Consider the following 69,633-nt stretch of genomic DNA (forward strand, 5'->3'; position numbering starts at 1 on the left):
TGGGAGCCAGGCTCTCCAGGCCAGAGCGCACGGAGTCCCGCCCCAGGCTGTCAAGCAGGCTGAGCCCCTCGGCTCCTCACCCCTGCCGGTCCCAACTCGAAGGCCTTGTAGGAGGTAGAGGTTGAGAGCAGCCGGGAAGCCGGGAGGCCGTGCAGCTCGCTGACAGCTTTCTCCTCGCTGACAGAAGAGCCATGCTGGAAGTTTGCCAGCAACGAACGACAGCCATGGCTCCCACATGGCGCCAGGGGCGCAAGCTCTGCGTCAGAGCCACCTGTGTGCAATCCCGGTGCAGCTGTGTGCCTCGAGCAAAGTCACTCAACCTCTCTGAGTCTCAGGACTAACAGCTTCCACCTCATGGATTTGCTCGGAAGGTGGGGGGGCACTCTTGTTCCCAGCACCGCACAGAGGTCAGGCTCGTGGGCTTTGGGGCCGCACCATTCAGGTGTGGACTCCAGCTCTGCCACTCTCTAGCTGCGTGAACGTGGGCAAGTCACCTATCCTCCTGAGCCTCAGTTTCCTCTCCTGAAAAATGGAGATTATAGCACCCAACCCAGAGGAATCGATGCATGGTGAGTGCTGAGGCCGTTGATAAATAGGTATGACTCAACCTCCTCAGAGCCATGGGACAAGGAGGGTGCTGGTGTCCCCAGACTACACTCAAGAGGAAGTCGAGGCTCCCCAAAGGTGAAAGGTGCCTCTGAGGGCACCCAGACGGCAACGCATTGCTGGAATTTCCATCCGTTCCCGCCTGAGAGCTCATTCCACTGTGAACTACGGCGGCCTCTACGGGGAATAATGCATCACACGCACGCACGCACGTGCACACACGCGCACCGCTGTCGATCGTGAATGGCTGGTGAAATTATGGGTCCCCTGGGAAAAAATTACAACTTGGGGAAAAAAACCCCGCACTCACTCAGAGCCCTTCCCTGCAGGCCTGCGTTCCCCACCTCGGGAGGAGCGGCCACTGCCTGCCACCAAGGCGGCCCCCGGGCTCCAGGAGGGCAGATGGAGAGCGATTTGCTTGCGGGTCTGGAGCTGCGTGAACTGTGCTAAGGAGACGCAGAGGGCAGGTGAATTTGGTCAAATGGAGGGTTCCTAACCCAGGTGGCTTGTAGAATTCACTGGAAAATATCTTAACTAACGAACTCATTCATTCATTCAGCATCTTGATCCTGGGTGCCTGTCTGTGTGGCACTGTGCCAGCACCGGGGGTGGGGTAAATGCAACACGGCCTCTTCCCTTGAGGAAGACGCACCCCAGGTGTGAAAAGGAGTCTGAAATCAAAACCACAGAGCGATGTCACCTCACCCCATCAGGATGGCCACTACCAAAACCACCCCGGACCAAACCAGAAGAAAACAAGCGTTGGAGAGCACGTGGAGAACTGGACCCCTTGTCCACTGCTGGTAGGAGTATAAAATAATGCAGCTGCTGTGGAAAACAGTATGGGGGGGTCCTCAAAAGTTAAACACAGATTATCAGATGACCCAGCAACCCCACTTCTAGGTATTTACCCAAAGAACTGAGAGCAGGGACTCAAACCGATATTTGCACGCCTGTGTTCGCAGCTGATTCGCAATAGCTGAAACTCGGAACAACCCCTGTGTTCATCTCAGATGGATGCATAAGGCAGGGGGCCCACCCGTAGAATGGAGGATTGTTCAGCCTTAAAGAGGAAGGAAACCCTGACACCGGCTACAACATGGATGAACCTTGAGGACATGATGCTAAGAGAAATAAACCAGACACAAAAGGACAAGTCCTGTATGATTCCATACGAGGTCCCTGAGTCGTCAGATTCACAGACAGGAAATAGGATGGTGGTTGTCAGGGGCTGGGGGGAGGGAGGCGTGGGGAAGTTAGCGTTTAACGGGGACAGAGAATCAATCTGGGAGGGTGAGAAAGTTCTGGAGATGGATGGAGGTGATGGCTGCACCAGAGTGTGAATGTACGTAATGCCACTGAACATATATGCTTGAAAATGATTAAAATGGGGGCTCGCCTAGTGGCGTAGTGGTTAAGTTCAACCACTCCGCTTCAGCGGCCCAGGGTTCATGGATTCGGATCTCAGGCGCCGACCTACACACCGCTCATCAAGGCGTACTATGGTGGCATCCCACATACAAAGTAGAAGAAGACTGGGACAGATATTAGCTCAGAGACAATCTTCCTCATCAAAAAGAGAAAAAATGGTTAAAATGGTAAATTTTACATTAGGCGTATTTTACCACAATAATAAAAGAAATGTCTGGACAGGAAATAAAAGATACAATGGGTGGAAAGGCTAATTCTAAATATCAGGGGCTGGACACAGATCAACTGACCAGCCTGTCAGAACTGAAGAAGAGCCTCCTGCGCCAAACAGGATGGTGGCCGGCGAGGGAGGTGGAAGGCGTCCCCAGGGAGGGAGACAGCCGGCCGTGCAGGGCAGCCTCTCGCTGCAGTGCCATCCGCACCGCCTGGGACCTGGTCAAGACGCCGTTTGGATTCAGCACGGCTGGCTCTGGTTTCTAGACTCTGCGCGTCTAACCAGCTCCCAGGGGATGCTGAAATGCTGCTGCTCCTTGGTGCACACACCACGCACGGTGAGGGTGCAGAGACAACCTGTGCACGTGGCCCATCTCATTCTAAGGGGCCCTGTCGGGGAGCAGGGGCCAGACAGAAGCTTGGGGTCAGACAGCCCTGCATTTGAATCCCTGCTTCCTTGCTTGTATAAGTCAGGGCTCTCCAGAGACACAGAACCAAGCAGGGTGATGGGGCTGGGGGAGGATAGAGAGAGAGAGAGGAGAGATTTTAAGGAATTGGCACATGCAGTTCTGAGGACAGGCAAGTTTGAATTTGTAAAGCCGGCCGGCAGGCTGGAAACCCAGGTAAGAGTTGATATCTCAAACTCAAGTCCAAAATCTACAGGCTAGACACTCAGGCAGGGTTTCTGTGTTGCCATCTTGAGGCAGACTTCCTTCTTCTGGAAACCTCGGTTAGTTCTCTCGAAGCCTTCAACTGATTGGATGAGACCCACCACTCTGTGGAGGGTCATTTGCTTTACTTGCAGTCCACTGATTTCAATGTTACTCGTGTCTAAGAAATACCTTCATGGAAACATCTAGACTGGTGATCGACCAAACAGCTGGGTCCCACAGCCTAGCCAAGGTGACACATAAAATTAACCATCATACCCTCACCAGCTGCGTGTGCTTGGCCGGGAGCTCAGCCGGTGTGGGCCTCAGCACCCACATCTGTAAAATGGAGATAACCAAGTCCATGGCATGCGGTGGTCGGGAGCCCTCAAATCTAAATGGATTTCACGCGCCGAGCAGGAAGTGAGACATGAACGTCCGGTCCTCCCAGCCTCCTCCCTCCTAGAAGGGGACTCTGAGCTCAGGAGCCGGCTATCACAGGTGACCCCGTGTCTGCGCTCAGGGAGCCCGAGAAGGTCTGGACGGCTGGACAGGCCCAGGCTGATGAAGGCAGGAGGTCTGCCCTGGAGGGGCGGAGGCTGCATCGCCTTCCAGAGACAGGGCCTCAGTAGGAAGTAGAAAAACAACCCCAGACACCAGGAAAGCGAGCTGCCTCTGCTCTGGCCATGGTTCTCCGCCTTAATTGCTGCCGCGGAATAAATCTGTATGGTGTCGGAGGGCTGCAGACACATCAGCGAGGACAAGGCCAGAGCCCCTCAAAGCCGGGCGGCCCTCCAGGGACCACAGCGCAAGGCCCCTCTGCGCATCACTCTGCCCCGGGCTCCCGCTCCCAGGCGTGGCAGCCTGTCTTCCCTGGGAAACAGGATGCTTGTGGACTATGCAACTTGGGTCCAGGGCTCTTTGCGTGGCCTACCAGGGTCCCCCGATCTGGCCTCTGCTGCCCTTTCCAGCTCATGTGGGCCCGCACTCCTCCCCACCTCAGATGAAAGTCTCGATCACACTGACCTGTTCCCAGTTTGTACTGGGTTGTTTGGTCCCCCCAGATTCATATGTTTATCCAGGAGCCTGTGACTGTGACCTTATCAGGAAATAGGGTATTTGCAGATGTGATTAGGCTGAGGTACTGGATTAGGGTGGGTCCCCAGCCCAATACGACTGGTGCCCTTATGAGAAGAGATACAGAGACATCCGGGGAGAACGCCCCATGGAGATGGAGGCAGAGATTGGCACTATGGGTCTACAAGCCAAGGATTGCTGGCAACCGCCAGAAGCTGGGAGAGGGTAAGGGAGGATTGTTCCCTAGATTCTTCAGAAGGAGCACAGCCCTGCCGACACCTTGACTTTGGACTTCTGGCCCCCGGAACTGTGAGAGAACAAATTCCTGTTGTGTGAAGCTCCCAGGTTGTGGTCTTAAGCAGTCCTATGAAACAAATACACAGTCCAGCAGCAGCACCCCATACTCCCAGCCAAGACGCCACCATGCAGGGAGTCACCACTGGGCCTCAGCCCCAAGTGCCTCCCTTTCCCTCGGTGCTGACCACATCCCATTGTCATCGCCTGGACCTGCCTGCTGCCCCCATTGACAATGTCTCTGGGACGGAGGCACCATCACACTGATCCTTGGCTCACAGCGCTGCCTGGCACACGGAGGGGCTCCATAAACGTGAGTGGCCCCTCCTCCAGCGCCCGGAGTCCGGCAGGTACCTTTCCAGGGCTTCGTTTCAGCTTTGAGGCTGCGACAAAGTGTTTATTTCTGGCATCGCTGACATAGAGGTGTAAACACATACCTGCCTGAGACACAACCACTCCTATCTTGGACTTCAAAATAAACTCATCTCCGTAATTGACAGTCTCTGCACATCACAGGCCCTTATTAAGCCTGGCAGAGGCTCTGAAGGGCAGGGAAGGTCGCCCAAGGGCATGGAGAAGAGGCTCCTCACTCCCCTGGCAGAGCTCGCTCACCTCCGCCCCTAGTGAGGACATCAGCTCCTTCTGGTCCTCCCTCCTTTCCTCCTCCTCCTCCCACTTCCCTCCTCTCCTCCTCTCCTTCCTTTTCCTCCTGTCGTCTCCTCCTCTCCTCTCCCTCCCACCTCCTTTCTCCTGCTCCTCCTCACCCCCCTTTTCCCCTCCCTCCTCCTGCCTCTCCTGGCCTTGAAGGGACCGCTGTTGCCCACAGTCATCCGCATCAGCATCTTGACAGTCATTCTCAGCATGCTCCACTCCCGCTCCACCCATCTCTAGGCAGTCAGGCTCTGTCAACGCTACCGTCTCCATATCTTTTGGAGTTTGCCCACCGCCCACCCAAACAGGCCTCCCTATATATGAAACAGTTTCCAAACTTGCTCTTGCTTCCTGTCTCTCTCCAGACCTAGCCTCTTCACTGAGTCACAGAAATGAAGGAAATTTGCCTAGGTGCCTCCCCCTGCATGCATCCTGCAGTGACTCCCCACCACCTCCAGGTGAAAGGTCTAATTGCTCAGTCCCACATACAAAACCCTTTGGGATGTGGCTCCTGCCTCTGTCTAACCCCTTCAGTCATCTCCAGTGCTGCCTTCATGGTCTATGTTCCACTCCACCCATACACACAATGCAGGTCAAAGCCGGGCCGTTGAAAATACTGTTCCCTAACTCCTATTTACCCTTCCAGGCCTGGATCAGATGTATGCTCTTTCTTGAGTCCACCTGACTTCAGAGTTCTGTCTCTCATCTGAAGCTTTCCCAGCTCCTTTTGTGGAAGTAGGATGACCGTCTAGAACTTGCTAGTAGAGGGCTCATGTAGGTCAGCCCCCGACTCAGCAGGTGAACCTGTTCTCACCAGATGGCTCAGTGGGACATAGGACAGTCTCTTCCTGGTGGGTGAGCACATTCCCACATTTTCATGACAATAAGAAGTGGTTGGCCCCAAGAGCCTGGCCTGTCCCCTCCCTAGCTCACTGAGGACCTTTTCCCCCTACTCGAGGGTGAAGGGAAGATGTCTGGTTTATCTTTGCAGAAGCTAGTCTGAGCCTGGAACAAGCTGTGTCAATGAATGCTAATTGGATGAAGGAGAGAAATAATAACGTAAAAGGCAGACAGAAGATGAAACGGAGAGAACAGGGAAAGTGGAGGCAGGAAAAGCAAGGATGAAACACCCCCTCACTCTCAAAGCACGCCCCAACGGACCCGATTTACAGACGTGGAAACTGAGGCCCAGAGAAGTCCGAGTGGGTGGCCCCCAAATCACACGTCTGTTTGAATCTGCGACACAAACAGCTTCTGTCTTATTCTTTCAGCGACTTGTGGTCGTTTTCATGAACCTCTGTCAAGCTGTGTGTCTGTTCTCTCATTCCTATGCAATTGAGTTTTCCGACACTGCTTCTAATTTGCAGGCACAAGTTTTTTCCCCCTTCATAAAAGTAGTATGTATTCATTTTAAAGAATTAAGAAACTAAAGAAAAGTATTAAAGCAATAAATATAATTTCCATGAATCCCGTCGCCCCAGGACAACCTCTGTGAAAATTATGTTTTCTAGGCTTTTCTCTGTGCTTGAATTTGTTGTAGAAGTAGTTAGAATTAGATTTCTATTGCCATGTTAGATCCTGCTTTTTTCATGTAATTCTGTACCTTAAGGATTTTTCCACATCATTACGAACTCTTTATAAGCATAGCTTTTTAACTTCTTTACTGAACACTTACTCAGTGTCGGGCACTGATGTGGGCTTGCACTCCCGGTTCACTGTGTACATGCTCTGTAATTCATTTAGCCTTTCTCCTCTGGTTAGGCATTTACGTGGTTTTGGTTTTTCACTATTATGATAATTCTCCAAACTCTTACGGGCATAAATTTCTATCCACACTTGGATAAGCAACTAGATGTTTAAAGTTAATGATTGCAACAGATTGAGTTGTGCCTCCCCTCCTCCACCAATGTATACATTGGACCCCTAACCCTGGTGTGACTGTATTTGGAGTTGGGGCTCTTAGAAGGTAATGAAGGTTAAGTGAGGTCACAGGGTGGGGTCCTAATCCGATAGGATTGGTGGCCTTCCAAGGAGAGGAAGAGAGAGGTCTCCATCTGTCTCCATCCACACACACCAGGAGAGGCCACGAGAGGGCACAGAGAAAAGCTGGCCATGTGCAAGCCGGTAAGAGAGGCCTTCCCATAGCGTGAGCCTGCTGGTGCCCTGAGCTCCAGCTCCAGCCTCCAGAACCGCGAGAAAGCACGTTTCTGCTGTGTGAGCCCCCAGTCTGTGGCATTCTCTCAGGGCAGCCTGAGACAAATAGCATGTTCACAGTCTCGGTTGTGGTGAAGGTTTTATGGGTATTTACATTTGTCAAAACTTAACAAGTCATGTACTTTAAACATGTATATTTTATTGTGTTTTATTATACCTCAATAAAATTTTTCCAGTAATTATCAGTGTCTGGATTGAGGTGCTTGAACTGCCCCGCACTTCATCTGTGAAGCTCCTCTGTTCTGCAGATCCCTGCAAGTTTTGACGTGAGGCTTCCTCAGCCACAGCCACACCATTTACAGGTGGGGTCACTCGTTACATCACAGTATGCAAGACCCAGGTCCCCAGAGGCTCCGTCGCTCCCTGGCTGGGTGCCACTGGGTAAGTCCTGCCCCTCTCTGAGCTTCAGTTTCCTCAGCTGTAAAATGGGGATGGTGACATCGTCCTCTTGGGTTGCTCTGAGCTGAGACCTGGAGCCACTTTGGCAGAGAGCGTGGTGCGTGGAAAGTGCTTCACACCGTCTGTTTTTAGTATTATTGCCATGAGAGAATCACGAGCGCTCCTATCAGATGCCCAATTAAATACAGGCAGGCGAGGCCTTCCACCTTCCCCGAGCTGCGGTCCATCAGCCTCCTCTGCAAACACCCAGGCCGCTTTCTCAGAGTGGCCACTGCATCTGATCGCAGGAGGCTGGTCCAAAGGGCAGAGTGCTGGCTCCGGGCCAGATCCACTGAACCAGACTCTCCAGGATCGGGCCCTGGAGCAGGCGTTGTAACACGCACCTGGAGAGAGTCTGAGAACTGCTTTCCTGGGCCACTTTACTCACATTAATGAGGATATGATCGCTCCTGCTTGGGAGCATTCTCCAGCTCCAGGACAGTGCTGAGAACACAGTGGGTATGATCTGGATCCATGCACAGCACATCCACGTGAGGCAGGTCTCATAGTGTCCCCACTTGACAGAAGATCAAAAGGGAGGTTCAGACATGTGGTCATGTGCTCAAAGGCACACTGCAGAGCTGCGTTTCCAGTCCGGGTCTGCCTTATTTTGAAAGGCTGTGCTGTTACTGACTGCACCATTTTATGCAGCCATTCGTTCATCAGACATTTACTGAGGACTTACTAAGTGCCAGGTTTGGGCCTAGGTGCTGGGAACCAGCAGTGAACAAAAGAGGCAAGGTTTCTCCTGACATCGGAATGGTGTGAAACGGGCATTTTCAAAGTGTGTCAGTCAGGATAGGATAGAGTTTGCTGCAGTAACAAACAGCCCCTCAATCTCCATGCTGAAAACAACAACAACAGTTTATTTCTTGCTCATGCTGCACACCCACCATGGATCACCAGGGGCCTCTGCTCATCCCTCAGGCACCAGACTGATGGTCCAGGCAGACTCTCCAACATTGCCAGTCACTATGCCTGCAGGAAAGAATGTTCCAGAAGATCACACAACAGCTCTTAAGTCTTTCACCCAGAAGTGACACAAATAACTTCTGCTCACAGACCACTGGCTAAAATTCATCCCTTGGCCCCATCCACCCATGAGGGGCCGGGAAAGGCTCTGTTGGGGCTTCCCTGTGCCTGAGGGCAGAGAACACGGCTACAGACCAAGAAGTCAACTCCTGGGAAATGAAGCTCATTGACAGTGGGATGAGTGCTAGGAAGAAACTGAACAGGGTTGTGGGGTAAAGAGACGGGAAATGCAAAAGGCAGAAGGTCCCTTAGATGGGACAATCCGGGTAAGTGACATTTGAGCTGTTGGAAGAGTATTAACTTTAGATTAAAGGAACAACCGCTTACGTGAACTTTTCTTTGTTTGCTGAATAATCTAGATTTATCAGGTTCAAATTGTTGAGAAACCCTAAAAGATCTTGACTCTATTCCCAGTTGTGTCAATATTCTCCCGAGCAGCCTTGGAAAACCACTGTCCTTTCCGAGTCTCATTTTCCCCATCTGTGAAATGGGCACAATGGCCCTGCTAAGAGACCCTAAATTCACTGCTTCCAGGACAGATCCAGCCTGAAGAGCTATTGCTGTTGCTGTTAGTTGAATTAATGGCCATCATTTTAAAATTGGGATATTTCAAATAAAAAATCAGGTCCCCAGCTTCTCTCAAAATTGCACTAGAGAGGGTAAGCCCAGGCCAGCACTCCCCCATGGCACTAGCCACTGCACTGAGTGTTGGCTTCCTCCTCCCCAAAGGGCCAGTCCTGTCCAGGTCAGCACCGTGTCCCCCTGCCCTTCAGCCTACCCCTGGGACAAGCGAGTTTGCCATCCCTGGACCAGAGGGCCTCCGAGCTTCCCTTGTAGTGTTGCAACCTTGGGAGCCTGCATATTTGCTCAGTTAGAGCTGGGGAGGTTCTGTGTGCATGTGTGTGTGTGTGTGTGTGCATGAGTGGGCATGTGAGCTGTGTGCATGTATATGTCGTGTATGTGAGCACACGAGTGTGAGTGAGAGTGGGACTGCATGTGAGTGTGTATCAGTGTGCATATATCTGAGTGCGTATGAGTGCTTCAGCGTGTGTGTGTATGACTGTGAGTGTGTGAGTTGTGTGTGCATGTACGTGGTGCATGCGGGTATGTGTGCACGTGTGTGAGTGTGTGTGTGTTTTGGGAAGGAAGGCACTCAACAACAGAGTCACAGGTTGCAAACCAAGACTGTGACTGACTGCCTCAGAATCAGAATAAAAACATTCATCTTTGAGACCCAGAGCAGAGGAAGAAACACTAGACCTCGCTTCCTCTATTTCCTTAATCAAACCTTTTAGCGAAATCGTATCCCCTCCCTTGCAAACCCTAATCCTTACTCTCCAGCTAACCCTCAGACCTGAGGGAAGCGTGGAGCCGGGTGCTCCCTTCCTAAGGGACTGGAGTGATGGCAGGTCTGGCCCATCTCTGGGAGGGAGGATGAGGAGGCTGGCGGGTGGAAGAGGCCTGGCGGAGCTCTGGGAGCAGGAATCAGGCAGGCAGGTCCTGAGGGCGAGCTGTCCTGGGGCTCTGCACAGCCTCAGCACGCCCGCCCCACCCCAGCCCCCCGAGAGCCTGGGCCTGCTGGCCACGAAACCCCACTGTGGCCCTGCAGGACTGAGAGAAGAAGTGCAGCCGTGAAGCCCAGGGCAGGGCGGCGTCCTCGTCCTCGGAGACCAGCCTGAGTCCGGTGACCCTCTGACCCCACGGCCTTGGAGAGGCTCCTTCCCCTCCTCCGAGGCGGGGAGGGGAGGGTGCTCAGGACCTGGGTGCGGGGAGAGAGGGCATTGTAGGTGCCTCCGGGAGGCTGCAGGGAGCTCGGCTGCCCAGAGAAAGGAGCCACCTTGCAAGACTGCGGGCCTGCGGTTTTCTCCTCCTACTTGTTATCATTTGGATAAAATCAGTTTCCATGGTGAGAAAGGACGGAGAGACTTAGAAACAGACACAGAGAGAAACAAGGAGGGGGACAGAGAAGGTGGGACAGGGACAGGGAGGCAGGAGGGGGAACACAAAGGTGGGCAGGGTGGCCGGGGCCTGGGCACGGGGTGTCCCCACCTGCGCCAGACCCCCGCCAGCTTATTTGAGCCAAAGCACTGACCAGGCACCTGTGAGGACCAGGACGAGAAGGGTCGGTGCAGTGGGAGCACCGCCAAGGAGGGGGCCACGCTGGGGCCCTTGGAAAGGATCTCTCCCCTCAACGTGCCCAGGCAGAAGAGAGGATGGGAGAGGCCAGCGGAGAAGGGAGGCAGGGAGCAAAGAGACACTGGGACCAGACAGAGAAAGCAGCACGTGGGAAGGGGAAGAGGGGCACGGCCGTCTGAAGACAGGTGGGGCCGCGGGCGGAGGGGAGGCCAGCCCAGGCAGGAGGGAGGAGGACTTGCTGCCCTTGGCCTTGAGCACCGCTGCCTGCCCCACACCCAGGGGCCTGCGTGCGACCAGGGAAGGAGAATGCGCAGTGGGAGCGGAGGTGTGATGACGGTGGGGGGACTAGAGGCCACCCCCCAGATGTCTGAGGAAATCTCCAGCTCAGCCCTCACCCCCATGAAGTCCATTCCTTGCTTGGGGCACTGGCCCTGTCACCTGGGTGAACCCACTGAGTGTGATTCTGTGGGCTCCTGCACTGGGAAGCAGTTCAATTATCCACCAATGCGGACACGTGACTCAGAGAGGTTGAGAAACTGACCCCGAATCACACAGCTGACCAGGAGTCAAACCAGGGCTCCGATCCAAGATGGCAAAACCTGTGATCCTCCTGCTGCTGCCCCGCACGGCCCTTCCTGAGCCTCAGGGCTGGTCCAGATGCCACGGGGCAGGGGTGCCCAAGGGCTCCGCACAAGCCGGTGCGGAGTTTGCAGACTTTGGTGTGCATTCCAGCTGCTTGGGAATCTTGTTAAAGCACAGATCTCTTTACCTACCTTGCTACCCAGTTCCCAGGTGAGGCTTCTGCTGCTGGTTCAGAGGCCACACCCTGAGTAGTGAGCGGCTAGGCCATCCTGAGGGTGGGAGCTGTTCAGAACTGAATTTTCAAGTATTCAGTGGAAAAACCACAAAAGTGAGGAAGGACGCCGTGAGAGATACCCGGAGGGGCCAGGAGGGGAGAGGGGAGGAGGCCGAGGGTCCTGGGAACACAGGTTTCTGGATGAGTAGTTGCAGGCTGTGGTTACACCTGTTTCATGGTGAACCCGAGACAGGAGCCGAGAGAAAGTCACAGTCAGGCCCACGGCAGGGGAGGCGGGACGGGGCCCTTGCCTGGAAAAGCTGCGCCAGAAACGCATACTGTTTGGGGGCAGACACATCCAGTCTGGGATCCTAGCAAGCCTGGGTGCTGAGTGGCCCCGGGAAAAGCACTTAACCTTTCTGAGCCTCAGCTTTCTCCTCTGTGTAACGGGGAATAATATACTGTCTTCAGAGCGTTCCTTGTGGGGCCAAAACAAAATCTACACTTGCCTAGGAATGACGTAACAAAGCACCGCTGGCTGGGGGCTTCAGACAACAGAAATTCCTTCTCTCATGGTTTGGAGGCCAGAAGTCTGAAATCAAGGGGTCAGCCAGGCCGTACCCCTCGAAAGGTCCAGGGGAGAAGCTGCTCCCAGCCTCTTCCAGCTTCCGTGGCCGCTGGCAATCGCTGGCATTCCTTGTGGCTGCATCTTTCTGGTCTCTCCCTCCGCGGGCACATGGCCTTCTCCCTGCGTCTGGTCCCCAGGAGAAACCGTGGGTCATCCCCTCCCCTCATCCCTGGGTGCCTGGTGCCCCTTACCTGCACAGCTCCCCACCCCAGCCCTACCTGAGGGCAGGAGACGGCCCGTCCACTGCTCTGGAAGGGAGAGTCCAGGGCGCAGAAAGGGACTGGACGCATGGAGGCGGGCGGAGCACCCATTTCACCGACGGTCGCCGGCCCTTTCTGAGCCCCGGCCCTGGCTGTCTCGCAGGGCTGTTTGAACCCAGACCAGTTTGCTTCTCTGCAGGCGGGCCTCCAGCTTCCCCCACAGGCTGGGCCTGACCAGGGCTGCTCGGTTTCCTTACTGAGCCTCCCAGATGCCTCGGGGAGGAAGGATCTGTCTGCATCTGCTGCTGCGGCCCCAGCCCCGGGCTGCAGAACACGCCCTGCTTTCTGGCCAGTGGTTTTTGGCCAGAACCACAGCCGCAGCTTCACTCAGGGTCCCCAGGGCCTCTCTGTGTCAACTACTTCACCTGCACTATCTCACGCATTGCTCCCAGCGACACTCTGCTGTGCTTCCGAATCCCCTAGAGGGCTGGCGGGGCTTCACCCCAGAGTTTCTGATTTAGCAGGTCAAGGGTGGGGCCTAAGGATTTACGTTTCTCAGGAGTTTCCAGGTGATGGTGATGCTGCTGGTCCAGTTGAGGACACTATTCTAAGGACAGTATGGAAGGTGGGTATCTAAGGTGGGTGTTATCACCATAGTATAAATTAGAAATGACAGATTCAGAGAGGTAAAGTGATTTGCCCAAAGCCACACAGCTCTAAGTGTGGTGCTCCACCTGTGTTCTATCCTCATCTAGATTATGACAACAGTTCCCAACTGAACTTCCTGTTGGCCTACAACCCCCAACAAGTCAGCTGCCCCCACCTGACTGCCCACCATCCTTCCCCCACTCCGTGGCCTCAAGCCCTTCCCCACGGAGCTTCTGCCCTCACGAAGATGGAAGGGGTTGATGGCGACACTGCAGCTCCAGTGTCAGGTGGGAAGGGCGGCTCCTATGAACAGAGGAGCAGCCAAGAGCTCTGGGAACACAGCAGAGAGGGGTGGCTTCCAGATGGGAAGGAGCAGATCCAGGAGGGCCTCATGGAAGAGGGGCTTTTGAGCTGGGCCCTGGAGGAAGCCTGAGCTTCCAAGGTGGATTCGACTTAATCGTCCTTACAAATCCTCCCTTCTCTTGGTAAAGCCCCACTAACCACCTCACTCAACTACCCCAAGAACAGAAAGGAGCGGGAGGAGAAGTGAAAGGAGGAGGGAAGATGCAGGGAGAGGCAGGGAGGAGAAGGGGAAGTGGGGAGCTCAGGGTGGGGCTGCCCCAGCCACTGCTGTGGTGGCATCCAGAGCTGGAGGCTGAGTGACTTTGCAGACACCCTGGGAGCCAGCGCGGGTCCCCGTGCCTGGGGGAGGTTAAACGCAGCCACGAGGCTCAAGTTGGGAAGCCATCCTTCAATTTCTAATAAAAAGCCTGAAGTAGGGGTGACGCGCGATAAATCAACAGTCCGCGAGTCCCGTCCCGGGGTAATCTTTTCAATTATCTGCTTGTGCAGTGCGTGTCTCCTAAGACACTCAGAAATGCGCAGCAGGGAGCCGGCCCGGGCCAGGCGGTGCTGAGGCCTGACCGGGGTTTGGCTGATGGGCTCCACGCACCTCGAAGACCAGGCTGGTCAGAGCCAGAAGGCAGCTGAGCAGTGCGGCGTCCATCGAGGAAAGGGCCACAAGGAGCGGGCAAGAGGTCGGGGACCAGGTAACTGTCCCCTAGCCTGGGACACAGGACTACTGCATCCACAGCATCTCAGGAAAGATGTCTCTGAGTACCTACTGTGCTCCAAGTGCCGGGGACAGAGCAGGGAGCAAGGCCAGGCCCCTGCCCTCATGGAGCTGGCCTTCCAGTGGGGGAGAGAGACAACAGACACTGCTGGGTCAGGGCGTGACAGAAAGCAGACATACAGAGGTGGTCAGGGAAGGCCTCTTTGAAAAGCTGAGGTTTGAGCTTCTCAAATCAGCTCTGCCACTCACAAGATGTGTGACTTGGCGGAAGTTACTTAACCTCTCTGAACCTGTGTGAGGGCTCCGCAAAGGAGTGGCGACATCAGCACATGATGGGAGCTGGGGAAGAGTAAGTCGCTTCCCAAAACCCTCTTCTCTCACCTCTCCTGCCCAAGCTCTCCTTCTCCAAGGAATGCCCCCTCTGTGCACGCTTCTCCCAGGAACCATCCCCGATTCCCAAGTTGAACGTCACTTCTTCCTCTGTGGGCTCCCAGCACCTGGCCTTCCCCTCTCTGGGGTACCCTTCACTTTCTCCTATGCACCACAGGTATTTGCACTCATGTTTTCTCACTCCTACAAGACTGAGAACTCCTTGGGGCCAGGCTCTCAGTCTGACTTGACCCTTTGGGCCCCTCCAATGTAGCACAGGACATGGCTCAGAGACAGATGCCCAGATGTCTGCTGCCCTGATGGGTGGATGGGTGGGAGAGCGAATGGGCAAGTGAATAGGTAGATGGGTAGATTGAGATGTAGGCAGATGGGGAGTGAGTGGGTGTAGGGGTGGGTAAACGGATAGGTAAATGGATGGATGGGTGAATGAATGCATAAAGTCATAGATGGATGGATGGATGGATGGATGGATGGATGGTGGATGGGTGGATGGGTGAGTGGGTGGATGGATGGATAATGGATGGATGGGTGGGTGAGCAGATGGATGGATGGATGATGGATGGGTGTGTTGATGGACAGGTAGCTGAATAGCTGGGCGGGCAGGTGACTGAGTGGGTGGGTGGATAGATGAATGTCAGGATTTGGGAAATAAGAGGATTAGAATTATTGACACTAGGGAGGGGTGGCTGTGCAGAGGAGAAATATTTCTTCCTCGAAGACAGAAGAAATTTGTTCTGAGCAGCAAAGGGGGAAGTTGAGAAAACACCTTCGTCTTTCCCTTAATTTATTCAAACATTTATTTGGCACTTTGCTAAATTCTCAGGATCTAAAGAAACAGGGTTCACGGCCAAACAGGGGAAGCAACAAGTGAAGGGGCGGTGAATATGTGCTGTGGTCAGCACTACGGAGCAGGGAGTTCAGGAGACGGTGGAAGAGTCGCTGACCTCCTGCTGGGTGACACAAAGGAGACTGTCAACAGAGCTCCTTATCGCCAAGTGACGGTGCGTTCTCAGCGGCCTCAGCTCTTGGCAGCAAGGCGACTTGGCACCACTGCCTTGCCACCTCTGGCAAGCTTGCCCACGTCTGAGCCCTGACTCTGGAGCTAACGCCTGCCTCGGTTCCCTGGGGACTGCCATTTGGCAGATGCCAGGGGACTTTTCTCTGGCTGTTCCACTTGATCCATGCAGGCATGGAATTACTCTCCCCTGTCTTGTGGATGAGGAATAAGAAGCTCAGGAATATGACATGTTTTGCCCAAGGTCACCAAGCTGTGGAGCCCAGGGGCCAGAATTCGCACCCAGGACAGGGTGACCCCAAACTCCATGCCCTTCCCACCAGAGCGGCTGTGCCGCTGCTCTGCATGGATATCCCGTCTCCGTTGCTAGGGTAACCTCCCCACAGCCCAGCAGGCACCCCTCCTGGAGCGTGATTCTTGCACCTGACATCATAATCCTCTGTGACATCTTAATCAGCTCCCAGGCAACTGACAGTCCCCTCAGTGAGCGAGTAGCAATATTAATGCCCAGTGAGTCAGCAGGGCCTGGCCTGGGCCCACCTTCCCTGGCTCACCTTAACCCTTGCCTGCCCACCCTGGCCCCTGGGGATGGCGGTTGGTTTTGGAACCAGACAGCTACTGTTTCAGATCCATTGGCTTTGCTACAGAACCTTCCCAAACTTCCAGTTCCTCATCTGTAAAGTGGGCATAAGGATGCCCGCTGCGATTGTGCAAAATTGTGCAAAAGGAGGTGAAGGTGCTGTGTCATCTCAAGGAGCTGTGGGACCTGGGAGTTGTTGTTGCCATCATTCTGCTCTGAGCTGACTGCTCTCAGAGCCTGAGTGTCCAGCAGCACTACAGAGCTCCCTGGGAGAAGAGGAGGACGCAAATGTCCTGTTGTGGGTTGCACTGTGTCCCCTCAAAAGACATGCTGAAGTCCTAACCCCTTATACCTGTGAGGGCGACCTTATTTGGAAATAGCATCTTTGCAGAAGTGATCAAGTTAAGATGAGGTCATAATGGAGTAGGATGGGCTCTTAACGCAATATGACTAGTGTCCTGGGAAGAGGAGAAAAGGCCTTGCCAACACTGTGATCTTGGACTTCTGGCCTCTACAAGTGTGAGAGAACAAATTCTGTTTTAAGCCGTCTGTTCTCTGGTACTTCCTTCCACTGCCGGAGGAAACTAGTACACGTCCTAACAGGATGACTTCAACTCAAAGGCTGATGAGCCCTCACCCCAAACCACGTGACCCTGATGTACAGTGGGGATGCCATTTTGCTGAACAACCTTTAGCAAGTCACTCAACCCACGATCCCCGAAACATGGGACCATGATGCCGCCTCGCTGCTTGGATGCATGAATTCTGTGAAGTGTCAGCACAGATGGGATTACTCATTCCATAGCATTGGTTTTTCTATTTTAAGTTCTTGTTAGGAAGCCCTGAGTCTCCCTCAGGAGGGCCCCGTAACTGGCAGAGGGAGGCTGAGTTCCTCCAAGGCTCCTCTTTGAAGACGCCTGTCCCAGCCCGGGCTTTGCGCACACATGCAGCACACCTGAGCTGCTCTGATGTCCGTCATTGGCTCTCTTCCCGCTCCTCTGTCTCCCTGTCTCCCTTTCCTCTGGGCTCCCTCCCTAGCTGGGACCCAGCCACCGGCTTGGGATTCCAGGCCACTTCTGCCTGAAACACCAGCTGAGCAGAGCACCTGCCATCCCCCTCTTTGATGTCTGTGCTCATGTGGGAAGGGCACAATCGCAGGGGCCTTTTCCTGCGGGGCGGGGGGAGGCAACACAAAACATTTGGCTCCTTTCATTTTGGTTTCCCCAGCATCTCCAGCCCTCCCTGCAGGTGACAACTTCCTCTTTGAGGGGACTCTTCGTAAGGTTCAAATTCTCCCTCGCTCTCTGGCAAGTGAGTGACTTTGGGCAACTTACTTCGTCACCCTCATCGTTTTTGCCACCTGTGAGCTGGAGACCACAGTGCAAACGCCCATGGCCAGGAGGATTAAACAGGGTCCTGGGTGTCAAGAGCTGAACATCATGGGTGTTCGCCAAGTGTCATGGTGGGAATTATTATACCATTAATATTCTCCACGTGCCTGAGCTCAGGAGCAAACACAGTCCACTAAGCCCCTCACCTTAGACCAGAGCCTCTCAGAGCCTCTGTTTTCTCACCTGTTAAATGGGTTAATAGCGCCTGGATGGAAAGGTTGTTGGATCCATTTGACGAGACAATTAATGAGCGTTAAGCAGAACCAACATCTCTTCCTTCTCTCCTCACCGCCCTTCTCTGTATCGTGAGGGTAAAGTCTAAACGTTAGTCCACAGCGTTCTGCTAAATCTGCCTTTCAAGATGGAAACTGCGACACACACTCACAGGCAGGCGGAGGCTGCCCCAGTCACTGCCCAGGCCCAGGCCAGGCTGCGAGGCTTCCTCTCCGTGCTCAGAAAGGAGAACTGCCACTCCTGCCTGCGCAGCAGAGAGGGCCTGCTGGGCAGGCTTTTGTTTTTCTGGAAGGGTTGTAAACACGGGATAATGAGGGCCTGAGAAGGAAGCTTTAATGACTGTTATTGCTGGGAACATGGAGTCTGCGGAAGCCCCAAGCTGTCCCGGGCCCTCCTCTCACCATAAGCTCAGAATGTCTGGGGAAGCCTGGGGGCCGGGGGCCACTGTGGAGGCTTGGGGTCTCCTCGCTTGCCTCCCCCCTCCCCATGGCCTGCCCCCTCCCCCTCCCTGCCTCTGCCCTGGGTGTTCTTTCCATCTGGACCAGCTGATTCGCCTCCACTCGGTTTGTCCACACTCTGTTCATTCTTCCAGACCCACACCTCACAGGGTCCCCGAGCTCCTGTGTCCTCGGGAGGGGGCAGCCTGGCACCAGCCCCTGCAAAGGAGCGGACTTCTTTGGCGCTGCCCTCCTGCCCTCCAGAGACACACCCGGACCAGGTCCACTGTCAGTCCACAGGCTGCCAGGCCCTGGATGGGGATTTAGAACACAGCCAAGAGAGTTCTCTGGGGAATGTAGAAGAGCTCCCTAGCTGTTTGATAACCAGGCAAGCGTCTTTACCTCACCGGACCTTGGCCTTCCACCTATGAAAAGATGCAAATGTCTCCTGGTCAGCTCAGAGAGTCACTGCAGGGCTTAGATGAAATATCGGATGGGAAGTATCTTCTGGAGTTGGTTACAAAAACCTGGCACCAAGGGTGTTCCTGTGCCTCAGTCTATTTGATGCCGGGAATCTTCTGGAAAGCCCACTGACCTCCTTTGGTCAGAACAAATCTTCTACTTCAGGCTTCCTCGGTGCCAGGCTTCCCTTGCTTTATCTTGTCCATTCCTCGCAACATAAAGTGGGTAGACATCAGGCCATTTTACAGATGAGAAAACAGACATGAAGAGGCCAGTAACTTTCCTAAAGTCACATTGAGTACTCAGGAGATTTATTCAATCATTCGAAAACATTTACGGAGCATCTGCCGTGTGCCGGGCCCTGTGCCAGGTGCTTGGGAAGACAGCCCTGAGCAAAAGAAAGCATCCGCCCTCATGGGGCTGAGTTTGAATGGGAGAGACACATACTAACAGAGATCATAATAAAATGTTGGAGAGCTATGCCTGCTATGGAGAAGAATAAGGCAGAATGGAGGGGGCCATGGCCTGGGGGAGGGCGTCTGCTGTTTTAGAGAAGGCAATCAGGGGAGCCTTCTCTGAGGAGGTGACATTTGAACAGAAACCTGGAAGGAAGTGAGGGATGGAGCTATGAGGATGGCTGAGAGAAGAGCATTTCAGGCAGAGGGAACAGCCAGTGCTGGCTTCCTGAGGCAGGGAAGTTTGGGCACCGCAGGAGCGCAGTGTGGCTGTCTATGGAGCCAGACTTGGAGAGGAGGGGAGAGGGCAATAGGAGATCATGGTGGTGGTGGTGGGGGGGGGGGAGACAGCAGATCCTGGAGAGCCCCAGGGGCCTTGGTGAGGAGACTGCAGGCTCCTCAGACCCCTGTCCACGAGCTCCGCCCCTCCCCACAGGGGCGGGCCCCTGACCCTGATCCTGAGCTAGGAACTGTCCCCCAGGGCATGGCGGGGTGCAGTGAACACGGGCTTTGGGGCCACAGGGCTGGTTTGGGATGCTGTCTCCAGACACTGGCCTGTCTAAGTCACCGTGCCTCTTGGGACCCCGGCTTCCGCACCTACTAAAAGGTCAGAGCAGTTCGCCTCTCAGTTTTGGGTACCCGCCTTCCGGGCGGGGTTGCTGTGACGGCAGAAGCGGGCTCGCCACCGGAGCACCAAGCACCGGACTCTCAGATTCAAGCACTTAAGAGGGGTTCTTATTCATTTAATCCCCACTCGGGAGAAAGAGGGTCACTCGTCAGAGGGCACAGAGCTGGAAGGGGCGGAGCCAGGATTTGAACCCGCGGAGCAAACTGCGGAGCAAACTGCGGAGCAAAAACTGCGGAGCAAACTGCGGAGCAAACTGCGGAGCAAACTGCGGAGCCTCGGCAGGTTCCGTAGGCGCCTTCCCCCTGTCCTCCCACCCCGCCTTTCCCCTACCCAGCGTCGGGACCGCCCCGCTTACCTGGCAATCAGGCTGCGGGCGGCTCAGGTTACTGGAGGCCGTGAGCGGTCTGTTTAAACAAGTGTGTCTGAGCAGGAAAATCAAACAGACAGGGACCCTCGGGGGCCGCCGCGGGACCACCCCCGGGACTACCGCCTGAACCCGATAAGGCCGGATCTGTTTCACTTAATTGGACTGCGCCAGGGGCCCACCGCTAGATCAGATAGGCGGTCTCTCCAGGGATGCATGGGTCCCTTCAGGTGGGCTGTCCTGCATCCCCAGCTGGGAGGGGAGAAGCGCAAAGGGAGTAGGGCACCTCCCCCGGCCAGGGAGGGTCCTGTTGGGGAGGGAGCTGTCCCTAGAATTATTCTCTGCCAGGAAGGCCCAGGGCTGGAAATTCGGCATTCTCCGAAGGGTGGGCCCCCTGGATGAACGTCCCATTGCGACACCCTCCCAGCATCTACAGTCTGTGTGGGACACACAGTGAGAAACACGCGGCCAGCGCTGCAGGGTGGGGGCGGGTCCGGGTGCTGGACCTGGAGTCGGCACAGACCTTTCTTGGCGACACCGAGCACGCTGTCGGGCCCCTTTAGGCCTCAGCTTCCTATCTTCAGAGAAAGAGGCCGCTAGAACCCGTCTTGGAGTTCAAAGGAGATTGAAAGGAGGCAGAGCCAGCAACTGAGGAAGGGTGACTTCAGGGTTCTTTTTAGAACGCCATTCAAGAACGATTTGATCAACGCTCAGGCGGACTCTTCACCCTTAACCCCAAGGCTCTGCTCTCCCGCCCTAACCCCTACCCCAGTGCAGCTGGCTCACGGCGGGTGCCCTGGGTTAGGGGTCGAACAAGTGCTGAAGGTTTTGATGTGCCTGTTAGTCATCCGTTCACCGGTCCTCTGAGGCGTCCAGTCTTTAGGCCAGGCCCCGGACTAGTCCTGGGGGTCCACACAGGCTTGCTCCGGGGAGCCTTGGCGCGCAGGGGTCAGAGCTGGGGCAGCGGAAGCACCAGGCCCTGCGTGGGAGAGGCTCCCCGCCAGGGCGTCTAGAGCAGGCGTCTCCAAAGTGGAGGACATCCATGCTGTGGGGCGCGCCGAAAACCCCCTGGGGTGCCAGGAGAAATCTTAGAGCCTTTGGTGTTTTTATGTGTTTTTGTTCCTGTAAACTATTTCACTCCAGCTTTCCCATATGTAAACTAGGGATAAAAATAGAGTTGCTGTCAGGAATAAGTGAATTAAGACAGGTTGAGTCAGAACAGTGTTAGGCAATGGTAATTGTTCAACACTTGTTAACTATATTAACTGGAAATATCATTACCCAGCCTGCCACTGGCCTCCTCGGTTTTCCGGTTTGCTTGAACTCGGATCCTCTCCCACAGCCTCAGGGAGGACGGCAGGGGTTCAGCACGTCCGTTACACAGACCAAGAAACTGAGGTGCAGGCAGGGCTGTCACTGACCCGGGTCACAGTGCTGGGACAGCGCCGCCTGCGACCCCGGAGACCAGAGGGGCGTGGCGAGGGGCGGGCGGGCGTGGCGTGGCGAGGGGCGTGGCTCTGCAGCTGCAGCCGCTCCCAAACACGTGCGCACCCGGAACCTGCGGGGGAGTCCCCACGACCCACAGCGCTAGCGCCAGACTCGCTCGCTGCTGGGGAAAACACCGGAATCCAGGCCTCCAGCATTTAAAGCCTGCGTGGGCCACCACCCCACGTAAAGGCTGGGAGGGGCGCAACAAAGACCTCCCCCCCCCCACGCACACGTGGCTCAGTGAAAACTGCGCGATGGCGCTGACTCCCGTCCTGGTGTCCCCGATGCCCAGCTGCTCGGCCCGGAACACGGTACTTCAACTCTCCAAGTCTCGGTTTTCTCGTCTGGAAACGGGGTGTCCACCTTCGGGACTGTTGTGAAACTAGCTGTGATGATGCACTTGAAGCACCTGGCTAGGTGCTGGGTCAAAGCAGGCTCCCTCCAGCGCTCCTCAATTCCCCCTCCAGCTCCTAGACCTGAGCCCTGCCCCAAGGCTCCTAGCCCGAGTCCCTGAACCTCCCAGGGCCACAGTGCGCCAGGGTGCCGCGCCCTTTACAGTCTCTGCACGAGTCCTCACGAGGGAACTGGGCCCTCGGCCACCGGTCGCAGGTGGAAGCGGCTTAGACAGGCCGCAGGACGCCCAGGTTTCCTGACCTTCCTGGGGGCGGGGAAGGATGAGCACTGGGTTAGGAATTGGGCAACCTGCATTTTAGTGCCAGTTCTGTCCGTTTCTGGCTCGGAGGCCTGTGGGAAAATGACTCCTCTTTGGGCCTCAGTTTCCCTAGCTACGGAGCATGGGTGTTCCACAGCGCACTGACTGCGCGCTTGCTGCGTGCTGGAGACCCCCCCTCCCCACCCCACCCCACCCCGCCCTCCGCTCTACCCAGGAAAGCGGCCACCGCACAGCGAGCCCCCGGCTCCCTTCACGGGGTGGGTACTCTTGCTACCCGCTCACTAGTCAGGAAAGCGAGGCCCAAGGACGGCGAAGGCGGGAAGGGAGTCGTGTATAGGGCGCAGGCGGTGCGGTCTGGAGGGTGGAGAACGCAAGAGTGAAGGCTCCACGGCTTCTGAGCCCTTAGGAGGGCGCGTGAGTAGCCAGGAGGGAGCGGTGGGGTTGGGCCTACGTGCCCCGAACTGGGTCGAGGGCCACCGACATGGCCGAGGGCCTCTCCCGACCGATGCGCTGCCCGCTGTCCCAGTCTGTTCCCGAGTCCCTCTTGTCCCCTCCCCGCGTGACCTGCACTCGCACGCGGGTTCCACCGTCGGGTTCTGGGACGGTGGCGGTGGACTCTAAGCTGGCACCTCAGAGGTCTGCCGGGCCTACTGGGCGCCAGCGCTGGGCCCCGTGCCGTTTTTGTCACTTTCCTTTTTGGTCCTCCCGACGACTCTAGGAGGAAGACACATTGTGCAGCTCACAGATGCCAAAACAGGCTCAGAAGAGAAATTAGTAGCTCGAGGCCATGGGCGGGAGAGGCAGGAGCCAGGGCAGGGACGGGTGCTTTCTGCAGCTCCGAAGGTGCGCACGGCTGCTCCGCTGCTCGGAAAACCGAAAACGACCTGCAGAGAACGCTTGCTCGCGTTGCATCAGCTTCTGAGTGACTTGAAGGCCGTGATTCCTACTGAAGTGGGGGGCGGGGGGGGGCGGGGGGGCGGGGGCGAGGGGCTAGAGAGACTGGGCAGATAGGCAGGGGAGAAAAGAGACAGGGTAATGGGGAGAGACCGACTGACTTAGAGACAGGCGAGAGATGAAGAGAGAGCGGCTGCGACATCCACCTGAAGAGACCAAGAGAGATGCACTTGAGACAGAGACCCACCTCAGAGACAGAGACTCAGCAAGAGAGAGGGAGGGAGGGAGGGAGAATGAATGCAGGGAAGGAATGCCAAAAGCCAGGGACCCCATGGGGGGGAAAGAGGAGCGGGGTGGGAGCTGCAGTGAGAGGGGCCCAGCCGTCCCACAACCACGTAGTCCCCCGCCCCTCTCCAGTCTGTTGGGGACCCGCCTGGTCGCGGAAGAGGCGTCCTGCGAGCTCCCCACAGTCCTGCGGGAGGGGGGTGGCCCGCGACGGCAGGGGTCTGGGCCACGTTTCCAGGAGACACGCCCTGGCCTTGCCTCGACTCCCCTCTTTTCCAGTCTCAGCTTTGGCCTTCCTAGGCATCCCAAACGCTCTTTCCATTTCACTCGACATTTAGGCCTCTCCCAAGTGTCCGAATCGCGGAGGCTCGTTGCCTCTCAGCATCGCTGCATCCATCGCTGTACCCTCCGCCATCTCCGTGGATCCGATTCTGGTTTTGCTCGGGCTTCTCTGCCTTCCTCCGTCTCTTGATCACCGTTCCTGCCTGTCTCCGCCCTGTCTGGTCTCTCGCTCTCTCTTTCCCGGAGCTGCCGAGCTGGGGGTGAAATCCGAGGTTCCCCACCTCCACAGGCACCACGGGCCTCCCTCCATCCGCGGGGCAGGGCGGACCTCCCTCCCGCGTTCCGCATCCTCCTGCAGGAGAGGAATTTGCAAGACCAGAGGAATGCCCCAGACTCCCTGATGCTTCGGCCCGAGTACTTGGGGCGCCCCGAACCCACTGCAGAGCCGAGCCCCTCGCTGTGGCCCGGCCAGAAGCCTCGGCGAGGGCTGAACCCACAGTTTCTGAGCTGGAGAACAGCGTGCCCATTTTAAAGCCAACAAACCGAGGCTCAGAAAAAAATGGCTTTCCGCCTTCAGCTGGTGACACAGCTTGAAGCCGGGTCTGTTTTCTTCTCTGAGAGATCTGAGGTCCTTGACATTTGATAAATTCATGGAAATACTGGACAGTTTTCAAGGCTCTCAAGAAGGTGGGCAGGAGGAGGGGAGGAGTGTAGTTAAGTGCTGGACCGCAAACCCATTTCGTGGATTGGGGGCGGGGTTAGGAGGCGGTTCCACCGAATACCGCCAGCATCCGATGTATTTTAACGCATCTCGTCTTTTGAAAGCGCGATGAGACCGCTCTCAGGAGTGAAAAGAGCAGATTTCGGAGGTTCAGACCCACCTCCGTCCAGATCCTGGCGCCACCACTAACTAGCTGTGTGACCCTGGGCAAGACACTTAACCTCTCTGATTCTGTTCTCTCATCTGGAAGGGGAAAAAAAGCCTATAATAATACCTATCTCCCAGGGTAGAAGGATTAAGTCGGATAAAGTGTGTGAAACCTCTGACAAGAGGCCTGACACCCAGCTCAATATAAGTCAATTCTCTTCCTCCCATTCCGTCTGACCCCTGCCGCTCCAGGCCCTTGCCGGAACTGAGATGAGGCCCTCAGCGGGCTGGGCAGAGCCTGGGGGGAGAAGGGCGAGCCTTCTCCAGCCCGGGGTGGGCAGCGGCAGGATGGAAGACGCTTGGTCGGCCCCTGGAGCCTCAGGGTCTGCCTGACATCTCCAGGCTTAAATAACCGTGCGCCTTTGTTATTCGTCGGCAGCAAAGTGGTTCGTTACGCCTGATTGGTCTAATTGCTTTGAAATGGGATATATTATCTATAATTATAGAGCTCTAGGAGGAGCCGGCCGGCCTCCGCTTTCATCTTCCCCAAGTGCACCCTCATGTCGCGATCACATTAATTTGGGCCATTTGAAAGGGGGCCCCCTCTCTCTGCCGAGGATCCAGGTCCCCTCACCCCCTTCCGAATTTAAAGACACAAGGAAGCCCCGGCCTGAGCGAGAGGAAAGAAGCTCGTGGGGGAAGGGCGGGCAGAGGAAGAAGCCGGAGTCGGGCTTGTCGATGTCTCCCCGGCGCCAGGCGAAATCCACCGGCCCGGGGCCGTTGCACCGGGCGAGTTGGGCTCACTTCAGTGGAGAAGTTAGCAAGAAGGAGAAAACATTTTTTACAAGTAGCTTTTTTTTTTTTTAAACTTCCTCTTAAAGGAAGGCACCAAAACTCTTAAAAGGCATAAATTCTGCCCGGGTTCCCGGAAAGTAGAAAGCGTTTTGCTCCGGATCTGTGCTGTGAACATTCTGCAAGAAGCTGAAGGCTCCCGGGAGTTCTCAGGTCTCCGGAGTTTTTCTCTGGAAAGCTGTGAAATGCTCCCGAAGGATGCCATCAGTGGCTCCCAGACGGTTTCCCAAACCTCGGACTCCCAGCCGCTCACTTGTGGGCGACAAGAGGCCAAACGCCTGGAGAACGCCGGGTCGGGAGGCCCCCTCCGCAGGTTGGGGGATCCCGAGGTCGCGCTTTCTGTCTCACCCGTCAACCCCCCTCCCCCAGGGACAAAATGCCTCCTCTCACTCCCCATCCACCGCCCTCCTGGAGATTGGTGAATTCCCACCAAAATAAATCGTTCCGGGTAATCGGTTTTCATAGCACATTCATTCTATTAAAGAGGACTGTTTGGGGCTCGCTAATTGCCGGCGGATCCCACTGAGCTGTACATTTTTAAAAATGCACGCGGGATTCCTGGGTCGAGGCCACAAAATGCACTGGAAAAGGCGGGGGGTGGGGGGACGTAAACAAAAACCCGACAGAGGCGACAACGAACGCAACCCCGAAGTGAGGGCCCAGCTTGCAGGCTCGTCCTGTCTCTGCGGCAACACCCAGATAGTGACGGCGGTCTTGAAGACGGGATCTCTCTAAAAACTGATCCTTCCCCGTAAAAGGGGAGTCTGCAAACACCGCCCCCCCCCCCCCATGCCGCCGCCGCCGCCGGACACCACCGTAAAATAGGCGTTTGGGAGGGAAAAAAACAAACCCACCACCAGTTTAGTTGCTCAGACAGTGGACGCAGGACAAATCCTCTTTAGGATCCGAAACGCTGAGGCGCTTCGTCAGAGGACAGGGAGCGCGTTAAGATGCCCGAGAATGAGAGGGAGATGGAGCTGAGGCGGGAGGGGAGGGGAGCGGCGTGCGCGAGGATGGAAGCAGAGCGCCAGTCCCGGGCTTTATCTGCTACGGGCCAGCCCTGCCTTGCCAGCCATGAATTACTGCCGAGCTTCCTGGGCTGCAGCGGCGGCGCGGAGAAGCGCCGCGGGTAGAAGCGCCTGGGGGTTAGTGCTGGCGGCGAGATAACAGGCGCAGCCCCTCGCCGTGTCAGCTCGTGGAACCCACCAACCAGGAAATCCGAAAAGGCCCAGACAAAAGTAAACGCACAGAATGCTCCCTCTCATTGCCCCCAGACTTGTGCCTTTTCTCCCCCGGGATCAACTCTCCCCGAGAGACACATAGACACTTTGTTTCTTTTCTCTAACTTCCTTCTCTGAGACCGCGGGGCATCTTTCCCCCCCGCAGCCCAGTGGCAGATCGGTGCAAGAGCCGCGCGCTATTATGGGCACGGATTCCACGTGGAATCGCCTCTGGACCCCTTTCCCTCTTCTCGCCTTGCAATGAGTGCATGCGGCCAACCTGGCGCGTTGGGCACGAGCAGACGCTGAACTCAGGCCGAACCTAAAAGGATACCATGCGGTTCGGGACAGGATCGGGATGCCTCGGGGCGGGCGGCAGGGCCGGGGGCTGCGGGCGCAGGAGGTTTGCTCCCAGGAGGCGGGGGCGCGACTTCAAGGGCCCCTGCGCCGGCTGCTGCCTTTGATCGGGCCGCCGCTGGCGCCTAAAAACAACATCCTCGTCTGCCTATTAGGCTCGCTGAGGGATCGTGACAGATTGTTTATCCCCGCACTTAGCGATGCGGCCCTTCTCCCGCCGCCCTGCAGCCCGGCCCGCGGCCCGACCTCGCCGCGCCCGCCGCGGAGAAACCCTGAGCCCCCTCTGTGCGAAGCGGCTCCACAGTCGGGGTTCGAGCCCCTGTTCCTCCCCAAAGCAGGGGCTCTTAACTGGCGGAGTTCAAGTGGGTCCAGAGCCCCTGAAGTTGTTTTTGCTGATGTGCATTTTTCTAGGGAGAAAGTTCTTAGTTACATCAGATTCTCAAGGAGATCTGGGAGCCAAACATTTCGAATTGGGAGACAGCGGTGGAACAAAGCAAGCCCCGTCCAAAAGACGCGCTGCTTGCTTTTAAAATGTCGACCTAAAAAGCCAAGAGGCCTCGGTTTCCTCTCCCCCTATAACCTGCGTGCAGAATGAGATTCTCGCCTGGCTAGGGAGGGGGTTGTTCCAGCGGGAGTGTAACTGGAAACGCGAGCAATGGAAGTTCGCGGTCCGGCCTGGGCTGCTGGCAAGGTGTTCGGCCTGCAGCCTTGCTGAGCGTCGGTTCGCCCAGCTCTAAAATGGGGTTGTATGGCCTCCTAATCTTGTGCTCTCGGGCAAATCTCTGGGGCCTCGGTTTCCCTGCCTGGAGAAGGGACTCTCTATTCGTCCTTGCACCCTGGGGTGCGGTGCGTTTAAGACAGGCCGCGTCGCTGCACCGCGCCTCCAGCTGGGCCCCAAGCCCGGCTCCACGCTGGTGTTGCAGTCCCGGGCGCGTAAGAAATCTGGAGAAGCGGCGTAAATTTCACAGATGCCAGTATTCCCGAACCCACCCCAAGGCCTCAACATATTTCTGCAGCTTGTGGACAGAGGTGAGGCCGCCAATCGCCCGGGCGTCCGCAGCCCGACCCCTCCCGCCAGACCCCGGACGCCGTCCGGGTAATAAAGTTCCCGCTCTAGTAATTCATTTTCCTTAATCTGGACGCCCCTAATCTACAGCTTTTATTGCGCCCAGTTAAAAGGCGAGGGAATTCGCTGTCCCTCCGCGCTCGGATAATTACCCCTAAATGGCCACGGCAGCCCCTTGTGTTTCCTGGAGATTAGAACCCCGCCGTCATCAATGGCCGGTCCCGGTGAGCCGCCAGTCACCGCCGCTAGCTCCCCAGGAGCCGCCGGCCTGGGCCCTGGGATAAGAGGCCATAAAGAGGAGGTGCAGAAACCGCCGAGCCCGACCCGAGTTTGCAGAGATCTCACGTCTTCTCGCACCCCAACTCATTTTCCTCTGTTTTTTTAACAGCAAAAATAAAATCACGTTTCCTCCGAAATCGGCAAAATAAAAGCTCCCAAGCCCAGCACGAAGGATCCAACCCAGGAGCAGACCTCATTCTCCGGACCTTTCCACGAAATGTGCCACCTCCCCCCGTCCCCCCTCCCCCCACGATCAGAGACCCACAGATAGGGACGTGTTATTATTTCTGCAGACGCGCTGTCTGAGGTCATGTCAAGGCCAGATCAGTGTTTTGTTGGCGTTTCTGTTGGCTTTATTTTAATAAATTCTATATCAAAAGGACCCGGCGGCTCCTTCTCCCAGCCGTCGCCGGTGTGGGTGCTGTAACCCTCGGGAGAGAAGTTCACGGCGGGAAAAGTGCACATCATATACGAAGAGGGATGATCGGATCACGTTATGTATTCTTAATCTTAACATCCATAGCACTCCTGGAGCCTGGCTTCTTCAGGCAAACTCAGTCCAGCGCTTGGAAAGAAACAGAGGCCCACTTTTACGCAGAGGTAAAAGTTTTAAAGATTGAAAGACAGGAAGAAAATGAAGGTGTTTTAAAAAGAAATTAATATTGTCTTTCTACGAGAATAAATAACCATGCAGATTTTTTAAACTATAAAAGGACTATGTAAGAAATGGCCTCAACTCAAATGATCGTGGTGGAGAAGAGGGGAGGCCAAGAGTGGAGCGGACAGAGAGAAACACGCAGCAACCGACTGAAGAGAAAGGTAAGGGAAACGGTGGAAGAGAAGCAGGAGAGTAGAGAAACAGGGAGGAGTGAGAAAGAGGGCGATCAGGGAAAGGCAGAAGAGGGCAGGGCAGACGAGAAGGAGCGAGAGCAAGGGAAAGTCCCCCAGGGACAAGGAAAAATAGAGACCCAAGGGGACCCAGACGGAGAGAGGCGGCCGGGGCTTAGCGCGCAGCAAAGTTTCTCCCGCGCCCCCTCCCCTCCTCTGCCCCCGGGGGCCCGGCCCTGCCCGGCGCGCCCCCCGCCCTGCGCGCCCCGGGGCCAGTCCGCAGGAGCGCGGCCCAATGGAGCGCGCCGGGCCCGCCCCCTCGCGCGCTGATTGGCCGCCGCCGCGCCGGCCTCGCCTTATTAACAAGTTCTCTGGGGAGCGGCGGCCCGCCCGCAGCCAGCCAGTGCGCCCGGGAGCTCGGCCTGCGCGGCGGCGCCGGAGAGCCAGGCCCGGAGCGCCGGAGCTGGCCTTCGGGGAGGGGCGGGAGGCGCGCGCGCCAAGGCCCGCCCGGCCAGGGCCCCGGGCGCTCCCAGAGGCCGGCCGCGCTCCTGCCCGCCCGAAGCCCATGCCCGGCGGCTGGCCCGTGCTGCGGCTGGAGGGGGGGCCCGGCTCTGCATGGCCCCGGCTGCTGACATGACTTCTTTGCCACTCGGTGTCAAAGTGGAGGACTCCGCCTTCGGCAAGCCAGCGGGGGGAGGCGGGGGCCAGGCCTCCAGCACCGCCGCGGCCACGGCGGCCGCCATGGGGGCAGACGAGGAGGGGCCCAAGCCCAAAGTGTCCCCTTCGCTCCTGCCCTTCAGCGTGGAGGCGCTCATGGCCGACCACAGGAAGCCTGGGGCCAAGGAGGGAGCCCTGGCGGCTTCCGAGGGCACACAGGCGGCGGGCGGCTCCGCGCAGCCCCTGGGCGCCCGGCCGGTGTCGTTGGGCGCCCCGGACGCGCCCTCCTCGCCGCGGCCGCTCGGCCATTTCTCGGTGGGAGGACTCCTCAAGCTGCCAGAAGATGCGCTCGTGAAAGCCGAGAGCCCAGAGAAGCCCGAGAGGACCCCGTGGATGCAGAACCCCCGCTTCTCCCCGCCCCCGGCCAGTGAGTAGCCAGAACCCAGGCGGCGGGGGAGGGCGGGTGGGGGTGCGGGAGCCGAGGGCGCCAGGCTGCGCGCCGGCGCCTGCTTGTCTCCGGCGTCTGTACCTGCAGCCGGGTACCTGGAGCCAGTGCTGCAGATCCGCTGGCGGGAGGCCGGGATTTGCGCCTCTCCCCTTTCCCACCCGGGAAGAGGGTTCGAGGCCTGGCTGAGGCCCAGCTCTCGGGCCAGTTTTGCGGGCTCCTCGCCCTGGCCAGGGGACGCCGCGGGTGGGAGTTCACTTGTAGGACACGGGTGTCTGGGCACCCTCTCTGCCCCTGACCCCACCAAACGACCGGAGGAGTCCCTGCTGTCTCATCTGACCCTAAGCCCTGTGACTTCGCGATCACCCCAAGCGGTGGGTCCGAGGGGTTCAGACATCTTCCCTGCGCGCCGAGTTTCACTTTCTCAGAGAAGAGAAGACTCCCCCCGCCCCCCCCCCCCACAGGATCTGTCTGTCCAGAGGTTCTGAAGCGCTTGCAAACTGCCCCCTCCCCCTTCAAGTTTCTAGCGGCTTCTTGGTGCTCTGGGTGGATGGACCATATAGGGGGAGGGGGCTCTCAGGTTCCAGGGTAGGGGGCGGGGCACCAAGTCGATTGGTGGGAGGCGCCCCCGCCAGTGCGCTTGGAAGCTCCCAAACGTCGCGGTCTGAGCCCCAGAGGCGGACTCTAGCCGCCCGAGCAGCGTTCGGGGTCGGTCCCAGGCCCCGCGGCCCCCTGGCTTCTCTGCCCAGCGAACGCGCTCCGAGATATTTCAGGAGCACGGGAAATTCCCAAGTTTTCCTCGTTTCCTCCGATTATTTTGCGCGGCATAATAGCAACCCGAATTCAATGGCGTGATGCTGAGGAACGATTTTTATCTGGGGATTAAACGTCTTTGAAAGGCCAGCCCCTCCCTGGGCCTAATGGCCGGAGAAGGTGCCCCTGCACTGGGCTGTCGCTGCCGAAGGGAGTGACGTTTTCCTCGGCGCCCGCCCCTCTGGTGGCCGGGCGGAAAGCGAGTCGGGGGCCAACTGCTTCCCGGACTCTCAATGGCCTCGAGAGGGGAAGAAGGGGGATGTTAACACGAGATTTCGTTTGACTCACATCCTGGTGGCTTGAGAGCCCAAAGGATCCTTTTTTGAGGAGGAAAAAAAGGGCCTGAATAAAATGTATAATTAGGCAAAACCCGCGTGGTGAAACATTCTCCGTTTGAATTCATTTCTCCCCTTTGGAGGGAAGCTGCTCCGCAGGCAAAGCGTCCTTTCCAAGACTTGAGAATTCGGTTAGGGCCTGGGCCTCGCCCCCAAAGTCGGAGCCATCCGCGTTGTCCTGGGAATAATTTGTTCCACGTTTTATCCCGTCGCAGCCGCCTGGCGTGGCAGGGGCTGGCTCTCCCGGGGACCCGGGCCCAGACCTGCGCCAGCCCTCTGCGGGGGCGCTCGCTCACCGGCCCATCCTCGAGGTATATTTTGAAGCCGTAAGAAAGAGACAGCTGGGCACCATTGATCTCTACGGACTGAGCCACAGGTCGAGGAGAAGCCACTGCTCCCCACCCCCCCCATACACACACAGATTTGAGTGTGACCACATGGCCAAGGCCCTGGGGGTGGGGAGGCCCAAGAGACTATTGAGACAATCACAAGAGGAAGCCCCGTTAGAATGTAGCCCCCCACCCTCATGGCATTTTATATATTAAGGGACTTGGCCATGGTTTGACCTTCCTGACAGGCGGCTTTGCTCGGCCTCTGGTCTCCTGGGACTGCCCTTGGAACCCTGTAGGAACGGGCTGTTCCAGGGAAAGAGCGAAGAATTTATAGGTCTGGATTCTGTGCCACACAACAGCCCAGCCGAGCGCTGAACTCTTGAGCGGCACAGATAAACATTTGGCCAAGGCATGAAATGGAACGTGATCTTAGGCTGGGTGCCGGGCCTATCTGCGCGTTTCCTCATCCTCATTCCCATCCACCGTCCGACGTGGTGTTGCGGAAGGAGGCCCGCAGTGAAGGGCCCTCCTAAGCGGCCACCTAGCATTAGGGTGCTTCCACCTCTTCCCAGTTCCTTGGGGTCTTGAACGTGACTGTGTTTCACCTGGAATCTCAGTTTCCTCATTTGCAAAAAGTAGCCAAGAACGTCTACACTGCAGGGTCGTAGGAATTGGGGGAAATGTTTTCCAAGCATCTCTCATGGTGCCTGGCACCGAGGTAGCGACGAAAATGAATAGCGGGTGTTGACTTCTTACGACTTTATGGGCAGATTACGCTCCCGAGCAGCTCTTAACCCCCTGCCTTTTTGTCTCTCGGCCCCCTAGGGCGGCTGAGCCCCCCGGCCTGCACCCTGCGAAAGCATAAGACCAACCGCAAGCCCAGGACGCCCTTCACCACGGCGCAGCTGCTGGCGCTCGAGCGCAAGTTCCGCCAGAAGCAGTACTTGTCCATCGCCGAGCGCGCCGAGTTCTCCAGCTCGCTCAGCCTCACCGAGACGCAGGTGAAGATCTGGTTCCAGAACCGCCGTGCCAAGGCCAAGAGACTGCAGGAGGCAGAGCTGGAAAAGCTGAAGATGGCCGCCAAGCCCATGCTGCCCCCGGCGGCCTTCGGCCTCTCCTTCCCCCTCGGCGGCCCAGCGGCTGTGGCGGCGGCGGCGGGCGCCTCGCTCTACGGTGCCTCCGGCCCCTTCCAGCGCGCCGCACTGCCCGTGGCGCCCGTGGGACTCTACACCGCCCATGTAGGCTACAGCATGTACCACCTGACATAGGGGGCCCAGGGCCACCTACCTGTGGCGCCAGCTGGTTCCTTCAGCCCTGGTCACCTGCAAACAGGAGCAGTAGCCCAACTCGCTCCCCTGTTCCGCATCGCATCGCCTGGCTCCTTCCCTCTGACCCCGCACTGCTCTCTGGTTTCTCCTCGGTTGCTCCCTGAGTTCACTCACTCTCCGAAATTTGATCCCCTCCCCAAAAGTGGTTGGAAGAGTCCCTTAACACTTTTCTAGAAGCTAGATGTACCCCCTCCTGTTACAGATGGGGAAACTGAGGCCAGAGAGGTTAAGAAATTTCTACCCCCTCCTGTTACAGATGGGGAAACTGAGGCCAGAGAGGTTAAGAAATTTATCCAGGGTCCCCAGCAGAGATAGTGCTTGGACTGGGACTAGAGGCCATATGTCCTGCATCGCTGCCTCTTGTCCTGACACCAGGCAGGAAAAGCACAGGGAAATCCATGTTTGAAGATTTCAGAAATGAGAACAGTGGGAGAGACAGAAGAGCATGCCAGGGGATGGAACCCCGGGTCCTTCCATTGGAAAACTGAAGAGAACTTGGATAGCAAAACGCTTGCTTGGGGTGGGGGGGCGGTACACAGACGTTTCAAAGGTAGGTTGAAAGGACCTCTCTCTTACCAATACCAGAAAAAAACTGTAAAAATTTAAAAATTCTGTTTCTATTTAACAGTACCTTTGTGTGGCTCTCAAGAATCCCTTTGGAAGGGATTGTGTGTAATATACTGTATATTTGAAATTTTATTATCATTTATATTATAGCTATATTTGTTAAATAAATTAATTTTAAGCTACAAGAAATTCTCTCTTTACTGATTTAGTCTTTTATTTGAATTTTCTTCTTGCCGTCTCTTCACGTTACACAGTTGCTTTTCAGTTTGATGGCGGTTTTACAGCAGCAACTTTCAAAGGTGACAACAGGAGATTCGGCGACAGAGGGGGTGTCGCTTTGAACACACAGGACAGATCTGCGTTAGCAAAGTCAAGTGGAGAATTGAAGCAATTACCTAGGATAATTAGGCTCAATTTTCCAATTCACTTTAAGCTGAAATCGACACTCGCTCAGGCGACCCCTAACCGACTCTTTCTTTTTTCTCTCCTTTTAACCTGTCTATGAAAACAAAGCGAATCACCCAAATGGTTTGATGACTACAGACAGCTAATCCAGACAATTCCCACCCCCGCAAACCTGTTTTTCCCACAGGAGGCCAGGTGGGGGATGGAGGCATTGCCATCCTTCTCAGAAATCGCCGCGCTCGTGTAGATGCGGTTTGTAGAACTAATTTTGAGCTGCCAGAATGTGAGCGCCTTCACAGCCCCTATGACGACCCCTAAGGAGAAAAAAAAAACTTTCCTGAAAACCCAGGCCGACCATACACTTTCCTTCTTGGCGTGTCCTTTGCAGGAGCCCTGCCTCCAAACTCTCACAAACTTGGTTTTTCTTTTATATACTAGGTTAAATTCAGGCTTCTAGGAGAATACATTTGAAGGAGCGCCAAGTTTGGCTTTCTGAGAGAAATTCTGCAAGGATGTTGAAGGCAGAAAATGACCTCTTAGCAAATAAAGCCCACTCTGTTCCAGGCACCGCTCTGTTCTCTTTCGGGTTGGGGGCCCTGGCTTAATTCTCCCCAGACCTGCGCACGCCTCTCCCCTGCCTCCGTCTGGCGGCGTCCGGAGCCTGCAAACTCCACGCAGGACAGACCCCGGCGGCCCTTGCCGCGAGCCGTTGAGACGCGAACCCAGCACATCAAGGGTGGTTAGAACCCGAAGTACCTGGCATTAGACTCTGGGAAGAGAGGACGTCTCCACAGATAGAGACCTTCGCGCAGTGTGGAAACCGAGTCTGGGGCGCTCTGCTCGGTTTCTAGCCCCAGAGGCCGCAGGTCGGCCTAGGAATTCCGGGCGAGCGCAGGGTTGCGCGCAGGCACCCGGGCGGGCTCTGAGCTGGCGCGGGGCACGTTCCCGGGTACGCTGGGTCTAGGATCCTGCAGCCTCGGGAGCTCCGGCAGAGGTTTGGTCCCCGTGGTTGGGGCCTCGGTTTGAACTTGTCACCACTCTTCTCCCTAAGAAGGGGAGCTTGCTGCGGAGTGCAGCTCCGCCGCACCAGGCAGTCTGGGGGAGACCCCGACCTCTGGGCTTCCAGAAGCGCGGCCAGAACCCGAATCTGGGCCTCTTCGTCCGCAAGAGAGGGAAGTTACACTAACAAGGTCTCAGACTCGCATGCCACGTGGCCTTCTGAAGGCGCTCAAGGACTGAGGCGCGTCCCCCTCCTTGCAGAAGCAGAAAGTCTCCCCCCCCCCCCCCCAGCCCTTTAAGCAACTAGAGTCACTGGGCGCAGGACACTCTGGTTCCCACACAACTTCCGGGCTCCTTTCTGGAACACCCCTGGCGACTCTCCTGTTCTGGGGATACTATTGAACTTGAGGCAGATGTGGTCATCCCAGCCCTGCCGCTTACTGCCTGCCTGTCTTCGGGTGGGGAGATCACTCCGTCTCTCCATACCTTAGTTTTCTCATCTGCGAAATGGGCCTGGGAATCCTTCCCCCGTCCCCAGGATTTGGGCGAAGTATCCAGGACCTCCCGCACGGGAGGGCGCCTGGGGGAATGCCGGGTGCATCTGAACCTTCTCAGCTCACTGGAGTATTTTCCGTGCGTGCGGGAGAGGGGAACGGCGGGGCAGGGTCGGGTGTCTCCTCCAGCCCCGGCTCTCGGGCCTTCTGGCTCCTCGAAGCTTGGCAATTTAGGGTCGAGGCAAACTGAGAGCAACATAATTGCAGTAATGAGCAACGGCTCGCGCTCTGCAGACGCGCCGCGGCTCCAGCTAGGCGGTAGCTGCAGGCGAGGCGGGCGCGCCCCTCCCCGCCCCCTCCCCAGCGCCTCAGCCCAGTGGAAGGAAGGGGCCGTCGCCGTGGGACCCCCGCCCGCGCCGCCTCCGCGCGCGCCTCCGCCCGCGTTGCCAGCCTCGGGTCCGGGTTTTCTTCCACTCCTAGTGCCCCTAGTTTTCCCATTTTTGTTTCTTTTCGTCTAGCCCTTTCTTTGCCCCCCTGTTTTGTTTCCAGATTTCCTCTCTCGACAGGGTGTGCACACAGAAGGTGCTCAATAACTGTTTGCTGGATCGGAGTGGCGCGCTGATGTGGGCTGAGGACGCTGGGCCGCATTCACCCCGGGTCTGGCGCGAATTGGCGGCGGGGCTCCGGACACTACTTCGGGTCCAGCCCAGTCCTTTGAAATCAGTTGCTTGATTATCAAGAGAGGGCAGAGTGGGCAGGGGGATCCCGGGCCTGGTCCTTTACGGATCAATTTCCTTCCCCGGTGGGGAACACCGGATCAATCACGCTAAGTCGCCACCTACCGCGCCAGGAGGAGTTGCCGCGCACGCCGCCTCCTCTGCGCCTCCCAACAACCCTAGAAGATTTTTTCCCAAGGGAGGTGACCATGGTCCAGAGAGGTTACGTGATTTCCCTAAGGTCACACAGCCAGTAAGGGGCGGAGTAGGGATTGGAGCCCTGATTCCACTCCGGGGCCCACGCTTTCCCCGCCATGCCCAGCTCCCTCTCCTTGAGGGTCATGTATTGCCTGGATGGCTCTTTGGGGCCGGAAAAGGCCCGCGAAGCGCGCGTGTCGCTGGAAACAGGCAGCGTGGAACCGACCCTAGCTCTACGAATTTAACTCGTTGGTGCCCTGACCACGAGCAAACGCCATCCCTCGGGAATAAGAGGGACACCTCACCTGCCCTCAATGCTGTCTGTGAAGGCGTTTTCCTTTTTTGGGGAGGAGACAGAATCCTCTATCTGCAAACTCAGCTTCTGGCCGCGCTGGCAGGACCAAAAGAGGCCGGCGGTCCGTGGCGTGGAACCCCGGGCGGGAATGAGATGACCGGCGTCAGGGGACCTGGGGCACTCCTAGCTCTGGGCGCAGGTCGGCGGGGCCCCGACGGTGGGGGACCTGCGAGGCTGGGGTGGGCCGGAGAGCTCGCGCTAATTGCGCGTCGTTTGGGGGTTCCTTTCTCCGCTCACTGACCCTGGGGCTGAAGGCCGGGGTCGAGCAGGAGGCCTAGTGAAGAGTTACTCACGGAGGGGGGGCCACGAGTGCGAATACTATGGCCTCCAGGCTGGCCCGGACCCCTCCTCGAATGATCCCCCCTTGGTGACCCGTGGCCTGGAGGCCTGGAGGTGAGCCCGGCCTGGCCCTGGCCTGCGCCCTGCCGGGAGCCCTCGGGGGCGCAATGGGAAGCGGCGAGGAGAGGCCGCGGCCGCCTTTCAACTTGGCGGCTGGCGCCGGCCTGGCCGGGCCCCCAGGGCCGTGCGGCCTCCCGGCTCCGTCCCCGCCCTCCCAGGCGCTCCCACCGCGGCGCGGTCGGGACAACCACGCAGCCCGGCAGCCGGCCGCCCCCAGACCCCCAACCACGACCACCAGTGTCCATTCTCCAGAGCACCCCGGAGTCCCCACCCCAGACTCTCGGATTTCCTTCGGCTCCACTCGACAACTCCAGCTCCCGCGGCGCACGCCACCCTGGCTCCAGGCCTCGCGGATCCTCCGGTCCCACACTCCTGCCTCCTCCGCAGCGCCCTCCCGCGGCCCCGCGCGCCCACAGCCCCGGCTCCTTGAGGCGCCCGTGCCCGACGCTGGACTAGGCTCCCTCGGCCACAGAGAGCGCGTACACGCGCATACACACGCGCGCACACACGCCCAACACACATCATCAACGCATACACAATGCACCAACAAACACACACCTAACACACATCCGAAACAAACACACACCACACACACACCCAAAACCAGCACACACCACCAATCATACACACACATACACAGCCAACAAATACACATACCCAAACAACACCTCCGATGCAAAACACACGTCACGGATACACGTATGACAAACCCCGCACCCAACCACACCCAACAGATACATGCTACACACTGCACGCACAAAACCAACACACACACCCAACCAAACACACACCAGCGCACGCCCAACACCCACAATCGACACACATCCCAGTAAATACACAGCCCCAGTTTACAGAGGCAAACATACACCCTCACGGCCACCCACCAACGCCCCTGCAGGAGTCCTGCCACCCGGGGCCTGGTGACCGGGCAGACACATAATCTTGGAGGGGAAGACCTAGAAATAAACGTGGACTGGAGGGAGCTAAACCTGAGAAATGGTGTACTGAGGACGTCCAGCCGCAGCAAGAGACCCCCGGCAGAGGCCGAGCACACCCCCGCGGGGACCGGCGGCGGGGCTCAACCTCGCACGAGAGATTCGTGGCTCGGCCCGGGGCGGAGATGCGTGGCGGGGGCTGTGCCGAGTCTGGCTCACCGGGCAAGGGGTGGGGGATGGGGAGTCAATCCCACGATGTGGGGCTTTTAGTGGGAGGCCTCGAGAATCGCCTGGGGGAACGCTGGGAACTCCCTTCCCGGAGCTCCGAGGTGGCTTCATCTCTCCTTCTTCCTCCTGGGGCTCCTCCTCAGGGAACTCCCCACCCCCGTGTGAGCACCCGCCTTCTCCAGCTTCCGCAGAGTCTCGGAATGCCTTCCGAGGAATCAGATCCCATGCCCTGCTCCTGCTCGGCTGAACCCAGGCCCGAGATCTGGAGTGTCCATCCAGTCACCCAGCCTTCTGCTTCCGACCAACCGAGAAGGCAGTGCTTTGAGAAGCAACCATCCTACTGCAAGTTAGGATGGTGCCAGATCGTCTGCCTGGAATCAGCTCATCCGGTCTTAGATTCCTGGGTTTGGTACTTACTAGCTGTGTGACGTTGGGCAAGTTACTTAACCTCTCTGAGCCTCACTTTCCCCATATATAAAGTGTGGGATTGTGGTAACAATCTCTTCGTATTATTATGGCTATAAAATGAAAAGTTGTGTGAGATGCTTGGCACTGCCAGCATTAAACGTTTATTATGAGTACTTAAGAGAGACGAATTTCAAAGGGGATGTGTCTGTACCTCCCTGGAGACTCCACAAGAGCGGAGGGGCCGAAGACCCAAACATGAGGGCAAACACAAGGGCTCGAACCCTGGTTTCTGGTTTTCTCTCTGGAGGGTGGTCTCTAGCAAATTGCGGCGCCTTTCCCGGGGTTTGCAGTCGCCTCAGGGCCCCGCCCGCGGTGCCAGGTGCGGGAAAGACCTGTCTTGGGGGTAGTCGAAAGCGAATTCCACGGCTTACCCTTAACTCGGGGCCTGGCTGGGGGCAGACGGAAGGAAGAGCCCGTCGGGGCGGCCCCGCGGAGCGGCCTTTGCTGCGCGTTCTGCGGGAGGAGATGCGGCTCGGGGGGCGCGGCTGGGCGACGCGAGGCTCCCTCCCTCGCGCGGGCGGCCGGTTGGACCCGGGCGTGGCGCTGTGGGGCTGTGGGACCGTGTGCGCCCGGGGGGCCATTGCAGGCTGGTTTTCGGGATTCACCCCGAGCGCGATGGGGAGGTTCAGCGCGACCTCACAGCCTCCCTAGCGCGGGGCCACTTCCCTGCCTCGACCCCGGACTCCCCCATGAAGCCCTGTCCCTCTGTCGCTGTTCAGATGAGCTGCCCCGAGGGTGGGGTGGACTCTGGCGCTTTGGGATGCTACTTAAAAGAAGATACCCCTTTCCTCTGTGATGACCCCCGCCTCCATCCCCCAGTGGCAGCGGGGGCTCCTCCACCGAAGAAACAGCTGGGGTCAGGGCCACACCGACTGGAAGCGAATGTTTGGGGCAGGCTGAGCGGCCCACCTCGCGGGCTCAGACACAGGCTTCACCGCTGTTAAATGGGCACAAGAAGGACTCCTGGCAGAGTTTGAGAACAATAAAAGGAAAGAGCTCTCCCTGGGTCGTTGGGCTCTTATTTCACTTGTGTTCCCAGCTGGGGGAGGCGAATCACGGGGGCCTGTCCTTCCTGATGTGAAAGCAGCTGACGCGCACTGAGCCCTCCCAGGCGCCAGGACCATTCCAAGCGGTCCGCGTGGAATAGGCGGATTCCTCACTACCAGGCCGGCACCTTTGGCATCCCCACTTCACAGACGAAGAAACTGAGGCATAGATCGTGGAGTGACTCAGGCAAGATCACAGAGCTAGTGAGAGCCGGAGCAGAGCTATAACCCAGGCAGCCTTTGCTGGGCGCTGTCACCCAGCCTCTCTGAGCCTCAGTTTCCTGGTCTGTGGAAAGGAATCACGTCCAGGCTGGTGCGGAGGAAGCTGTGGGTGACTGGAGCGGAAACGCGCCTTGAGAACCAGAGAGCGCCAGCGCCAGCGGCAAGGCCACTTCGTGCTCTTGCTGGCGCCTCCGGGGGCCCCGCGGGCGGGACTGCATGTCTGGGGCCCGGATCCCCGCAGGGCGTGGGGACCGGGGGTCCTGAGGCTGGAGGGATGGATGGAGTACAAGCGGAGGGGTGTCTTGTCCTTGGATGGTGACGCGTGGGGTGGAAGACTGCACCGCTGTGGACCCGGAATTAAGATTCCTCCTTTAATCCTCGCCCTGTGACTCAGGCTGTCTTATGAACCCACATTATAGGGGAGGAAACCAAGGCAGAGAGCAGGTAAGTGACTTGCCAAAGGTCACACAGGTGTCTAAGACCGGATCTGTGTTCCCCACCAATGGCAACTGCGCCCAGGCTTGAATGCAGAAACACTTCCAAGCGCGCGGAGGGGCCGGGAAGCGCCGGTGCCCAGGGCGGGCGCGTGGCGGAGTCCTGCCCGGTCGGTCTCCTTGCTCTGGGCGGTCGGAGCATTCCTAGACCCAGGTCGGAGCTGGAGAAACCGTTCTGGATGCCGCCTTCGAGATGCGCCATTGTCCCCAGTAGGGTCAATGTCCTTATTTACAGATGAGAAAACTGAGGCTTGAAGGGGTAGTGCGACGTGGCCAAGGTCACAAAGAAAGTCTGGGCAGAGCCCCGATTCCTGATTTTAGTCCAGTGTTCTTTCGTTAATTCATTCAACGGCATTGAGGAAGACGGACAAGCTAACAAATAAATATGAATTTCCGGTAGAGAGGGACGCTTATAAGGGGAAAACAGCAAGGCGTGGGCGGGAAGCACAATGGGAGTGGTCAAGGCGGACCTTTCTGCGGAGGAGGCAACTTGTGAGCCAAGACTCCAAGGATGAGGAGGAGCCTGGCGTTTGAAGAGCCAAGGGAAGAATCTCCCATGGAGAGAGACCCGCAAGTGCAAAGGCCCTGAGGCAGGAACGAGGCAAGAGAGGCTGGAACTGGCCTCTGGCGAGTTCAGAGCAGGTGGTTTACAGGGTCCGTTTTGCGTTTTTTGAAGCTTCGGGGCGGGCTTTAGTGAGGAGAAGGGCTGGCTCGGAGTAGGAGGGGCCGGCCCCCCCCCCCCACCCCCCGCCCCGGGTTAGAGGGGGAGTGATGGCGGCCTGGACCAGGGAGATGATTTTCCCTTGGTGAAACCCCATATCTTCTGCCACCCTCCCCCACCCCACACCGCCAAAGGTCCAAGAGGGTTTCCGGAGAAACTTTGAGACCTCATGAAGCCAGCCCCAGGCCCCGCCAGTGTTTCTCTTCCCTCCGGAGCTTACTGGGACTCGAGGCCCGCGCCCTGGCCGGCCGCAGCTCTGGCCCTGGAGCCCCCAGCCCTGGAGCCAGCCGGGCCTCTACCCACACCCTCCACGGCGACCGCAGCTCCCGACTCCGCTCCCTGCTCCTCCCTCTGACACTCCTCGGGGGGCTCGCGCGTCCAGCCAGCTGTGCGCCAGCTGTGCAGCATCGCGTGCGCTGGGGAGCGCAACTGTTCTCCAGGGCCTGCCCCCGGGTCACCTCGGAGTTTAGGAAACTGAGGCCTGGACGCCAGGGAAGGAAAGGGATTGCCCCATGTTGAGCAGATACGGATGGGATGCCTGACCCTGAGCCAAGGACCTGACTCGCCCCGCAGGGTCCCATTTAATCCTCACAAGAGCGGGGGGGGGGGGGGGGGGGGGGGACGGACCTGGGTAGGATTCTTACCAGGATCCCATTGCACGGGGCAGCACCCCGCTGCTCCAAGAAGTGTAGGTACTTTTCCAAGGCCACACAACCCGGGAAACCAAGCCAGGTGCCCAGCGAGCAAAATTTGACGCATTGCTCCCTCTCAGGGCTGTGCAAACGCAGGGTGCGCATCGGGAGGGAAGGAATGACACATCCAGAGGGCGAGGGCACTCTCCCCTCAATTTTCTGAGTAATTGTCTCAGTTCTGCGCCTTGGTGTCATTATTTGGCTCATTCAACAGAGGCGGAGCCTGTCTCCCCCACCTCCCCGACTTCATTCCTGCTTCAGTTCTTGCGCGAGTACATCCGTCAATCCCCTCTTCTCCTGTGAGCTATCTGAGGGCAGGCTATGTTTTGATAAGTGCTTAATTTTTTATGCCAGCTTCCGGTATGGTTCCGGGTGGGGGACCCCCCACCCCCTAAATGAGGGCTTACTCTGAGCCAGACTCTGTACCAGGAGCCTCCCCCGCATTATCTCACTTAATCACTGCACGGCCTTTAGAAGAAAATATTGTCGTTATGCCCTTTCACGGGTGGGTCAGCTGTGGTCCAGAGATGCCAACTGACGCGTCCACGGTCGCCAAGCAGCTTCTGGGGGAACTCTCAGGAACGTGGACTCCTGACCCGGATCCCCAGTTTTCCCCGCGGCCCTCGGGGGTCTCCAAGGAGAGATGCCAGAGGTGGGGGCTGTGCTGGAAACTTCGCTGTGCAGTGGGTAGGGCGGGGACGCAAGGAGGCGCCTGGACAAACCTCTGGGCTCTTTTCTTCTCCTGAGACGCCTGGGAGAAGTCGGGCCTCGGCGGCGGCGATCTGAGGCTCCCCCGGCGTAAATCCAGCGGCTGGGGTCGGCCGTGGGGGCTGCGGATCCGTGCGCGGCCGGGTCCGCGGACTGCTGGGCCGGTGAGCGGTTTGGCGGGTGAGGGCCTGCGGCAGGTGCACCCCTGCTCCCCCGGGCACGGCTTCGCGCCTGCGCCGTGGCCCCGATTTCCAGCAGGCTAGCACAGGGTCTGACTCAGAGGTCCCCTAACTGCAGGGTGGGGGAGGCCGGGTCAGGAAGTGAGGACCCCGGAAAGGCCTGGGGGGCCCTTCTTCTTTCCACTCTTCTTTCAGCCTCGCCCAACTTTTTTTTTTCCCCTTTCTCTCCTCTTTTATTTTATTTTCAATATGATTAATATAATTTCTTCTGTTAAAGAGGGTAAAGTGGCCGTAGGGTTCCTGGGACACTCGTTCATGTGGCAGAGGCTTATGGGGGGGGCGGGGGGGGCACAGGACACGACAGGTGCTAGGGACAATGCTGTGACATTCAGTGCCCATTCCTGAGCAGCTCAGGATGAGAATGGAAGCTGCTGACACTAAGAATGAAATGAAAAATGAGCTCCCAAGCCAGGTGGCATATAAAACCGGGGGATGTGGGTGTGGGGGGGCTCCCTGAGAAGGGGATGTAGTGGACATTTGCATGGAATAAAGGACACCCAGGCCAAGGGACCAGCAAGTATGAGGTCTCCCAACCAGCGACATGGGTAGAATTTCGAGGCTGTGACCATCCTTCAGCTGTGGAAAGGCACTGGCATGGTTTGTCTTGATAAAGGACATCTCTGCTTTTACACTGAATTTGCAAATCTAGTCTCCTTTCATCTTCATCATCTAGCAGCTAATTGGGGCAGGTTCTCACTGTGTCCATTTTCCAGATGAGGAAACTGAGGCCCAGTGGGTTGCTATGGTCACTCAGTGGGTGAGGGGGTAAATCTGGGGTGAGAAGGCAGGCCTGGGTCATTCGTGATACGCTGGCTGACCGTAGATGGGCTGGCTTCAGGGTCTATGCCTGCATCCCACCAGCTCATCCATTTAAGGAGGGCAGGGACCACAGGAATGTTCCAGCCCGGGCTGAAAGCAGCAGAGCCTGGAGCCTGGAGGGACATGACTGTCTTGTTGAGAGAGGCCCCTGGAACGGCTCAGGAAGCGTTGGTTTCAGAGGATCTCCAATTTGGAGGTCCTCCTTGATCTCGGGGGTCTTTGTTTTCCCATGTCAGATCTGCTCTCCTGCGTGGGCTTCTCCAGTTGCTCGGCTCCTTGTTTCCATCTGCAGCCAGGTGGGTCCAGCACAACCCCCAGCCCGGCTAGCCAGGACTGGTGGGGGGTCTGAAATAGATGGCTGAGTGGAGCCCGCCCCTGCCTGCTGCACTGCAGGGCCCATTCTGGGTCCCACATTACCCCCAAGCTGGGCTGGCTTCATGGCCCTGGGGCCAGAGGATTCGCACTGGGACAGGCTCTCAGAAGGGCCCCACTGTTGGGGTTTAATGCTGCAGTCAGCATCTTGAAGTTCTTAGTAATTTTACCTTTGAATTTATGTTTTGTACGTGATGTCCGATGCTCTGGGGGCTTGGACCTGCCTCCCGTTGCCTCCCTGGGACGGTTCCTGGCTGCCTGCTTCCCTAGTGACACGGTGATCCAGGCCCCTCCCAGCCTCCCCGCTGCCCTGCCCAGTGATTGCTGCTGCCCTCCACCTGACAGGGCCTGGGGGCTCAGGGTGGGGAGTCCAGGCTGGGCACACACACCTCACGGCATCTTGAGGCAGGCGTGGCAGTGGTACATGTTCACTGGCAGTGGTACAAGTGGGCAACTTGGCTCAGTCTGATCAGGTGCCCAGCACATCCTGGCACAGAGATTGCAATATACTTGGGGGTCATCCATCTGTCATTGGTTGGGCCGGTGAGTCCGGTGGAAGAGGAGGTGCCTTGACTTCTCCACTGCTGGTTAGACCTGGCAGCTGGCCGGAGAGGGAGCCCAGCAGCTGGCGGGCTGTGTACTCGCATGCCACGTCACAGTTTGGGGCCCCAGTGCCTGTGAGGGTCTGCCCTCACCTGCCAGTATGCCTGATGGCACACAAGGGAGCGTGACATTAAACAGCAGATTGAGAACCCCACGACAGGTCGAGAGGAGCCCACAAGGAGAGGAGTGTTCTTAACAGCGCTTTCCCCTGCTTTTTGAACAGGGGCCATGAATTTTCATTTGGCACTGGACCCCACAAATTGTGTAGGTGGCCCTGCCCCCATGCACTGGTAGCTTGTCAGTATTTCTTCCTGGAGACTTGGTCCCTCTGACCCGGTCAGCACAGCTGAGCCTCCAGGGGTCTGGGCAACCTCCCAGCCAATAAACAAGTCTTCGTAAAATAGGACGCCCCCTCCCCACCTTTACGAGGAGGTACTTTTGGCAGCATGCCAGTAGGAACTGCTGCCCGGCTTGGGGGTGACGTGTCTGCAGCAGGGACTCTGGAAGGTCCAGGCTCAGAATCAGAGAGCTAGCCGGGCACATAGACAGCCAGCTGTAGGTTCACGTCCTGATGGGCCAGAGGAGGAAACTGAGGCCCAGAGAGAGTTGGTGACAGTCCCGGCGTCAGGCAGGGAGGTAGAGTGGAGCGAGGTCAGGCACTCAGGTCGTTTGGTCCAAGGTCAGACTGAAGTCTCCTGCTTCACAGATCTGCAGAGCAGGCACTTCCTCATCAGCTCCTTCTGAGGGAGCAAGGCGTCTTGTAGCTGGTGGGCATTCTGCAGTCGCCCAGCCGGAGCCTTCTTCCCAGGTCCTGAAAGAGAAGAATTCCAGCATCTCTTTCTTGTGCCTCTTCCAAGATCCCTGCATTCCGAGTCCATCTGTCACTCTCTGCCTGTGTCCTTTCACCCCAGCACTCCTCACCCCCAGATGCTCCATATTTGTTCCAATCTGGTTGCCCCATTGAAAGGTTCAGGGCTGCGACCCCAGTGCATATCATGGGGCTTGCACGTCATGGACAACCATGCAGTGATTGTTGAATGAATGAATGGAGGGATGAAGCCAACCTCTGCTCCTCTGCTTTCTTGTATGTTTCCAGGAATGGGAGGCTCACTACCTCCTGAAACATTTAATCCATCCACTCACTTAGCAGTTATCATACCCATAATGCACCAGGCACTCTTAAGTCCTTTTACAAGTATTGGCTGAGTACCAACTATGTACCAGGAACTGGGCCAGTACTGGGGATACACTGGTGAGGAGGGAAAACGACATGATCTCTGCTCTATGGACACTAGAGGCTTGGGGGAGACAGATATTGCTTAGAGATTCCACAAATGCACGTGGAGTAATCATTTTAATAAGTAACATACATTGGCTGTTTAATAATCACCTTTAACATCAGGTCAGTGCTGCACGAAGTCTTCTCCGCCTGCCAGTCACTGGGCTGAGCCCTCGCAAGCATCCTTCCATGGGAGGTGGGTACCGCTGTTAACTCCACATCACGTATACTGATGCTCAGCGTATGAGGCTCAGGAAGGATCACCTTCTTGCTGAGGTCACGTGGCTGGTAAGCAGCAGACCCAGGGGCCTGGGTTTGGATCCCAGTTCTGTCACTTACTAACCGGGGGGCCTTGGGCCACTCGCTCTCCTCTCTGAGTGTTCATTTCCCGGCTCCTGCAATGGGATGACTAAGCATGGATACGGCCACTGGAGCCCATAGATGCAAAGTGATCTCTCCAGCAACGCTGTCTGGGAAAACATGCCGCGTGGCCGGCATTGTGCTATTTCATGGAATTTTCTTGATGACCCATTTTACAGAGGGGGAACCCGAGGCTCAGAGAGGTTAAGGAACTTCTCTGAGGTCACAGGACTATTAAATGGAGGAACCGGAGCTTGAACCCATGTCTGTCTGAACTGCACCTGGGGTCCTTACTCTTGCCCCCTCACCCCCACCCAAGTCTTGCGCCAAATGTTCGCCCTTCCTCAGTGAGTCCGGATGGAACGGTTTCTAAGACCCCGTAGCTGGCTGGTTGGTCAATCCTGTCCTCCATAGCAGCTGTGGGAAGGATCTTTCAAAGATTTAAATCAGATCATTTTAATCCCTAGCTCATAAGCCTTCAATGGCTTCCCATCTCGCTCACAGTAGAATGCAGAGTCCTCACCCCGCCCACAAGGCCCTCCATGATCTGGCTTCCCTGCGCCTGTGACTTTCCCAGTCTCATGCTGTGGTCACTCCTCTGGCCTTCTGGCTGCCTCTCAAGCATGGCACACAATTCCTGCCTCAGGGACTTTGCACTTGCTGTTGCCCTTGCCTGGAATGATTTTCCCCTGGGTATCTGTATGCCTGCCCCATCGGGTTTCTGCTCTAGTGTCTCAGAGAAGCCTTTGCTGTTCCTCTTGTCTAAAACTGCACAATCATCCCTTCACGCTGACTCCTAACCTTGCTCCATTTTCTTCCTACACATCACCACCTGACAGCAGAGGATGCATGGGTTTGTTCGTCCCCTCGCTCCCTCCACTTGACTCTTAGCACCGTGAGGGCAGTGACCTTGCGTAGTTCCCTGTGGAATCCCCAGCACCTAGAACAGTGTTCAGCACACAGTAGGGCTTCGATATTATTAATTAAGTGAAGGATTATCATCTCAGACACAGGAGAAGCCCAGAGCTCTGAGAGGTTTCGTGGGCAGCTCTAGGCCCCGCAGGTCCCAGTGGAGCAGCTGGACGGCCAACTGAGGACCTTTGAGCACTGAGCCCAGCTCTTGGTCTCCGTCCTCAGTGCCGCCTGCTTCTCTGAGGGCCCGGGGGCTCCTGGATGCCGAGGAGGCAGGGAGATGGACGCTGAGAAGTCAGCAGCCTCCCAGAGCGCAGATTTAGGGGAAAATCGTGATGGAGGAAGAGTCAGCTGTCGTTTCTGTGCAGGCCCGCCAGCTTCCACTCGCGGCTTGCTGTTCCCCCGTCCACAGGGATGCAGGACGCTTCGAGATTCAAGGAGGGACGGGCTGGGGCGACGGTGCTTCCTGAGCAGGGGATGGAAGGGGCGTGCCATCTCTGGAGCCAGGAAGCTTGGGTTCAAATGCTGGCCCCTCGCTAACTGGCCTTGGGCACATTTGTTAGCCTCTCTGGTTATCAGTCTTTCCGTCTGTATAACGGGTGTTATAATAATTCCCGCTTCACAGGACCACTGCGAGGATTAAGCAAGTCGATGCATGTGCTGTGCTTAGAAGGGTGACAGAGACTCAGTTAGGCCTCAGTAAGCCCCCACTGGTTTCAGGCTCCCGGGACTCAGAAGGCAGAAAGCCTAGATTTCTGCTGCTTCCTCTCCCCCCAAGACCCCCACTGTCCCCATCAGTCCAGGTGGGAGAGAAAGAGAGGAGGGGAAATCCTGGTGGGAAAGACACAGAGACACCTGCACTCTCCCCTGCAGAGCCTCACCCCAAACCAGCGAGGCTCACAACACAGGAGGGATGGTTCCCTTTTGCCAGATAAGAAGCCAAGCCCAGAGAAGTTGAGAGATTTGCCCAAGGTTGCACAGCAAGGAACAGGCCAGCCCTGGACATCTGGAGTCCTGGACCCGAGCAATGTTCCCATCCCACCTGCACAGCGCACTGCTCCCCCGGGGTCTGCCTCCTGTATGACAACCGCTGCCTTTTTCTTTTCATGACCCAGATGAGCTGCAGCCTTAAGCCATGAGAGCGAGTGGGAGCCTCTGAGCCTCGAAACAGCCACGACGCTCCACAGCTCTCGCAGAAGCTTTCACCAGGCCCGGCCGTCTGTGATGTCTGCGAGAGAATTACTGACAGGCATTTCCCCAAAGTGCTCAGAATGCAGGTGAATTTAGGAAACTCAACTAGGATGAACCTATGAGAAGAGTCATCGAAGTTGCTAGCATTTCAGTCCTTTCCTGGCTCTGTCGTTGGGGGAAGGAAGAGCGATTTTTGTTTGCCGAGCACCCACTGGGTTCCTTGCTCCTGTCCCTTCATTTAATATTCAATCAACAGCCCAGGGAGATGGGCGTCCCGTCCCTGTTGTTCAGGGACTCCTGGAGCCCAGGGTGGGTAAGTCAGTTGCTCAAGATCACACAGTAAAGGAGCCAATGTTTGGGATCAAATTAAGTTCTGTGTGACTCTGAGGCACGTCTCCTTTCGGTCCACCCACATTTGCCTTAAGTGCCTTTTTTAACACAGTAATAAGCTCTGAAAGCGCTCGAAGTGGTTGCAAAAATACACATCAAGTAAAACACTTAGAAGAAGAAGAAAGAATGTCAAAAAAAAAAAAAGCAAACAAAAACCCAACAAACCCCAAACTCTCTCCTGGTGTTGATGATTTTCACTGACGATTATAAAGAACCCAAAAACTCTTAAAATCGTCTTTGGACTTGTTAATCATGGGCTGGTAAGAGAAGGCTAATGAAATGTTATTAGTTTTTTTCTTGTTAAAATCGTCTTTCAAATAATCCCGTTCGTCATCCGTTTTTTTATGAGGAACAAAAACAAATGTTTTCCAAAGCTTCAAACCAAAATCTCTGTGTGGGTTTCTTGTTTTGAGCCAAATATTCCATGTCTTTTCCCAGCTGGGAATTCCTTCCCCTCGTCCCTCTGTTGCTCCAAGTCTGACACGTCCTTCTGGTCCAACTTTCCCCCTCACTATCCTTAGCTGCCAGCTCTGTCCCCACAGAGTCAGAGTCCTGGGTTCAAATCCGCGATCCTTTTAGGTTAACCATTAAAATGTGAGTTTCTGTTTTAATATAAGCCACACAAACGCATTCCCACTGTAAGATAAACAAGGGATACATAAGAGTATAGAGCGTATTTATTTCCACTCTTCTCCCCAGGGATTATTGGCTTTTAGAAGTTGTTTTTAGAAGTAACTTTGATTTTTTTGTTCAAGAAGTAAGAGTATAGAGTTTTAAAGGTCAAGTTGTTCTAAAAGGCTCATAATGAAAAAAAGCAGCGTCAATCCTGCCCCTCCCACCTTGATCCCTCTGCCCAGATGCAGCCTTTTCCAGCTTTGTTTCCTCTGACGTTTTCTTACCTCTTTCTAAATAGCATCTCTTCGCTACTATCCTTGATTTTTCTGTATTGAACATTATTGACGAGCATTCTACTACAAAGGTGAAGATTTGCTCTTTCACTGGTTCCCCCAAGAACCCTCGCACCATTCTAACTATAGTTTCCTTTTTTGTTAAATCAACATTCAGTGTTTATTATCATGACCATATAAATGGAGTTCACGGTCATGCCACCTAGTGTGCTGACTTTAATTACATTTCCTGTCTTGTATCATCTTTTCTTTTTCCTGGAGTTGATAATTGCCTCTGTGTTTTGTTTAGTTTCCTGTATGCCTGTCACTAATTCATCTCCTCACTCTCTCAGACATGGAAACTATTCTGGGCAAATTCACACATACCAGGTAGTCTCTCAGGCCCATGTCCCCCCTCTACCCAACCAGCTGAGTCATTTTCCCTGGGGAACATTACCCTCCTGCCACTGGTTGCCTTGCAGGCCACTGCACAGCTGTCAGCCTTGAATGTCTCTTCCCATCATCCAGGAAGCGCCCTTTGCCTCTTTCTTGGGTTGGATCCTTGATTTCCTGGCTTCCATGCCCTTTCTTTTCTTTTCTTTCTTTTTTTTTTTGTTGAGGAAGATTTGCCTTGAGCTAACATCTGTGCCGATCTTCCTCTATTTTATATGTGGGATGCTCCCATAGCATGGCTGACCAGCAGTGTAGGTCCATGCCCAGGATCTGAACCCATGAGCCAGGGTTGCTGAGGTGGAGTGTACCAAACTCACACTGCTCCCCCAAGCAGACCCTTCTATGCCTTTCTTTCAGTTGGTTTATCTCCTGTCTTGGTGGAGCATCTTTTTCAGGGGCTTCCTGAGGCAGGCTACATGGGAGGCAAAATCTTCAAAATTTTGCATGACTGAGATTGTCTTCATTCTGCTCTCACATTTCAATAGTAGTTTGCTCGAGTGTAGCATTACAGCTCCTTCAACCTTGGAACTGTTTCTCTGTGGCCTTCCAACCTCCATCTGTCGATAGTGCGATGTCATTCGGATTCCTATTCTCTCTCTCACAGGCTTTTGGGATCCTTTCCTGCTTCCTGTTGTTGGGCATTTCGTCATCATGCACCTGCCGTGGTCCTTCGTGTTGGGCCTCAGGTGAGTCCTTTCAATCTGGAAACCCGTGGCTTTCAGGTGTAAGAAAGTACCCTGAATTGTTAATTTGATCGGCTCTCTTTTTCAAAATTCCTATTGTGTCCTATAATTTGGACGTTTGTCTGCGTAGATTGATCCTTTCAAAAAATTTTAAATATTTTAAAAATCTTTTCTCTCCTATGTTCTAGCACTGCTCATCCAGCCATGCCGTGGTGGCATCCCAAATACAATACAGGAAGATTGGTGACAGATGTTAGCTCAGGGCCAATCTTCCTCACAAAAAGTAAAAAATGGGAGCTCTGCAAGACTATGTAATTTTCCCAAAGCCTGTGCCGATGAGTGGAGAAGAGTGGTTAGGACCAGGTCCATCTCTGGAGCCTGGTCTCTAATCTCTATGTGTGCAGCTTCCCAGCCCTGTGTGCACAAAAACACACAGCAACGGATAGAACATCACACAACTGGGTGGTGGGGCTATTCTGTAGCTTCCCTTTCTACTTCAACCACAGGTCTTAGATATCAGTCTATATCAACCAATTAGATCAACCACATTCTTTTTCACAGCAGCATAATATTCCATCATGAGCCATACCAAAAGGTATTTCACCACTCCCTATGGAGGGACAAGTATGTCATCTCCAACCTTCAAGGCTTTTTAGCCATGTGACTTGGGGTAAGTCAAGTCTCCTCTTTGGGCCTCAGTTTCTCCGTCTTAAAAATGAAAACATCGCAAGAGGATACATTCCAGTACAAGTCTGTTACATAAAGTAAAAAAGTAGTCGAACTCCAATATGCCACGTAGTGGGTTAAATGGTGAGGCCCCAAAAGATCTGTTCACACCCTGATCCCTATAGCCTCTCAATGTGACCTTGTTTGGAAAAATAATCTTTGTGGACGTGATTAAGGATCTCAAGATGAGATCACCCTGGATGATCTGTGTGGGCCCTAAATCCAATGACAAGTGTCCTAATAGGAGACACACAGAGCAGAGGAGGAGGACATGCGGCCATGGAGGCAGAGACTGCAGACGTGGCCACGAGCACCGGAATGTCCAGGGCCTCCAGGAGCCAGAAGGCACAGGAAGGACCCTTTGAAACCTCTGCAGGGAGTGTGGCCCCCCCAACACTGCGATCTTGAATTTCCAGCCTCCAGAACTGTGAAAGAATAAATTTCTGTTGTTTAAAACAACCAAGTTTGTGGGTAACTCGTTATGGCAGCCACAGGAAACTGATACATGCCTTTGGGAAACATTTTAGAATATGAAGGTATTTGCCTAGAGCCTCTCAGGATTCCCCCAAGTGGGAAGAGCTGTACACCTTGAGAAATACGGCGTGGTTTCTGGACCCACAAAACAATCTTGGGCTGATGTTTCTTCCCACGTCAGGCTTGGCTGATCTCCTGCAGGCCCTGTAGTTTTCATCGCAGGGTGTATGTGTCCCCGGCCCAGTGCTTCCTCTGTTGAGATGGTATTTTAGGCAGAGCTCTATGTGTAATTCAGGCAACACGGCCCCGGTGAAGAATCCTGGCTCTGGAATCAGCATTGGCCCCCAAGGTCCACGAGAGATGAGGTGGGGCCTGCAGGAAGCCTCTCGGCCTCATCTCAACCTCAAAGAAGGTCAGGGTCGGAAGAGTCCTTAGGGATCCAACCCAGTTATTGAGAAAGAGGCCCAGAAAGGCCAAATGACTTGCTGAAGTCTTGTGGCTAGCAAATTGTGGAGCTGGAATTTGGAGCCCAAGCTAGAAGTTGTGTCTCTTGACTCCATACTCCAGCCTGCTTCCATTTTCTTTATGTGTGTCTCTGAGACCTGGAAATACCTCATCATAGATCCAGTCATGGGCCGAGGCTGTGTGGCGAAATCTTACGCTGCTCTAGCCCCACAGAGCCCACAAGATAGAGCATGAGCCGGAAAAAGACAAACCCACTCTAATAAAAAAGAGATTCTCTTTGTGCCTCCTCTGTGCCCGGCCCCATGCTAGGAGCTGGGGGTGGAGGTGCAAATGTGGTCCTCGCCATTGAGGATGGGAGGGAAGACGAGAGGAACTTCAGAAGAACCAGCCCCCGTGCTGAGCGCACGGCATGTATGTCACCCGTAAACTCAGGACCACCCAGTTAGCTGCACGCGTCCCCGTTGGACGGGGAAGAACACCAAGGCTCAGAAGGGTGGAATAACTCAGCAGGGTGGAATAACTCAGCAGGGGTCACACAGCTTCAAAGTGGTGAAAGCAGGCTAGAACTTGGCTCTCTCCAATCCACAGCTTGGTGGGCGAGAGGGAATGTAAGCAGGCAAGCGCAGCCTGCCTGAAGATGCACTATCGCCGGGGGTCCCTCTCCCCAGAAATCCTGCCTGCCAGGAAGCTCGGGTGGCAGGTCCGAGACAGGAGGGAAAGGAGGGCGAGCTGCTCTGAAACCGTCGCCCCGCCAGGTGGGTGCGTGCAGAGCCTGTTCCGACTTTGTGGTCTTTGACGAAGGTGTAGAGAGCCGGGCTGTGGCTGTAGAACGGTCTCTCCAGTCAGGGCAGTGGGAATCACGCTGAGCCTGGGGCTGGTGAGGGGAGCAGGGTGGTCAGAGTTCAGCTTGGAAGGTCATGCTCATCCAGTTTCCTACGGTGCTTTCTTGGGTCTGCTGAGTTCCCCAAGAGGGACCCTGCGTGAGGGGATGCCAGGGAGACAGCTTCCCCAGCTGCCTGCGCATCTCCCTGGATCTGCCTGTGAGCAGGGGAACCCTGCACGGCGCCGAGGGAGCGCATCTCAGACCTGGAGTCAGCTGATCCTGGCTTCCAGGCTGCCCTGTGCAACCCTGGTCAGCTCCTTAACTTCTCTGAGCCTCAGTTGCCTCGTCTCTAACATGGAACAACTACTGATTATAATACAGTCATATCTACCTTTCAAGTTTGTTTAGAAGATTAAAAATGAACATGGGGCCAGCCTCATGGCCTAGTGGTTGAGTTCAGTGTGCTCTGCTTCAGCCATTTGGGTTTGCAAGTTCTAATCCCGGGCACAGACCTACACCTCTCATGAGCCATGTTGTGGTGGTGACCTACATACAAAGTAGAGGAAGACTGGCACAGATGGTAGCTTAGGGCCAATCTTCTTTAACCAAAAAAAGAGGAAGATTGGCAACTGATGTTAGCTCAGGGTGAATCTTCCTCGCCAAAAGAAAAAAAGAAAAAAGACCAGGGGTGAACAAGCATTGTGAAAACATCCATGCCAAATAAACATCAGATTTCCCTGTCCCACGCACTCTCACAGCTCCGTCAGTACTACTTAACCCTTATTATAGTTATTTTTATTTTTAATGCTCCTCTCTACGATCAGGATGAAAGCTCCCTGCCGGCAGGGGTGGCTGCTGTTCTGTTCTCTGTTGAACTGTTCACTTCTTCACAATGCCTGACACACGGGTGCTTAATAAATACTGGCTAAATGAATATACTAATGTTATTGTTAGCACGAGAAGGCATGATGTGGGATTCCAAAAATCTTTTGTCTTATGAACAGAGCATTATAGACTAGATTTGGTCTTTATGAGCCAAGGATCTTTTGCCAATCAAAGTCTGTCTCGTTCTTGTCCACCCTCTCTGAATCTCTACCCCTGTCCACGGCCATCCCCTGTCTTTCCTGGGTCTGAGCTCCCCAGGAGGCCCAAGGTCACTGCCATTTTTTGGTCTGATGACCTCCAAGCTTGCTCGTATCCTCTCCTGGACACAAGTTGGACGGGAGCGAGCAGGGACCCTTCCTCCCCAGCCCTCCCAGGCAGCCCACATTCTTTCCCACGGGGCATTTCCAAGCCCAGGCCTGGGGCCCTCAAGAGCCGCAAATCCTGGTTCTGGTGCAGCCCAGGGCTGAGCTCAGTGACAGGCTGAGGCTGGGTGCAAACCTCCTGATTGACATGAAAAAGATGTCAGGAATCTGAAAAAAATATATGTTTTGGCTGGAGCCCCGCCTTAATCCCTCATGAGCTGTCTTAGTTGAAAGGCTTTTTTTTTTTTTTTTTGCGTGCAGATTATCTGAGAACTGCTTGGCACTTGGGAATTTTCCATTGGCGCAAGCCGAGCCTGCCGGTGCCAAGAAAGGAGAGAAGGAATATCAGACAAAATGGGCCCCGCTCTCCTGCCAGTCTCAATTTGGGAGACTTTTTTCCATCCTTGGGGCCATTTGTGAGAAATCAAGCTCCGAGGCCTTCTAGGGAAAATCTTTGACTCTGTATTCTCCAGTGCGGAAATTCTCCACATTTGAATATTTAGTGGTGACATGAGGAGGGCGGAGGGCAGCGAGGCCAAAAGAGTTGTGTGCGCTTATTTTTTCATTTTGTGATGGGGAGGCGGGGCAGTTTCTGCAGTCCAAAAAGGCTTAACCAAGCCGCGGCTTCACTCCCCACTGCGCCTGGCTGGGCGTGGCACCTCATCTCCGGAGCCTCAGTTTCCTGTTCAGTAAAAAGAGCTAAAGATGCTCCTTTCTTGAGTCATCGTGAGGCGTGACTGAATTCTCTGCTCTCTCTCTTTCTGGGGGGTGTGTGTGTGTGTGCGCATGAGTGTGTGCATGTGTTCATGTGTGTGTGTGTGCGTGCATGTGTGTGTGTGTTTGAGTAAGGTCCTTAGCTGCGAAGCTGGACCTCAGAAGGTGGTCCTTGGGTGGACAACAAGGAGACTGTCCATATCTCTCTAGATCAACGTTCGTCAAAGGCAGGTGTGTCTGCGGGGGACTTCTGGGGAGTGGGTACTAAGATGCAAGCAGGTCAGAAGCCAGGAGGCATAGCTGCTGAGATAATGTACTTTTCTGTTACTTTCCATATTTATTCCCATTTTGAAATCCTTTGGCTCCTGGGGAAAATATCTGGATTAAAAACTTAGCTGTGTCTCCGCTGTGCTATGGGATATTAAAGGGCAGGAGCTCTGTGAAGAGGGTGGAAATGTGTGTGGGCCCTGGGTGGGCTAACAGTTCACCCTTGGAACTGCTGTTCCCTAAATAGTTGCTTCGTGTTTAGGGCGAGAGAGTGGCAGGTGTGGAGAAGCAGGGCCCCTAGTGGCTGCCTCCACGTCTGCTTTGCTGTCAGAACAATTCTGCTCTGGCCCAGACTTGCAGGCTCTGCAGAGTAAAACAAAACTTCTGCAGCTGGCTGGGCCCTCCCTACTCAGAGTCGAGTCTGCAGGCAGCTGTCGATCCTCAAGCCTGCCTTTGGCGGGTCTCATTCCTGGGCCTGTGCAGCTCCTCCTAGGGTTCTTCTCGGCCACACTGCCTTTGAGAGTGTCCATCTGACTGTTCCAGGGACCATTGGCCCCTCTCCGAGGTTGGCTTCAGGGAAGCGCTCAGCTGCTGGCCCTTAATCTGGCTCTGTGAGGGGGTCTAAAGGGGACACTGCCACCACTCAGCTCTCCCAGACCAGAGAGGTGGGTCCTAGTAGAAGCAACCAGTAGCATGAGGTCTATGAGGAAAGGAGCACTGGGACAGTGAGGGCCCCACCCCACCCCTCAGTGGAGATTCTCTCTCCGTGGCAAGCTTGAGAGTTAAGGGTATTTTTATAGGAGCACGTATACAGCACAGTGTCTGGCACATAGCAGGCTTTTCATTTGAGGCAATGTCACATAGTGGCTAAGAGAGTGGGCTTTAATCCAAACTTCCTGGTTTCAAATACCACCACTACCAGCTGCACGACTTTGGGAAAATCACGTAAACCCTTTGAGCTCTCGTTTCCTATACGTAAAATAGAAATTATAATAGCACTTCTTTATTTGGTTGTTCTGAGGACTAAATGAGATACTATTTTTAAGACGCCAGCACTGGGGGTGGGGGGCATATTGGAGTAAGCATAATAATGGCACCCAGAGATGTCCGTGTCCTAATCCCCAGGACCTATGACTATGTTAGGTTTCACAGCAAAGGGGAATTAAGGTGGCAGATGGCATTAAGGCGGCTCATCAGCTGTCCTTGAGGTGGGGAGATTATCCTGCATTATCTCGGCGTTCCAGCGTCATCGTAAGGGTCTTTATAGTGGAAGAGGGAGCAGAAGAGAGTGAAGCAGAGAGAGAGATGGCAGCACGAGGTTTCAATCAAAGTTTTGCTGGTTTTGAAGATGGAGAAGGGGGTCACGAGCCAAGGAATGCAGGCAGCCTCCAGAAGCTGGGAAAGGAAAGCAAACACGTTCTTCCCTGGAGCCTGCAGCAAGGAGTGCAGCCTTGCTGGCCCCTTGGTGTTAGCCCAGCAAGACCCTGATGGACTTCCATCTTCCAGAACTGTAAGAGCATACAACCGTGTTCTTGCATTTTTGTAGGAAGCTGTTATTGTCTGCAGTGATCACAACCACACAAGGCATATGGCAGGTGCTCTAGAATAGATGAATAAACAAAATGAGTAATATGGAAGTCTTGGGAAATTAACACGAAGGAAGGGACCCTGACCCAAGGAATGCAGGTGGTATCTAGAAGGTGGAAAAGACAGGGAAACAGATGCTCCCCTGGAGTTTCTGGGAGGAGCCAGCCCTGAGACAACTTGACCTTAACCTAATGAGACTGACCTCCAAAACTGTAAGAGAATAACTGTGTGCAGTTTTAAGCCATGACTTTGTGGTATTGTGTTACTGCATCAATAGAAAACTAACACAGCCAGGTGGAGGGGAAGGGCTTCCTTTCCTACAAGCTGAGCATATATGTGAAAGGCGGCTTATGTGCCCATTGTCAGAGGGGGAAACTAACCCGGTATTAGTTCTGTATTACTGTGTAACAATATCACCAACTCATTTAAATGAACTCACATTTACTCCCTCATAATTTTCATGGGTCAGGAATCTGGGTGCAGCGTGACCGGGTCCTCTGCTCTGTGTCTCCCAGAGCTGCAGTGAAGGTGCTGGCTGGGGCTGCGGTCTCATCTGAGGCTTGGCTGGGGAGGGCGTCTGCTTCCAAGCCCAGGCGGTTGTTGGTGGTTCCTTACAGGCTGCTGGACAGAGGGTGCATTTTCTTTTTGGCTGGAGGCTCAAGGCTGCCCTCAGTTCACTGCCACGTGGCCTTTTCCAAAGGGCACTACAACACGGCGGCTTGCTCATTCACACCCAGCACGACAGGTGTTCCAGTCTTGTGTAACGTAATCACATGCACCTAATCACCGCCATCCATCACCTTTTCCATGGTCGTCACGTCTAGAAGCAATTCACAGCTTCTGTCCACAGTCAAGGGGAGGGGCTCACACGGGAGATGAGCATCAGATCCTGGGGCCACCCTAGTGCTTGTCCGCCAAAAAGACCCTGAGAGGATCAGAGGTGGGGCCGGGAATTCTGTGGCTCTAGGAAGGCAGTGCAATGTGGGGATCAAAGCACCACCTCTAGACACAGTGCTTTGGGTCAGATTCCAACTCTGACGCTTCCTCATCCTGGAAAAGTTGCTTAGCGTTCTAATCCTCTCTTTTTCTCATCTGTAAAATGGGGATGATAGAGAACCAGCCTTGTAGGGCTGTTCTGAGGTTTCTAGTTGATTCTGAATATAAAAGACTCAGTTGGGTTTCAAACCCCAGGAAGGCCTAAATCAATGTCACTCGTGCTCACTGTGTCCCCGTCAAGTCTTCTGGTTTGTTCTGTGTGGTAGGGGGTCTGTAGTCGTAGATTCGAGAAGCAGTTTGCTTTGTGGCAGGGCACGTTCTTGTCTCCCAGATCCATCCTCCCTGACTCCCTTCGGTGATGGAATCGCCCAGCGTTGGCTTGCGTCCTAGGCAGTTTGGGCTGCTCTAAGAAATTACCACACACTGGGAGGTTTAAACCACAGACATTTGTTTCTCGCAACTCTGGAGGCTGGAAGTCCAAGATCAGCATGCTGGCTGTTTGGCTTTCTGGGAAGGGCTCCCTTCCTGGTTTGCAGATGGCTGCCTTCTTGCTGTGTCCTCATTTTGTGGAGAAAGCGAGCTCTTGTCTCTTCATCTCCTTATAATGGCACTAATCCCATACTGGGGACCCCCCCTTCAGGACCTCACCTAAACCCAATTACCTTCCAAAGGCTCCGTCTCCTAATACAATCACATGGGGCGTCAGGGCTTCAATCTGTGAATTGGGGGGGACGCAAACATTCAATCCATAGCAGCGAGGGCATACCCACAAGCTAAAACCACTTTTCTCAATGCCCCTTGCAGTAAGAATAACCATGTGACCAAATCTGGTTGAGAGAATGTGAGCAGAAGTGATGCTCTTTTTTTTCCCTAGAAAAGCTGTATTTCCTTTCTATTTTATTTTTTTAATTGAGGTAATATTGTTGATAACATTATATACATTTCAAGGGTACATCATTATATTTCCACTTCTATATAGACTACCTCATGTTCACCACCAAAAGTCTAGCTTCCATCCATCACCAAACACATGTCCCTCTTTACCCCTTTCACTTTCGCCTGCCCTCTTAACCACAAATCTGTTCTTTGTATCCAGAAAATGTGGAATGCTTCATGAACTCGCATGTCGTCCTTGCACAGGGTCCACCACACTAATCTTCTCCGTATTGTTCCAATTTCAGTGCATGCGCTGCTGAAGCGAGCACAGCTTGCTCTTATAAGCAGCAGGTGCACCCTCCCATCCCTCTTCCCTCTTCCTGCCGGCGGGAATGTGATGGGAGCAAGCTTTGACCACAGGCCATTGTGGTGGTAGAAAAGCAGATGGAAGGGCCCTGGTTCCTGACCCCTCACCAGCCCTGGGCTGTCTCCCTAGATGCTTACGTGAGCCAGAAACCAACCTCTTCCTTTCGAAGTCACTGTACTTGAAGACTGCTTGTCAAAATGTTTTCTTCAGGATATTCTTTAATATGTCATCATTCGCTGGCTTTAGCTGTGAACATTGCAGCAGGATGAAGAGACGAGCGAAACACAGTCTCTGCTTTACCACCATGTGTGACTCCTGCCTTAGCCTGGGTTCCCAGAGAGCAGAGCCTGAGACAAAGGCTTCTGGCAAGGACTTAATCAGGGAGTGTGGTCCTGGGGGCAGGCATGGGGGACAGTGGGTGAAGCTGGGTAGAAGCCTGCGCTGGCCCCGCCATGGGTCACTGTTTACCCGACCTTCTCCAACTATTCCGTGAGAATCATCTCCGAATGACCATCGATTGGACAGAGTGGAGCCATTTCCCGCTGTCTCCTGACCCCATTCGCCAAGGTTAACCCATGAGGTGTTGGCGTCAATTCCTCACCTTTCCGGATAGTGCACGTGTGGACACCGGGAGGCTTCCTGCCACCTCCTGAGTCCAGCGTTGATAGAGAACCCTGGGGTGAGATGCTGTCAGGTCTCCTGCTGCCTGCAGCTGGGTGGAGCCCACCCGCCCTGGCCACCACCGAGGCTGGGATCAGAGATGAGGTCAAGAGAGTCTGAAGTGCACAGGAGGGGCCCCACACTTGAGTGGGGGAGACAAAGTTAACACCCCAAAAGTCCGTCCTCCCGTCACCCTCACTCGCCACCTTGCCAACTGTGATGTCTGGGCGAGCTGCTGGCAGGGTCTTAACCAGACTCCCCCAGGAGTGGGGGAGGGGCAGAGGACACCAAGTGGATCCTTCCCTCACCGGCTTAGCATCCTCCCTGGCTTTTTGCGTAATGCCCACTGTGTTAGTTTCCCAGGGTTGCCAGAACAAATTACCACAAACTTGGTGGCTTCAAACAACAGAAAGGTCTTCTCTACAGTTCTGGAGGGCAGCAGTCCAAAATCCAGGTGTCAGAGGCCCGTGCTCCCTCCAAAGGCTCCAGGGGAGTGTCCTTCCTGCCTCTTCCAGCTTCTGGGGGTGTCCACAACCCTTGGCTTCCTTGGCTTTGGCTCCATCGCTCCAGTCTCTGCTTCCATCTTCACAGGCCTTCTCCTCTGTGTGTCTCTCTATGTATCTTCTCCTCTTCTGTCCCTTAAAAAGACTTGGCGTCAGATTTAGGGCCCACCCTAATCCAGGATGATCTCATCTCAAGATCTTTGTCTTAATTCTATCTGCAAAGGTGCTTACTCTGAATAAAATCACATTCCGAAGTTCCGGGTGGCCATATCTTTTGGGGGACACCATTCAACCCACTACACTCTCATTTGAAAAATTTGTCTGGACGTTTTCTGTGCTGAGGGTCTGAGACCCAACACCAACTCACTTACATGGAAAAGGAATTGACAGGAGACTGGGAGGGCCAGGGGTGGAACTGACCTCAGACATGATCAGGCAACACCCTTCTCTCTCTTTCTCTCCTCTGCCTTTCTTTGTGCCTTGGCCCCATCCTCTCCACGTCCATAAGCTTCCTCCAAGGAGGAAGGAGAAAGCAGGGTCTCAGGCCACTCTCAGCTCTAGCCGAGTCAGATAAGAGGCACGGAGAGATCTTCTGTGGCAAGCCTAGATAAAGCCTCAGGCAAGGACTCTACTGGCCCATCTTGAGTCACGTGTCCGTCCCTGGGCCCTGCCCTTTGGCCAGGGGGATGGGGTACTAGGTTTCAAGCCCCAGAAGGACCTCATAGAATAGGGGAGGACAGTCTGCAAGGGAAGAGAGGCTGCTGTTGCTGGCAGGTGGCAGGCAGGGGTGCTGGGAGCAGCAGACACTGGGACCCTATCTGCGGACAGCCCCCTGCCCTCCCCACCGCCGCACCAAACTGCATGTTGCTCCCCAAATCCTCCATGCTGTCTCCTGCTCTTTCCTCTGCCTCCACAGTTGTCCTCTTACTGCCCCTCCCCTCCCAGCCCTCCCGCCTGCTGCCCCCAGCCCTGGCGAGCCCGGTCTGCCTGTCATGCTCTGCTCCCAGTGATCACTGAGCTTACACTGTTGTGTCATGAAGATTTGAGCGTCTCCCTCACTGGGCTGGGAACTCAATGAGCTCAGGGGCCGGAGTCAGCAGTCTGTCCATCCCCAGGCCTGGTACAGAGCAGGAGCCTGGGGACTGTGTGATGAAAGAATGAATGAGCAAATGAGAATAATCTTGGGCAAGTTTAGAGGTGCGAGCGGACGAGGAGGAACAGCCCCTCCCCCATCCCCTTGGTCACAGTGGTGGCTGTTGCAGACGTCTCTGGGACTCCCGTCACATCCCCTTGGACCCTCCTGCTCTTGACTTCAGCTCCCAGTTCTCTGTGAGCTTGGACTCACCTCCCCCTGGGGCATCCCTGCTCAAGTCAGTTCCGCGAATCTATCCGCATCCGTCGCGGGCCTTCTCCAGCGCCCCGGCGCCTCACTTGGCTCTTCTGCAGGTGCAGCAAGTTATCAGTCCCACCCAACCAGGGGAGCCTGGGAGCTGGAGCAGAGGTGCCCTGGCTCCTGTCTGTGGGCGGGGGTGCTGGAGGCTGTATTAGTTTCTTGTGGTTGCCATAATGGATTACCACAAATTGGGTGGCTTGAAACAACAGGAATTTATTGTCTGACAGTTCTGGAGGCTAGAAGTTCAAGATCAAGGTGTTGGAAGGGTTTTTGGAGCCTTTTGGAGCCTCTGAGAGAGCAACATCTCATGCCTCTCTCCTGGCTTCTGGTGGCTTCTGGCACTCCGTGGTCTTTCTTGCCTTTTTGATGCATCACTCCAACCTCTGAGTCTGTCATCACAGGGCCTTATTCCCCCTGTGCGTTTTCATGTGGCCTTCCCATGAGGACCCCAGTAATCGGGTTTAGGGTCCATCTAATTCAGTGTGACCTCATCTTAACACTAGTAATTACGTCTGCCAAGACCCTATTCCCAGATAAGGTCATATTCTGAGGTTCCAGGTGGACGCAAACTTGGGGGGAACACACTATCCAGTCCAGCACCGAGGGCCTTCCACACACTTCTCAGGGGTCCCGGAGGAATCCATCCCTGTCGCCCAGAGTAGCCCAGAATACTTTGATTGCTTGTACTGCCTTCTCCATCTTCCCTGTCCCGCTCTCCCCCTCCTTCCCCTGCTTCCTGGGATCAAGCCCCAAATGCACAAGATGCACCCAAGCCCTGTGTCAGGCTATGCCTTTGGGGCACCCAAGCTAAGAGAGCGGCAGAAGGCATATCAGCTTCACAGCTCTTTTTAGTGCTAGCTGGTGGGGCCGCTTTGTTCCCCACCCACCAGCTGCCTCTCCGAGTCACCGCCCAGCAGCCACAGAGGAGAGCCTTCACGAATTACAGTTAACACTGGCTGCAGGTTTGCTCTGTGCCAAGAGCTCTTCCAAGCAGTTTACATGCCTTAACTTGTCAATTCTCACATCAACAGTTTAGCTATTATTATTGTTCCCAATTTACAGACAAGGAAAATAAGGTCCAGGTAGGTTGTATAACTTGCCCAAGGTCACACAGCTAAGGAGCCACAGCCAGGTTTGAATTCAAGCGGCTCACCTCCAGATCCTCTGCTCCAGACTTGTGTCTTCAGAGACCATGGCAGTCAGCTGATTCCCTGTGTCCTTGGGCCAGCTGGGGCACCATGTAACCCCTTGACCTCCTTCATGGGGTCGTCCATCTCCACCTTGAACTTGGAAGACGTTGTGGATACTGACCAGATTCTCCCTAATGTCCACAACAGGGCAGGATCAAAGAAATCCATGAGGTGTTTCCTTTCACAGTTTTTCTTAAAGTAATGGTGGGTTTAAAAAGATGCTCTTGCCTTGGTGAGGATCCTTTGTAAACAGAGTGTGGCAGAGATGAAGAAATCTAAAGCGACAGGTGTTCATTGTCCACCGTCCGCCCTGCCTTCCAAGGGTTCTTATTTGCTCTGGAGTCTATCAGGCTCCTGTTTAGCTGCCCAGGGTGAGGGGTGGAGAGGATAGGAAGCCAGGCTAGGGGAGAGGAAAGGAGGGAGGAGAGGAGAATGACAATTGTCACTGGATTTGGGGACAGATGAGCAAAGAGCATGTCTTATTCTATTTGTGCAGTGGAACTCCCCTTTCGTTGCTCCTTCAGAATCCTTTAGAGAAGACTGACGTTGCTGTGCAAGGAATTGGAGTCCAATTTGTTCTTCTCCTGGCAACGACATCATGTTGAGAAGGTCCTGTAGAAATTAACACCCACTATGCTGGAAACACCAGAAAGCTCATCTCAGGCTGGCTTGCCTATGAGGGGGATGGCTCCGTAAGTGGAAAGCTCAGAGGGAGAGCAGGTTTTGGGATTGTTCTCTCTGGAGACCATATATCATCAGACTGAAGCTCGATTTCTCTGTAATTCTCTCAGTCTTCCCTCCCCTAGGCATCATTTGTCAGCCTTGTCCTCAGGCTGGTTTCCTTCAGGGAAGCCAGGTGGCTTCTGGAGCTACTTGTTTCTCTCCCATCTGGAGGAGAGACAAGGCTTCTCTTCCCTCAGCCACCAAATGGAGGTCCCATGCTTGATTGTCATTGGGTTAACTCAAGCCACTTGCCCACCTCTAAACCAGGAGGTATGGTTTGGAGGTGGTGGGAATTTTTCAATGCGCTTCATCCAATCAGGTTCCACCCTCAGACCTGGGGGCGGGGAGGTCAGTCCTCAGCAAATCCATTGGCTGCTATGCAGTGCGGCCTGAGGAGATGGGCACAAAAGGCTGCCTGGGCCCCGAAGGTGCCCTTATGTGAATTAGGCAAAGATGCCACTTCTGAAGGTGTGGCATTGCTGTACTTCCGTGGCCTGAGGGCAGAGGGAGGTGGATGTCAGCCCCCATATCTGTAAGAGGCAGAGGGATGTGGACGTCAGCCCTCCTAACTGGAGGAGGCAGGCTCGTGGTGGGGGGCAGGGGTGAGGAATGAATGCAGGGGCACAATCTCAATGTCCATTATGGTAAGAATAAGGTGAGAACATGGAAGACTGGGTTTATTTAGGTTACTGGTATTTCCATCAGGGTCAGAACACTTCCCTGCTTAAAATCCTTCGAAATCTCTTCACCCACAATGGGACACAGTTCTTTTTTTTTTTTTTTTTGCAGTAACATTTGTTTATAACACTATATAAATTTCCGGTGTACATCATTATATATTTCGATTTCTATGTTGATTACCTCATGTTCACCACCCAAAGACTAATTACCATCCATCCCCATACGCATGTGCCTAATCACCCCTCTCGCCTTCCTCACTCTCCCCTTCCCCTCTGGTACCACCAAACCAATCTCTGTCTCTATGTGATTGATTGTTGTTGTTTATATCTTCTACTTATGAGTGAGATCATATGGTATTTGACTTTCTCCTTCTGACTTATTTCACTTAGCAGAATACCCTCAAGATCCATCCATGTTGTCACAAGTGGCCAGATTTCATTGTTTCTCATGGCTGAGTTAAAGTATTCCATTGTGTATGTATACCACATCCTGTTTATCCATTCGTCTCTTCATGGGCACCTAGGTTGCTTCCAAGTCTTGGCTATTGTGAATAATGCTGCCATGAACATGGGGGTGCATGTATCTTTATGCATTTGTGTTTTCAAGATCTTTGGGAAAATACCCAGCAATGGAATAGCTGGATCATATGTAGGTCTATTCTTAATTTTCTGAGGAAACTCCATACTGTTTTCCACAGTGGCTGCACCAGTTTGCACTCCCACCAGCAGTGAACAAGGGTTCCTTTCTCTCCACATCCTCTCCAACACTTGTTGTTTCTTGTCTTGCTAATTATGGCCATTCTGATGGGAGTGAGGTGACACCTCATTGTAGTTTTGATTTGCATTTCCCTGATAGTTAAAGATGCTAAATATCTTTTCACGTATCTGTTGGCCATCTGTATATCCTCTTTAGAGAAATATCTGTTCAGATCTTTTGTGCATTTTTTAATTGGGTTGTTAGTTTTGTTTGTTGGTTGGCTGTATGAGTTCTTTGTATATTTTCGATATTAACCCCTTATCTGATATGTGGTTTACCAATGTCTTCTCCCAGTGGTTAGGTTGTCTTTTCACCGTGTTGATGGCTTCCTTGGCTGTGCAGAAGCTTTAGCCAATGGGACCCAGTTCTTGATCCTCAGCGCGACCTAAAAGGTCTCTCATGATCGGGTGCCCGTCTGTCTGGCACAATTTCCTCTCTGACCTTCCCTCACTCCATTACCACCACCTCTCATTTTCCCTTCCATCCATGCTGAACAGTTTGGAGTATTTTGAAAATGTCACGGTTTCTTACCTCTGTACACTGGCACATGCTCTTCCACTTGCCTGGAATGCCCTTCCCTCCTCCATCCATCTGGTAAACTCAGGCTTGGCGTCATCTCCCAGAGAGCTTTCCCCGACCCGCCGGCCGGGGCCTGCCCCTCCGTGTCTGGGCCTCCACTGTGCTTTGCCTTCAGTTCTAACAGCCTTCACACCCCGTGCCTTTGCCTAGTTACGGGTGTGTCTCCCTCGCTGGATGATGAGTTCTCTGAGAGCAGAGGCTATTGAACAACAGTTGCAACAACAATAGGCCTTTTTTTATTTTTCCCACTTTGCACATCAGGAAATTGACCAACCAGATGAGCCACTGCTACAGCCCACGAGTCTGCGTGTGTCCTTACCTCACCCTGCTCGCTGCAAACCAAGCAGATGAGCTGATGCTCCACGTGGAGCTCGGCTGATGGGGAGGATTCCTCCTCTCCTGTCCTCCCGGGCCATCCCTGAGCGGGGCTGTGGTACAGTGGCCGTCCATCCTGTCTCACACCAGCATGCCGAACAGACCTATGGATGACCCATCTCAGGTTTTTCCTCCTCCATCAGTCTTAGGGAACACCCATGAATAGTAAGAGTGAGCTGAGGGTACCGTGGGTATCTGTGCCACCTGTTTGTTCAGCACACTTGTGCCCTCTGGACCTGCTTGAGTTCCATCTTATGAACTATTGCTGCTGGGCACACCTGACCATACAGCCTGATGAGTCAGACAGCACCCAGCATGTGCTGGCGCTTCCACTGCACGGCACTTGATATTCTAAGGCCGACACTCTCCACTAGTGTCTGCATGCGAGGACCCACTTTCCAAAGGGTCTCCAGTGTTCCTCTGCAGATGGCATGGTCTTGCTCCGCAACTCTAGGGGTCCACACTGTGGCTTTCCTATTGGAGTTTATCAGAGACCCCGTGCAGTGTCTTTTCCTACTATAGCACCTCTAGAACCACAGGTCTGCTGGCTTGTAGGGCCCAAGCGGCAGGGCTGCTTGTCCCACAGCCTGGACCTGCTGCTGAGTCGTTCCTCGCTCTGGGTCCCACTCAAAACCAGCAGCCTGATAAGTGGGTCAAGCAGTATTGTCAAGTGCGGAATGCGCTGGCCCCAAACCCAGAGTGGTCTGCCAGTAGTTGTGTTTCTTCCTTAGCGGAGGAGGCACGAAGTGTGGTAGCTTGTCCTTTACTTTGAGGGGATGTCCCAGAATACGCTAGACCACCGGGCCCCTCGAAATGTCATCTACGATGGTCGTTCTCACCGTTTATAGCTCATGTATGTTCACGAGGATATTAGGTCCAATGAGCACGATGCCATCAGTACGGGGGATCAGTGTGATGGTCTGAGTTATGTTTAGACAGTCCAGATTCCTCCAACCTCTATCATCACAGAAAGTGTGACAATTTAGCCTAGATCTGGGGAAAAGCCGTGAATGTATATTTTTGCCTACCCCATGTGAATGCATGCTATTTCTGATCCCTTTTTCTAACAGGTATCAAAAATAATGCATTGTGCACACCAGGAGCCACATACCACCTATCAGAGCTTGCATTAAATCTGTTCTAGTAAAGATACTGTGTTTGGCACAGCAGCTGCAGTTGGGGCAATTAACTGGTAAATTTGCGGTAACCCACTGTCATTTGCCATGAGCCATGCAGCTTTTCCGGAGGCCAGGCCTGACTCTCATACGCCTCTCCCCTTGTAGGGCACCTTTGCACTGTTCAGTGTCAGCTTGGACCGTATATCTAATGTCCTCAAAAGGTATGGGCATTTCTTTTCCCCAGTGTAAGACTAGCCACACAAATGATCATGGGTGCTTCTGGGAAGAGCTCAGGGAATCGTTTCTGTAGACTCTTGCTATGGCGTTACATGGTCCTTCCTCTTGGGGACTCAAGCTCTTCTTCAATCAATGGATTCATTCTTAAAGAAAATCTGTTCTTGGGGCTGGCCCCGTGGCTGAGTGGTTAAGTTCGCGCGCTCCGCTGCTGGCGGCCCAGTGTTTCGTTGGTTCGAATCCTGGGCGCGGACATGGCACTGCTCATCAGACCACGCTGAGGCAGCGTCCCACATGCCACAACTAGAAGAACCCACAGCGAAGAGTACACAACTATGTACCGGGGGGCGTTGGGGAGAAAAAGGAAAAAAAAAAAAAAAAAAATCTTAAAAAAAAAATAAATAAATAAATTCTTTAAAAAAAAAAAAAGAAAATCCGTTCTTAAAAATGGGCAAAGGATTATGATTTTTATAAGTAATAGTGGCTGACAGCGGCCTGCTGCTCATCTTTCTGCTTGATCTCTTTAGATTTAGATAGTATATATTAATTTATTAATTGATGCCTCTTTTTTCTTCCTAGCTATCTTGCCTGAGGAACACCATGTTCCATCAGATATATCCATAAACATTTGTGGGTTAGGGACCCCTGATTGCCTATTCAGGGTAATTATTCCCACCTTGTTTCTGAGAGTTAAATGCTGCCACCTCTCCTCTACTATCTGGGGATCCTATCACCCCCCTTGCTACTAAGTAGCCCAGTTTGTAACAGCGTCTCCTCCATCAGCCCCAGATTCCAGAGGGTCACCACTATGGAGATTCCCAGTGATGCTTCCGCCCCCTCACCAGGGCTTCACATGTGGCTTTGGTAAATGGAGGGTCTTTCAAGCCTCTCTGGAGCACATAGTCAGCCAATGGGTTTTCTGGTCTGATCTATGGATCCATTACAGCATGCCCACTTCTCTTAGTCTTTTGATCCCTTCTTCCAGAATCTTCCATCACACTCTGGCATGTCTATTTCATATGAGATCCATCTCTTTTTCCAAGCTTCTAAGAACATCATATTAGAACCATTTCCTGGGTTGCTTGTCAAGATATGACATCCTGTGTAATGGGAGAGTGTCCCCATGTCAACAAAGGTCCCCTTACCCAGTTTATGTGCCACCTCCTTGATCCAGTACCTTGAGGTCCACTCCCAAGGAGACTCCTAACCTCCTTCTATTATACGTTAGCCAGTCCTGAAACTTCTTTTGGATATACTATCCTTTTCCTCTCTCAGAAGACTTAGCACTTCCCTCCTTGGGTCACGCTGAGACGGACCCTAACGACTGGTCTTATGGCTGGAAGGGGAAGTGGGAGAGATTCTGAGGAGGAATCACCTCAGGGCTTCTGCACAGTCTTCAAGCAAGGGACCCATGACCTTCTAAGGAGGAGGACGGGCCATTGTGTAGAGCCAGAGGGCTCAAGGGAATTTCAGAGTTCTCCGCTGCACCTATTCAGACGTCTCCAGTGCAAGTCTCAAGAGTCTGCTCTTTCCTTATCTTCGCCCTGACACGAGCACAGGAGACTCACCCAGCCTGGGGAGTCAACCTTCCCTAAAGCTCTGCCGCCTGACCATTGGGTCTTGTGTTTGGTCTTTAGCTCAGTCCGCCCTCCAGCTGCAGAGATGAAAGTCTGTGAAACAAGGTCAAAGGGATCCTCTGACTCCTACATTTGATTTTTAATTGGTGATTAACCAATCTGAGCCTGTGATTATCTCCCTTCAATTCATTGATGCTTTAGCAACAGCCACTCAATCGCACAGATCTTATAGTTACTATTTCTCCTATATTTCTCACGCTTCAGGGACATTGCACCGGCAATACCTTTCACCTGTAGAGTGTCCCAAGTAATGCAGGTGATGCTCTCAGCAATTGCACAGCTACAGCATGCCAGGGACTCCCCCCCCCCCCCACCAGTGATGGGGTCCTCATCACCATCTGGCTGGCCAGGGATCCAACTCCA

General features: G+C 54.9%; 1 protein-coding gene, 1 long non-coding RNA gene and 1 other non-coding gene across 7 annotated transcripts; 1 reads left to right on the forward strand and 2 right to left on the reverse strand.

Annotated features, from left to right (window-relative positions):
- Nucleotides 1-29,509: 29,509 nt before the first annotated feature.
- MSX1 (msh homeobox 1) lies at nt 29,510-33,800 on the forward strand. Its single transcript, XM_070613275.1, has 2 exons — nt 29,510-30,218; nt 32,542-33,800. The coding sequence occupies exons 1-2, from the start codon at nt 29,750-29,752 to the stop codon at nt 32,982-32,984; spliced, it is 912 nt and encodes a 303-aa protein (XP_070469376.1). The 5' UTR covers nt 29,510-29,749; the 3' UTR covers nt 32,985-33,800.
- Nucleotides 33,801-33,807: 7 nt separating this feature from the next.
- On the reverse strand, nt 33,808-42,110 carry LOC139082388 (uncharacterized). Of its 5 annotated transcripts, XR_011538328.1 has the most exons (4): nt 36,729-37,422; nt 35,502-35,755; nt 34,189-34,330; nt 33,808-33,967 (listed from the first exon to the last, which is right to left on the reverse strand). It is a non-coding gene; the product is annotated as an uncharacterized lncRNA (long non-coding RNA). The 5 variants fall into 5 exon arrangements; XR_011538329.1 differs by lacking the exons at nt 35,502-35,755; nt 36,729-37,422 and adding an exon at nt 41,936-42,110; XR_011538331.1 differs by lacking the exons at nt 35,502-35,755; nt 36,729-37,422 and adding an exon at nt 37,449-37,614.
- Nucleotides 42,111-59,273: 17,163 nt separating this feature from the next.
- On the reverse strand, nt 59,274-59,383 carry LOC139082691 (U6 spliceosomal RNA). The gene has a single exon (XR_011538900.1). It is a non-coding gene; the product is annotated as a U6 spliceosomal RNA (small nuclear RNA).
- Between the last annotated feature and the right edge of the window lie 10,250 nt (nt 59,384-69,633).

This window comes from Equus przewalskii, chromosome 3, assembly GCF_037783145.1.
Source record: "Equus przewalskii isolate Varuska chromosome 3, EquPr2, whole genome shotgun sequence".
NCBI classification, from domain to species: domain Eukaryota; kingdom Metazoa; phylum Chordata; class Mammalia; order Perissodactyla; family Equidae; genus Equus; species Equus przewalskii.

Excerpts from the sequence above, each read along its gene's own strand:
- MSX1 (XM_070613275.1), top strand. The coding sequence starts at position 29,750 with ATGGCCCCGGCTGCTGACATGACTTCTTTGCCACTCGGTGTCAAAGTG. Across the intron at positions 30,219-32,541 it reads CTTCTCCCCGCCCCCGGCCA|GGCGGCTGAGCCCCCCGGCC; the intron begins GTGAGTAGCCAG and ends TCGGCCCCCTAG.